This window comes from Sciurus carolinensis, chromosome 16 (assembly GCF_902686445.1).
Source record: "Sciurus carolinensis chromosome 16, mSciCar1.2, whole genome shotgun sequence".
Taxonomy (NCBI): domain Eukaryota; kingdom Metazoa; phylum Chordata; class Mammalia; order Rodentia; family Sciuridae; genus Sciurus; species Sciurus carolinensis.
This window is the reverse complement of record NC_062228.1, coordinates 47,069,812-47,141,900: the sequence shown is the minus strand read 5'-3', so window position 1 is coordinate 47,141,900 and position 72,089 is coordinate 47,069,812. Positions and strand designations below refer to the sequence as shown.

Here is a 72,089-nt window from a genome sequence, read left to right as displayed (position 1 = left end):
ACAGATCACATATCTGTAAGTTTATAAACCAGCACTAATATGTGGCATCTCAAGTGTCTGATACAAGGTCTGAAATAGAATTCCAGAATTTTATAAACTTTTGAAAGAGTTATTTAGAACACTTTGATAAGCATAAGTTTCTATCTTAATAGTAAATAGTTTTTAAAAAATAAAACAAAAGTTGGGATTGTAGCTCAGTGGTAGAGCACTTGCCTAGCATGCATGAGGCACTGGATTTGATTCTCAGCACCACAAACAAATAAATAAAATAAAGGCCCATCAACAACTAAAACAAATTTAAAAAAAAAAAGTATTATAATAATTTTGTAGCCTATAAAACAAAAATTCATGCCTATAATTACTACCCATTGAATCAATTCATGACACATGATTACTACACAAGTTTTCAGATTTATCTTATCTGAATATATTAGGATAATTACCTGACCAAGTGTTGTCCAGTGTTAGAAGCAGAAAGCCATAAACATAGCTTCAGTGTTAAGGGGTGACAGGAAGAACTTCCCAGAAAACAGAAGGAAAAATATTTGTTTCTTAGTACTACTGAGAAGAAAGAGTAGAAAAGTTCCATATTTAAGACAGAACCGCCTTAAAAGTACACACAGAGGATAAGTAAAACGAACTAAATGATCCAAGATGTCAAAAATGCGTTCATATTTCTTTCAGGGAAGACCTGGTTGGGAATAACACTCTATAAAAACAGTCTAACAGCTGCAACTGTGTGTTATTTAAGGATGTCTAAGGATAGATGCCATCCAATTATTTTTTAATATCAAAGTAGTAAATGTAAATGCGCAAATGAGAAAAGGAGTTTGAAACCCATGAAATGATACACGTTGAATTTCAGGATAACCCAAACATGACTAGAGAACCAGCAAATCCAAAAAAATCCATTAAAGAGTTTTATGTCTGAAAAATTGGAATGCATCTTTTTTGCAAATTAAAGACAGATTGTAAAGAGAGGGTTAGAGTTGGAAAGTTCCCTGCTCATCAAATTAAAAACAAGAGCTCTATTCATATTAAAAAAAATACTTATGTGGTCAAGTCACATTCTTTGTTCTAAAGTTTTTATATGCAACTTGGGGTGAGCATTTTACTTGTGATTCATAAAGAAAAATGATCACTGTAACAGGAGCTCCTAGAGCACATGAGTACATTCCAGGTGATATGTAAGCCATTTAAGATACCATAGGAAAGAAGGAAACACGCCCTTCATACTCAAAGGAAGGAGCAAGTCCACATGACCAACAGCTGGACTTGATTATAAAGAAATACCAGGTTGGGCTCCATGGTGGTTCCTCCATCGCTACATGACGACACAAATGAGAAATGCTACATTTCTCACAGCCTGTTGCCTAGTATCATGCCGTCCGCCCCTTTATCCACCCCCGTAATGCAGCCACCTCTCCTCCCTTTCTTCCTGTACAGCATTTCAGTATTCTTCTCATTTTACAGAATCATTTTTTTAAAAGGACATCATGGAAAAGAAAACAAAGTGTAAATAAAAGATCAGTTTCACTTATAATTTGTGATTCATTTGTACTTTTGCAAGCAGGATAAAAGACATGATTTTCTAATCAATAAATAAGTAAAAGTTACAAATGTACATACTACTCCTTTTTAAAAATAGACTAAACTGGGGCTGGAGTTGTAGCTCAGTGGTACAGAGCTTGCCTAGTACATGTGAGGCACTGGGTTTGATCCTCAGTGCCACATAAAAATAAGCAAAGGCACTGTGTCCAACTACAACTTAAAAAATAAAAAAGTGAAATAAAATAGACTAAACTGTGCTGAGATAGTAGAATTCTTGCTGTCTTAAAAGTGAAAGTTAAAATGCAGGATAAAAAGCAGATGACAAATGTAATACATATTTCTTCCTTAAAATAAGCTGTGCAATACAACAGACAGTTAATACAGAGTGTAATACTATGGAAACAACATGGTTTTATTGAACTGTGAACTAAAGAGTTACATTAAATACCCACAATTCTTTGTGAAATCTCTTTGTTTTTCTGCTTGTCAGCATCTGCATTTCACAGCTGCTTCCTTCAGTGTGGACCCATCTTGCGGAAGTTCTGGAACTTAAAACATTAATATCCAGGAGTTTAAAAAAATCTCCACATTAATAACTTACACAGATGTGAGTAAAACAGGCACCACAGTCTTGCCTGTAAGGTGAACAGAAAATAAATATAAAGACTGGAAATGATTATTTACAGAATATGAGAATAAAAATATCTCTTTCAACTTGGCAAAAACAGTTATATCTGCCAAATTCCTTGCAGCCATAAAAGAAGATGGATTAATATCAGCTTTAAGGTGTCATTTACCAAAAGGTTAAAATCCCAAGAAACTGTTTCTCGGCTACCTTTGTCTTCTCTTAATAATAAGAGTAAACAACACAGGTTTTTTTTTTTCTTCTGAGCTACTCAGCTTAATGCAAGAAGGAAGCTTTCCAGCAGTAGTCCATCTGTCTCTTCTTCCCCGTCCACAGTCCACCACAATGACAGAGGCTGCTCCCCACCTCTCCTGACGCCACCCTCACTGCTGCTGCTCTTGCAAAGGGCTCCTCATTCTAAGACAGTCCCAGCTTCTCCCCAGGAGGGCTCAACTCTGCAGGGCAGTGACAGGAACACTCCAGCATCGTCACCTCTGCTTCCTTGTCCAAATCTGCTAGAGTCTGGTATAATTCCAATCTCTCATTTTTAATATACTGAAGTCAGATAAACACTGTCAAACAGAACTTTAAATGATAATGAGTCTAATCTGCGTCTAAGATGACTGATATGGTAGCCATTTGTCACATGTGGCCATGGAATGTTGGAAATGTAACTAGTGGAATTGAGGAACAACATTTTCTATTTTATCTCATCATAATTAACGATTTTAAATTTAAATAGCCACATGTGACTAGTATGTACCATATTGGACAGTGCGGATCTAGACCAAGAAAGCTTTTATTCCTACCAGAAATGATTTATTTTACCATGCAGATCATGGAGAGCTACTAAAAAGCTGGGTGTACATTTAGAAAATCTTCCTTGGATGCTCTGTGGCAGAATGATTTTAAGAGTAGGGAAGTGAAGCAACTTCTGAAGATCTGAAAAGTGCTCGCTGATGTGACGTTCAGAAGGTCTCTGGTGAACTCAAACTGAGAAGCTTCAATGGAGTAGTCAAGGAAGAAACCTAGACTGGAGCAGTGACTACAAATCAGACCATTCTTTAAAGAAATCTGATCTGAAGGAAGAAAGACATGAAGTGGGAGACAAACATCATGGAGAAGCGATCAGGGCTAAAATTTGAAATAAGGACCTTCATGTTGATTATGCTATCTAACTTGACATAATCCTCAAAATAAACTTAAAGTAAACCTTATCATCACTTTAAAGACTGTAAGCTTCAGAGGGGCTCAGTGGATACCCTGGATCATAAAGCTTCCAGCATGAGTGAGGCCCTGGGTTCCATCCCTAACAGTGAGTAAAAAATAAAACAAAATCTAGGGTCTTTTTCATGCCAAAATTTGTTCTTTTGAAGGTCAACTTAGAACTAGGGAAAGAAATTCAGGTTTGAAGCAGTAAACCATCTATGGAAAGATTACAGATACGATAGGAGAGTGAGAATAATTGATGGGGCAAGGTTCCAGAAAAGATAAGTAGAAATGGAACTCAGAGTTCAGGCAAGAGACATTAACCTTGGATGGGAAGAGGAAAATCGCTTCCTCTGAGATGAATGGATGGAAAGCAAGTGGGCGTGAATGTACATATATTTATAGTACAAGGAGTTTAGGGGTGACAGGAAATAGATGAAATTGAAAACTGATGATCTGTATTTTCACTGTAAAGCAGAAGGCAAGACCTTGTGTGAGTAGATGAAAGCAAAAAGGAAAGTTTAAAAGACAATAGTTTGATGCAACTAGCCACTGTGGGAAGTGAGGGTCTAGCTTACAATACTGAGGTCACTACACATTCAAAGCAGACAAAGGAAGTGCTTGAACCAATGTCTTCTTCTGTGAGATCAAAATTCTTTGGTATTTATGTAATTTTTAAAAAAATATTTTTAGTTATAAATGGACACCTTTCATTTTATTGATTTTTATGTGGTGCTGAGAATTGAACCTAGTGCCTCACACATGCTAAGCAAGTGCACCACCACAGAGCTACAACCCCAGTCCAGTATTTTTGTAATTTTCAGCTATAGTTTTTCACAAATACCAAGTTATGAAATTTCACTTTTCATTGGTCTTACTACAAATTAGGAGAAACTAAATGTAATTGATAATTTATAATGAATTATACTAAAACCATGCCTTTGTATCATAATTTGAATTTTTATAAGACATCTCCGATCTATTACCTTAAATTCTGAACTCTAAAAGAATCCTTTTAATTTAAATTTTGAGTTAAAATAAATATTCAAGTCAAATATTTTTTAAATATCTAAAATATTACTGATTTTTTCCTAAAATAGAAAAGCATATGTATTTACAAAAACATGCTGTTACTAAGAGTAAAGTATAATTTTAAATGCATAATAGAGCTATAACCTTCAGTAATGGAGCATATGTAATTTCTATCATTTGTAAATATAACTAATTTACCCTCAAATGTCATTCAAGTTTAGTTACAAGAACAAAGTTTAAAATCTTTAAGTACCATGAATAATTTCTGGCTTCCACTCAGCATGCAGAATTCTGAAAATAGGGCTGCTCTCCTTTTAACACCATGAAAAAGTCAGCTAATATAAACAAATGTTAACTTTTCTAGAAATCGTAAGAGAGGTGAATGAAGTTGTAGGACAACTAACTACACTGAACTTTAAGGAGACCAGGGCCCCCAAAGAGAAAAAAAGAGGTGAGTTCTTACTTACCTGGAATAGACTCCAGGTGCTATACATCTGGTAGAAAAAAAAAAAAATTCAACTAACATTTTTAACAAATCACTAAAGTGAAGGGTAGTAGCATAAGATTCCCAGAAACTGCCAGCATGAGGCCTTCTGGAAGGAATTTCTACATGTATGGGATTCTTTTTAAATAGTAGTATAATAACTATACAAGGAGAATGAAAGAACAAGGGTGTTATGAAAGCCAAGGAAAGAGAGTTTCCAAAAAAATAGTTATAAATATAGGTTGAACACCCCGATCCAAAAATCCAAAATACTCTAAAATCCAAAAACTTCTACATGCTGACAAAATGCCACAAGTGGAGAATTCCACATGTTATCTCATGTAACAGGTCATAATCAAAACACAGATACATAAAAATATTGTACAAAATTACATTCAGCCTATATGTATAAAATGTATATGAAACAAATAAACTTCATGGTTAGACTCTGGTCTCATCCCCAAGGTATCTCATTATGTATATGCAAATATTCCAAAATCAAAAAAATCTGAAATTTGAAACACTTCTGGTTCTAAGTATTTTGAATAGGGATACTCAAATTGTAGTATAAAATATCATCACTGAAATTAAAGTACTATGAGTATACCATAAACTCTGTGTCAAAGAAAAAACTGGGGCTGAATTTGTGGCTCGGTGGTAGAGCATTAGACAGGCATGTATGAGGTCCTGGGTTCGATACTCCGCACCACATATAAATAAATAAAATAAAAGATCCATTTACAACTAAAAAAAAAATTAAAAACAGAAAAATAACTATACAACTCTAAAAAACAAATGAAAAGGGGCTGGGGAGATGGCTCAGCTGGTAGAGTGCTTGCCTCGCAAGCACAAGGCCCTGAGTTCGATCCCCAGTACCGCAAAAAAAAAAAAAAAAAAAAGAAAAAGAAAAACAAAATACCTATGCCCTATACCACAAGAGGATTATCCACCAAGAGGCTGATGGGTACATAATGATAATAATGTCATGGAAAACCAAATGTTAAAAGTTAACTACAAGAGCTGTGGTTATGGCTCAGTGGTAGAGTCTAGCACGTGTGAGACACTGGGTTCAATTCTCAGAACCACATAAAAATAAATGAATAAAATAAAGGTCCATCAACATCTAAAAAATATATTTAAAAAAAGTTTACTACATACATGTAGAAATAATTTTATAAGTAATACGATGAAACCTCTGTCTTTTGGTTAATTATTCTCTTACAGATAATAGAATCTCTAAATGATCATTAAGGTAGTATTTCAAAAATAACTTGGGATGTCATTCATATTTTCAGATCCTAGAGAAAAGAACTATGTACCTTTCACTGAGCATCACCCTTGATTTATGAATACGCCATGCTTAAGCCTTCATTTCTCTTTTATTACTAAAGGAAAACAAAATAGCACCAAAAAATTATTAAATAAGACCCTTGAATTCTTACTGAAATCATTCCTAAATCCAAAAGATAAAGTTTGCAGTCCTCTATCTTCCAATCTCTTGATTATTCAAATAATCTCAATGTAACAATCTTAGTGACCTTGTTAAATTTATAGGAGGTCATTAATTTGGGCTGAGCTCCTGCACTAAGCTCCAACAGAACAAAACAAATTAAGAGTCACACATGCTAAAGTCCCATGTCACAAAACTAAAACTAAGTTGTTTATTTGACCTTCCAACAAACCAAGAGAAAGAAAATTGCTGAATTCCCAAACAGGCCACTTATAGCAGGCATGATAAGAAGTCCCCTCTCCTTTAACCCCTGTAAGGGAAAGTAACTTAGAACAAATCCCTAAGAAGTTCCAAACCTTCCAGCAATGATGCAAGATATTTGCTTATGCAATAAATTAGCAGGATCAATGAACTTTTGCAAATCAATTTATAGAAATTATGATTTTTTTATTTCAATTAAAGAACATTGCCTGTTATACTCAGGCAAAATACCTAGGAAATAAGCCAATCCCCAAAAAACCAAAGACTGAATGTTCTCTGTGATATGTGAATGCTGACACACAATAAGCGGGTGAGGGAAGAACAGAAGTTCACTGGATTAGACAAAGGGGAATGAAGGGAAGGGGTAGGGATTAGGATTGGGAAAGACAGTAGAATGAATAGACATAACTTTCCTATGTTTATATATGAATATGCAACCAGTGAAACTCCACATCATATACAACTGCAAGAATGGGATCCTAATTAGAATAAGTTATACTTCATGTATGTATAATATGTCAAAATAGACAACTGTCATGAATATCTAAAAAGAACAATTTTTTTTAAAAAGGAACTTATGACATGTGGAAAGAGCAGAAACCTTATTCTTTGAGAATAAGACTGAGAAGCAGACACCAAGAGTCACAGTAGCTTTTGAGACAGAACTTGAAAATCCCATGCTTTGTTGCTGCAGCCCAAGACACAAGACAGATGCTTTCTCAAAGGTGCTTAATAACTGTAGCAGTTTATAATGAGCTTGAGAGACCTGGAGGTCTTCAGTGTCTGCTTCCCTGACCTTTCCATCCTAACCTCCCTTACTTTCTAAGGTCACTTGTATGACATTCATTTTTCTGGTTCTTTCACTACCCATGTAGGCTCAAATTCTCAGATTAAAGCTCTTATTCCCAAAATATTTTAAATGCCTCTCTTTCTTATCAGTTCTAGGCTATTGACCAGGTAGACAGATAAGACAGACAAATTTCAGATAGTTTAACTGACATATTCATCAAATACTTGGGGAAGGAAACAAACCAATCTAGTAAAGGCAGTTAGTCACCTTTGGAGAAGGGAAACTGGGTAGCTAGAGAACAGGTACAGAAAGAAAATTTTTTTACTACATACCTTTTTGCGTCTTCTTGAATTTCATAGTTTAAGCATACATTATCTAGTCAAAAATAAAGCCATTATTTAAAAGTATATACTTACATAAGACCAGTGGGATTCTACATCATGTATAACCAGAAGAATGAGAAATTATACTCCATTATATATGATGTATCGAAGTGCATTCTACTGTTATGTATAACTAATTAAAACAAAGATTTAAAAGTATATACTCACATAATTTTTTAAAATTCCTGTAATGACTACACAGACAGGTTTTTTCTGTATCATCACGGATAGGTTTTACTGTCTCTCAGACCTCTGGGCCAAGGAGGAGAACAGAGGTCAGGAATGAGGTTTTTGTACTCACAGAGAAAAGATGAACTATAAAAGCTATATCTAAAACTTCTTGAGTTTGGAAGAATAAATTTTCTCATTAATTCATTAGTATATATAACAACAACTCAGAAAAGATATAATGATAAAAAACGCGGCTGGGAGATAGCTCAGTAGGTAGAGTGCTTGCCTTGCATGCACAAGGCCCTGGGTTCGATCCCTAGCATCGCGGGGGGAAAAAAAAAAAAAGTCCCCACTGTTACAATTAAGGAATGGATAAAGTGCTATGATGACAGACATTGATGATGGGCCTAGAACTTTAGAGACAAATGAATTTTAGAGATTATTTAGTCTCTAGCATTATTTTTTCATTGCTAATAAGCTAATCTTATCTCTCATCTCATCCTCTAAGAAAACCATAGCTTTTTGAAATTTTATTATGAGACTGATAATTCCAAAACTTATTCCTGTGAAAGTGACTAGTCCAGAGTATGATTTGGGAATTTTAATAAATAAAGGAATTTAAAACAGACACAATATAAATTACCACAGTTCACTAGGCCTTTTAATATAAAATGTATATTCTGGGGAACCTGATAAAATAAAGTAATGAAATATTTTCCTAACTTTCAGTGCCAAAGCCATTATTACCAACTGGTAGTATCTCTTACCCAAAGAATTCAAGGTTTTTCTATGAGTTAAAAAAAATTTTTAAGTTAACTTAAAAAAAAAATTTGTTTCAATTCTTGTTAATTAAAATAAGAGAAAAAGTCTTCCTTGCATCTGTCAATAAGCCCCCAACAACTAAATTAAAAATCATAGTGAGAAGTCTCACACTGTAATTTCAAGTATTTTTAAAAGCATTTTCTCATGCTTCTGATGACATAAATCAAAATAGAACAAAACTACTCTATGTAACATAAAACTGCACAGTTTTTAGTGCAGATGATAGTCATGAGGGTGTAAACACCATAACTATACACAGGTGAAAGCACAGTCAGTCAAGCTCTAGCCAAAGACCATGTCTCTACAATTAAACAGCAGAAAAATATACAGCATAATATAATGCATTATAAAGTGAAGTACTTTGTATATAACAATCCCTAGATATCGTTACCCTCCAAGTATTGAAATAGAAAAGACCCTCCCTGAGTAAGGAAAAAGTCTTAAACACAAGATAATATAATGCTATAGGAAAAGAAAAGTTAAAATATCTCTTGAAATCTTCACTATCTGATGAGTAAGAAGGGAAGTCTCTTCATGTTAAATCAAGGTACTAATCACTAACAGTCTTCCAGTCCTGTTTTGCATGATAAGCACACAATCTTCCTGGCACACTACTGCCTCCTGGGGGTTATAGTACATCACTACTCTTCTAAGAAAATAAATAAAAACACAGACATCATTTTCTATTAACAATACAATGCAAAAAGTCCATGAAGCTCTCTTAATAACAAATAGGCCTTTCCAAAATAATATCTTTTTTAAGAAAAACACTGTCATGTTTACCATATGAACAGTCAGGAACTAAGTACATAATAAAACTTAATTATAGAAAGTGGTTGCTAATATGATTAAGAACATCAAGGTCTATACAGCATTTTTGTATTTTCAAAGCACTTAGCCAACATCAAATGATTAATCTTTACAACATCCTTCAGGTCAATATCACTAACATCTTTTTACAGAAAAGAAAATAGCAAGGTTAAGTGAGGTATTAGAAATTCAAGAATTAGTCAGTAACTAATCAGCAAAGTGCCTCAGGAGAATGATTTAATGTAAAATATAAAGTAGTAATACATTAATTCATCTCTAATACCCCCTGACCTATCTCTAGGAGAAATTAATTATTCTCTTATCTGTGGTCCCTTAGCATTTTATAGATTCCTCTATTGTAGGACTTAACATTTTCATATTACAGTTTTTGGTTTGTTAATCTCCCTGACTAAACTGTTTCTCCACCGGACATTGCACAGTGTCTACCACATATCAGGACATATTAATGAATCATTCAGCCATTTGTTCAACAAGAATCTGTGGCACTCACTATTCTACACAAAGGGTGAAAAAGAGAGTCAATTTCCCTACTTTGATGGAGCATATATTCTAGGAAAGGCAGATGACCCAAAATCAAAAACAACCAGGTAGTAATAGCAGCTCAGTTCACAATAGTAAGCTATAGACCAACTTAGGAGCCCTTCAACAGATGAATGGATAAAGAAAAAGTAGTACATCCATACACAATGGACTATTACTCAGCCATAAAAATGAATGACTTTATGAATTTTGCCAGTAAATGGATGGATCTGGAGACTATCATGATGAGTAAAATAAGCCGATCCCAAAAAAAAATCAAAGGTCAAATATTCTCTTTGCTATTTGAATGCTAACAAATGACAAGCGGGGAAGAGGAAGAACAAAAGTTCTGTGGATTAGACAAAGGGGAATGAAGGGAAGGGTTGGGGGGTTGGAATAGAAAAAAAGAACAAAATTACTTTTGAAAATATAAGAACAGATTTATCTTTGTATATGTAATCTTTGTCAGTGGGTATAATTTTACTAACTAATGCCTTCAATTGCAAAAAACTCATGATTAATAATTATTTATATCTGAGTAATTAACCCATCTTAGGAAAAACTTACATTGTTTCAAAATATCTTATAGATTTTATGGAAGATTTATCAGAGAATAAAATGAACTAAACTACCATTGCAATAACCTGTAGTTGCTTAATAGAAAGAGAAAATTGGTGTTAGAATAATACAAAATAGTACCATAAATGGTTTGAAAGTGAATTTATTCTTATTAGGTGATATTCTTTAGTCACATGAAATGTCTTTTATTCTATTCATTAGAAATAAAATATAAACCCATATTAAAAAAAAAAGAAGAAGAGCCACACGCCACAGAGAATATCCGAATACAGCAATATGACTAAAGACAGCTAAGTGGTTTCATTAGATTAGGCCATGATATTCAGGCTGATACCTGAGTATAAGGAAGACAATTCCTGGTGGCAGGTGCATAAGGCCCAAAGTGGAGAAGAAAGAGGAAGGGGTAAGGGGACTGAGGTTAGAATGTGGTGGCAAAAGGGTGAGCAATAAAAGATGAAATTAGAGAGGCCAGATCAGGGCTTTTTTGGGCCATTATAAGGATTTTATTCTAACTGAGATAGAAAATTAAAGCTTCATAATACATATTTGCTGATTTGAATTGCAGTGTTTGCCTAGTAGGTAGCACTAAAAGGAAAATTAATACTTAGGAAAGAAAATTGCCATGCTATTGGTTAGGGAGCTTTTCTGTTTTAATAAATTACTTTTTAGTGAAAAGCTATTTTATAATTAAATCTTCAGACTAAAGGATAAAACAGCAGTGTCTACTAACATTTTAATAGAAGACAGAATAATGAGATTTTGACAGTCATTACTGGAAGAAATTGAAGAGCTTCTGCATAAACTACTGTACATTATAGATGACTACACTCGGATCTTATGCTAATCACTTATTAATTTTGCAAAGCCTAAGATATCTCCAAATAGCTCACAATGAGTACCAGAAAGACATCTGGAGAGGAGGCTCCTGAGTGAAAGTATGGAAAAATCATTAAGCACAATAAATCTTTTCCTCTTACCAGAGAAACCAGAATGAAAAAGTAACATATGAGAACACTCTTACCACATTAATTGAACAAAATACGGCAACAGCCTAAAAATTAAGGTCAGATTCATATTTCACCTGAGATGATATAGGTGCTGTAGAAGCCTCAAGGATAATACCAAGCCATAACTCCAGGATTCAGTTAGAGTTAGTCTCACAATACGCACTGTAGAGAAAAATGTTACCATTTGCTCATTCTAGGTGGCAGATTCCTAAATGTTTGTTAAACTGTATTTTCTACCTTTTCAATGTTTAATTGTCATAAAAATGCATATCCCAAAATTTATCATCTTAGCCACTTTAAAGTGTTGAGTTCAGTAGTGGTAAGTATATTCACATTGTTGTGCAACAGATATTTACTTTTTCACCTTATAAAACTGAACCTCTACATCCATTGAACACAACAGTCCGTTTGTACCCACCCCAACACTCTGATGACCATCACTCTACTTCCTATGTCACCCCCTGGTTTTTAACTTACAGCATTACATCATAAAAATACCAAACACCTACAAAAGAAACTACATATACAAACATTCAAGTTGGTGTTTTTGTTTGTTTTTGCTTAAATGACATTTTGCCCATTTCCTAAACCAAAATGTGGATTGTGGGAAAGGCTAAGAATAATCTTCAATATGCAGGCAGAAACACAAAAGTGACTTGAGATATACACTGTAATACACACTGCACTATTTCCAATCAGGCATGAACACCAAAATTTTTTTTTATTTATTTTATTGTAAACAAATGGGATACATGTTGTTTCTGTTTGTACATGGAGTAACAGCATACCATTTGCAAAATCATACATTTACATAGTGTAATGATGTTTGATTCATTCCGTTATTTTTTCCTTCCCCCCACCCCTCCCACCCCTCTTTTCCCTCTATACAGTCCCTCCTTCCTCCATTCTTGCCTCCCTCCCACCCCCCATTATGTGTCATCATCCGCTTATCAGTGAGATCATTTGTCTTTTGGATTTTTGAGATTGGCTTATCTCACTTAGCATGATATTCTCCAATTTCATCCATTTGCCTGCAAATGCCATAATTTTATTATTCTTTATAGCTGAGTAATATTCCATTGTATATATATATATATATATATATATATATATACACACCACAGTTTCTTTATCCATTCATCAATTGAAGGACATCTAGGTTGGTTCCACAGTCTGGCTATTGTGAATTGAGCAGCCATGAACATTGATGTGGCTGTATCTCTGTAGTATGCTGATTTTAAGTCCTTTGGGTATAGGCCGAGGAGTGGGATAGCTGGGTCAAATGGTAGGTCCATTCCAAGTTTTCTAAGGAATCTCCACACTGCTTTCCAGAATGGCTGCACTAATTTGCAGCCCCACCAGCAATGTATGAGTGTACCTTTTTCTCCACATCCTCTCCAACACCTATTGTTGCTTGTTGAACACCAAAATTTTTACAGAGAAAAAGGTTATTGCTAAATAGCAGTTTAGTAACTAGACAAAATGGTATGATCTATTTATATGGGAAAAGGACGTAATATAGAGGGAGAATGAATACCACACTTGAAAGACCTAAGTTTTGATAGTAGCCTAATAGATGATAGTAAAATCCTCATGTTTTTAGCCTTTCTATATCTTACAAAAAGCTTCCACATGTACAAATACATTTAGTCAAATTACAATTTCTCCAGATCTCAGATTTCTTTATATGTAAAACAGTCATAAAAATACCCACCATGTTGACCTCAGAGAGTTGAACCAAGGAGGAAAACTGAGATAGTAAGTGTAAATGCAGGGCTGGGGTTGTGGCTCAGTGGAAGCGTGCTTGCCAAGTATGCGTGAGGCACTGGGTTCAATCCTCAGTACCACATAAAAACAAAATAAAGGTATTGTGTCCACCTACAACTAAATAATATATTTTTTAAAAAGTGTAAATGCAATTTGAACACTATAAAACACTACTACGCATATAAATTTCTAAAAATAAACTTTAAATTTGTTACTAATAACCAAGGAATAGCTGACATAGTGCTATGCATGCAATTCTTTACTAAATATTTGTCAAATAGTTTGTAGCATATTCTAGATATGTAAAAGCAGAATTTCCTTCATTTGGGGCTTAAAAAAACAAACTCAAATCTGCTAATGGCAAGGTCAAAGTTAAAAGGTGATCAAAAAATAGATCCATATACTACATATCAAAAGAACAAAAGTGTGACATGCTTTATTCCCATCACATTAAAGGGACAGAATTATGGGCATGGTAATTCACAATACATAGTAGCAAATCTTTAAAGAGATACAGTATATGTAAGTAACTTTTTCCAAAAGTTATTGTGTTTTGAGTTATAAATTTATAGTAGATTACAAAACTATCAGTTAAATGCTTGTTCAATGAAAATTGCAAGACCACAGGCACAGGAAAGAATCTTACAAGACAAAATTAATACTAAATTCAGAACAAAACTTTATCTCTGTAATACTACATAGCCACAAAACTACAGGGAGTCATGCACAGTGGCACAAGTCAGCTACTTCAGAGGCTGGAGCTAAGAGTTAGAGGCCAGCCTGGGCAACACAGCAAGTCCCCATTTCTAAAAAAAAAAAAAAAAAAGAACTTTACATGGAAAAAAATCTCATATCTCATTCTTCAAAGGGCAGGTTGTATTAAATTTGAGAGTATAATTGAGAAAATCATATTAAATCCTTCCTACTAGTACATTTTTAAAAGAATGCTGTATAAGGGCAGGTAAATGACAAATCTTTTCTAAATTGTATGATTTAGCATATGCTTTGCCTATACAAATAAATGTAAGAGGTTTTTTTGTTGTTTTTTTTTTATCATCTAGTAAGAAAAGTCATTAGGAAATACTGAACTTTTGGTAAGTAAGCCTTAGAATCACCTTTTTAATTCCTCCCCGATTTGAAAGGAATGCTTTGCTTAGACCCCATTTGCTAAACTTCCAAAATCAGTTTGGCACAATGGTTCATAAACTCACACAAAAGTTGCTCTGGGGGCTGGGGTTGTGGCTCAGTGGTAGAGCACTTGCCTAGCATGTGTGAGGCACTGGGTTCCATTCTCAGCACCACATACAAATAAATAAAGTCAGTGTCCATCAACATCTAAAAAGATATTTTTATAAAAAGTTGCTCTGATTCTGATGGGATTCTCAAAAATCAAAAAAAAAAAAAAGCCTATGAGGGATTCAAATAAAATGAGGCCATGGTTCCATGCCAATTATTAGGCTATACATTGAGATTTGAATATGGTTTTAATTATGATGAGGCATAAAAGGTTCTACTTCAAATAAATACTAACCCATAAGTTAAAGTCATTTGTTCCCCAAGTTCTTTGGAACAAGAGTAAAAAGTCATCCCTCGGAATATAGCAAGTTTGCAATCAATTAATTTCAGTTCTTTAAACCAATTAAAAAATTCAGGTTATCAGTCATGATTCTTCCATTTTTCCTTTCAACAAGTATTTACTGAAAAAAAAATATATATATACTTATGGAAGACTTGCAACATGCCAAACACTTAATACCTAATCACACAATAGTTTACAACTGCCTCAGAACCTTCACATAAAAATAATAGTGTAAACCTTGTTGTTCAACTACTCTGGAAACGATTTATGTTCAAAACATATCTCAATGAATGCATGAATTAAATATAATAAATACTGATAAAGAATACGCAAAAGTAAAAATAAGGAACATAACCAGGGAAATACTTATTTTTTTCAATTGTACAATTCTACAAAGATGATATAAGAGATTGGGTAATGTGTATTGAATATTTACCATTAACAGCTCTTCAAAGAATACATTATAACAACCCAATCTATCAATTTAGACAAGACTACCAAAAACCATGTAACATAAACAGCTCTAACTGCAGCTGAACACAAGAGGGCATATGAGACTGGGAAATTCTTCATAAGCCCAAGGCTCAACAATTTATAGCTTTTATTAATCCATGGTCACGTGAATTGATAAAGGATTCTTCCTGCATGTACTTGACACATATCGTATTAAAAATGTTTCCTTTTCCCAATGTACTTTCCAGAAATCAAATCATTGCTTCTCTGAAAACCTAATTCCTTAAATTGACCTTAAACTAAATTGACCTTAAACTTAAATTTAATATTTTATCATTAAGATAAATTAAGAGTAGGGAGGTTGAGGCATGAGAATCATGAGTTCAAAGCCAGCCTCAGCAACTTAGTGAGGCACTTAGCAACTCAGCAAGATCCCATCTCTAAAATATTAAAAAAGGCTGGGTATGTGGCTAAATAGTTAAGTACACCTAGGTTCAATCCTCAGTACCCAAAAAAGAAAAGAAAAAGAAAGAAACCAGAACACCCTACCATACAAAATAAGAAAAAGAAAAGAAAAAATAAGAGGAGGTGGACACAGTAGCACAGCCTTGTAGTCCTAGCCTCTTAGTAGGCTGAGGCAGGATGATCACTTAAGTAAAGGAATTTGAGAACAAAAAAAGTATGCATATATGTGTATGTATGTGCATATATATAGTGTATGTGTCTTTTTTATCCATAAATACACACATGTATGCATACACATACATATATGTATATGCATACAGATATACATATATACATGTTCACATACACAAACATACTACTTTGAATCAGAAGTTTTACCACTTTTCATACTAACTTCTCCTTGAAATACCTCTACAGAAACTAGCCAACTCTTAAAATGTTTATTTTTGAATATCAGAGCTTAACTACTGAATAAACTTCTTATATCAGCCATTAAATTCTTTTTTTAAATACATATTTTTAGTTGCCAATGGATCATTTTATTTTATTTATTTAGATGTTGTGCTCAATATCAAACCCAGGGCCTCGCACATGCCAGGCAAATGCTCTACCACTGAGCCACAGCCCCAGTGATTTAATTCTTGAGTAGTGACTATTCTATCTATATATTCTGAGTTGCCAACTGATCTCAAATGGTAGACAACAATTTTATTAATTTACTCCTTCATACAATAACAAGCCACCACCTAAAATTATACACCAGGATTATAAAGTCTATTGGCAGAAGCATAATCCAAAATAATTCAGGAATGCATTCTACCTAACCCAAGATTCACATCAAAGTATATTATGCATGTGTACATATGTGCACACACACACTCTCATACATATGCATGTATACATAAGTTCCAGATGTGTATCTCTCTTCAGTTGTACACAGCCCTATGCTGGCTGGACATGTGCAATTACTCTTAATGCCAACTCCTATTCTGTCACATTCTGCCTAACCCCTGCAGAGAAGAGGTGCATGGCCTGAGGACTCCAGACAGACACAAGTACAAAAACATTATTTATCCCTTCATATTATCAAGCCAAGGAAACAAAAGACAGAGAAGGACTGGTTGCTAGGATCAAGAAATTCAGAAGAGTCCCAACCATGCCCAAGGAGCTACAGGTTAGGTAGTGTTATGGTATGGATTTGAGGTATCTCCCCAAAGCTCCTACTAATGCAGGAACATTCAGAGGTAAAATGATTGGATTATGAAAGCTGTGACCTACTCAGTCCATCCCAGTTTGAATGGACTGTGTAGTAACTGTAGGCAGATGGGGCATGGATGGAGAAGGTGGGTCACTGGGGGCATGCCCTGGAAGGGTGCATCTTTCCTGTGGCCCCTTCCTCCTCCCGATCTCGCTCTACTTCTTGACCCCACCAAAAACTGAGCAGCTTTCCTCCCCTAGGTCCTCCCCCATGATGTGTTGCCTCAACTTGGGCACAAGGCAATGGAGGCTTTGGACTGACATCTCTGAAACAGCGAACCCCAAAGAAATGTCCTCTAAGTTGTTTTGTCAGGTGCTTTGGACACTGTGATGAAAAAGCTAACTAAAACAGGTAGCATGAGCAAAGACTAATATTAAAAAACAAAGAATTAGGAATATAACATTATAAAAATCAAAGGTAAAGGCACCAAGCAAAAAAAAACCACCAGGAGCCAAAAAGTGCTCAAAACCAAGACAATCAAGTTACTTACTTAAAATGTGGGCAGGTGGTACCACAATCTATCTAGAGCTTCCCAATTGTCAGGTAATGGATCCTGGACCAGAAAGGAAAGAGTGTCCATAAAGAACATTAGTGGAAGGGCTGAGGATGTAGCTCAGTTGGTAGCGTACTTGCCTCACTTGCACAAGGCCCTGGGTTCAATCCCCAGCACCACAAAAAACAACAACAACAACACACACACACACACAAAAAAAAAAACATTACTGGAGCAGTCACTGAAATCTGAATGGGACTTGTGGATTGGATATCAATAGTTTACCAATGTTAGCATCCTGGTTTTAACAGTTGTTCTGTGGTTATATATCAGAGTGTTCTCAATACATACTGAAGGATTTTGAGTGATGAGACATCATATCTGCAATTTAATCTCAAATGGTTCAAAAAATAACAACAACATAGTACAGAGAGACAATTACAGGACATATATAGTAAAATATTAACAACTGCCGAATCTAGACAAAAGATACACAGGAGTCCTTGCACTAATCTTGCAGCTTTTCTCTATTTTCAATATTTTTTTAAGGTACCAGGGATTGAAAACAGGGTGCTCAACTACTAAGTCACATTCCCAGCCCTTTTGTGTTTTATTTAGAGACAGGGTCTCACTGAGTTGCTTATTAGCACCTCGCTTTTGCTGAGGCTAGCTTTTAACTCATGATCCTCCTGCCTGAGTCTCCCAAGGTGCTGGGATTACAGGCACGCACCACTGTGCCCAGTTCTCTAGTTTCAAATTTTAAAAATAAAAATATTTAAATAAAATCTTAAAAGCTTTGACAATGAAATATATTATATTCTAAATTGATAAAAGCAAGAAATTATTTCAAAATCATAAGTTAAATAGATGTAATACTTCCACGATTCAGTGTAATGCATTTTTTTATGTCTAAACTAATAAACAGATAAAGTATTCTAACTGTAATTCTTCAAAGCCTCACTCAATTTTAATTAGAGATAATAACTTTCTTAAATTAAATTAGAAGATATTCTTTCCAGAGAATTAAAATGAGGTAATAGTGTAATCCTAGAGTTATCTACAAGTAAATTTTAAAATATGATGATGTAAAAACAATGCTTTTGAGATCCCTTCTCAAAACTGAAACAGTAAAAGTGGGGTGCAGTAACACATGCCTGTCATCCCAGCGGCTCGGGAGGCTGAGGCAGTAGACTCTCAAGTTCAAAGTCAGTCTCAGCAAAAGCAAAGAACTACGCAACTCAGTGAGACCTGTCTCTAAATAAAATACAGAATTAGGCTGGGGATGAGGCTTAGTGGTTAAGGGCCCCTGAGTTCAATCCCTGGTACCCACCCCCCCAAAAAAAAACTGAAACAGTATAATTAGTACTTCTGAAATAAAAGCCAATTTCTGTAACAAAATAATCACTGAATTTAACCAATTATTAATTTTTTCCAATGGTTTCCCATGTTGCTATAATAACATAAATAAAAATAATATTTCTATTTGGGTATTAGTAATACTTCAATTTCCAAAAGAGATTAATTTTATTTAAGTATACTGATCATCTACCAATCTTGTTACTTTAAAATATTTTTTGGAAAAACTAATTATTTGCCAGCATTTCTGGAGTTGCTTTGGCAACTTCTAATCTGAAATGCTTTTTTGAGACCATTGAAAAACATTTTTATTAAATAACTGGAAATCTCTAAGGCAGTTTTCTGTTCATTGAGACAAAAAGTGCCACCAAACTTTTATTACAGGAGACAAGACCAATAGAACCTTTAAAAGTCGTATGTTCTAGTGAATTTTAAATGTCATCCACAAAGCACATATCTGCATTGCAGTTGATGCCATTGATAAGCACAAATGACAAAAAACAAGCAAACTTTTACTTCATTTTAAACAATATGTCCAAACTCTTTAGTGATAAATTCATACCATGTAGGAGCCAGAAATGAAACTTGTTACTTACCATGTTTATAATATGTTCATTAGGACAGGCAATTCTTAAATGAATCACAATAAACAAACTTAAGCATTTAAATAATTGTCCTGCTATTTCCTGAATTTCCTTAATGGCAAGACTTCCCTTCTTGCCAGACTTCCTGAATCATTTCCTAGGACACAGTATCCATCTTAAAGCAGTTGTTTCTATCCCACAAAAGCCTGGTTTCCAAGGAGATACTGTGGACTCTCACATTACTTAGGCTGACATTTATAAGAAAAATCCCTGTTGGTAAAATACTGTGACTCTCCTCTTAGATCAACAAAAGTAAAATAAATGTATAAGTAAATAAACAAAGAGCAGGCTTAAGAGAGAATCACTTCAACAACAAATAGAAAAGCTACCAATCCAATGTTGGCAATTAAAAAACATACTTTTGTTCAAGTAACAAAGAAACAAAGACTACTTTGTGTCTTCTTATGTGTACCCAAGAAAAAACAGAAACCTTTCAACCACCTTCTACCTCATTGCTTATTACGGGGCTCTGTAGACAAGAACAGCCTTCCCGAGCAGTGACCACCCTTCTCCAGCCAAAGATGCAAAAGTCACTGTGTTCCCCTGCCAGCCCCTCCAACAAGCTCTCATCTCTATAAATTTTCTCTTCTTTTTCAATAAAAAAATAAAAAATATTAAACTGGTATATTTATAACATGAAATAGTGTGTAACCATTAAAAATAATTAGGTATGCAAACCAACAAACAAACACACTACAAATCCAACATTTTAAAAGTATCCCTTTTCTTAAAAAAAGTATATAGGCCTATATATGTGATGTACATATATGTGTAAAGACATATTACAAAAAGTCTTAAAAAATACTTGTTATGGTTTGGATATGAGGTGGCCCCCAAAGCCTCCTGTTAACACAGAAATGTTCAGAGGTGAAGTGATTGGGATTATGAGAGTCCATCCTAGCTCAAAGGCACTAACTGGGTGACAACTGCAGGCGTGGCTGGAGAGGTGGGTCACTGGGGGCATGCCCTGGAAGGGTGCAAATTCCCTATGGTGCCTTCCCCACCCTCTGCTTCCTGACCCCACCATGAGCTGAGCATCTTTCCTGCACTGGAACCCTCCCCCATGATGTGCTGGCTTGCCCAGAGCAATGAAGTCAGCCATTCAGACTGAGACCTCTGCAATGTGAGCCCCAAATACATCTTTCCTCCTCTAAGTTGTTCTTGTAGTGTATCTTGGTCACAGCAATGCAAAAACTGACTAAAACCAAAACTGAAATAGGTTAAAAACAGTTAACTCTAAGGACTAAAATGGGGAAAATAACAAGTAGTAGAAAAAAGAGGAATATAATTTTTCTTATTAAAAAATATTTCAAAAAAAGTAACTTTGAATTAGTTTGGTGACTTGAAAAATCTATGTATTTAATTTATAGATTAGCTCAAAAGACCTGAACATGGCTCCAAATGCATACAAATCATAAGTATCACAAAACCATTTATTTACGCATATGAAATAATGGCCTATATATTTTTTTAAGTTCTTCTGTAGTTGTAGATGGACAGAATGCCTTTATTTTATTTGTTTACTTTTGTGTGGTGCTAAGGATCAAACCCAGTGCCTCACACATGCTAGGCAAAGCACTCTGCCATTGAGTTACAGTTCCATCCAATAATGACTTCTATTAGACAAACTGGTAATAAAAATTGTTTTTGTCAAGACATTCATAATATTAAAAGAAGTAAGAACTGGCTATGATGGATTTAGCTTATGATAGTGACAGGGTTCAGGACAAGCTATCCCTAAATATGGCACCTTGGAAAATTAAATATTTTAAGATGAAGGAATCTAAGAAATTGAAGGCATAGGAAGACTTCAGACACTCCTCTGATCCAAGTCATAAGACCTTCAAATGGAAGTGCCTCTCCCTATACTGTGAAGAAAGGAATACCCTTATCTCCAAAGATGGAGAGACAGTGAGAAAAATCTAAACAGATCTTGGCTAAATTTCTCAGTTTATTATCCTTAGCTCATAGACCCTTTATACTACCACATCTTTCTATGATTTTCTTCTACTCCTTATTAAACCTAGCATAAAAACACTCAAGTTTAACCATTTCTTTACTTACTTTATGAAGGCTCCCATATCATATAAAACACATTAAACAAATGTGTACACTTTTCTCTTGCTAATATGGGGACTCTACAGAGAACTTGGGTAAAAGAAAATATATTTTTTCCTCTCCTACAACAGAATATAAAGTTCAAATTAAATTTAAGTGGATGTGTTCATATTTCCATATGAAAAATCCTCCTTCTTGATGATCATGCCAAAGGTCTACAAAAAGCTTCTGAATAACTAAATTTTCACCTCCTTAAAAACAAGAATAGGGGTTGGGGTTGTGGCTCAGTGGTAGAGCACTTGCCTAGCATGTGTAGGGCACTGGGTTCAGTTCTCAGCACTGCACATAAATAAATGAATAAAATAAAGGTCCATCAACACCTAAAAAAATATTTTAAAAAGACAAGAATAGAACTATGTAAAAGGACTACATAAAAAGACTACTATGTAGACTATGTACATGTGTACATGGAAGGCAGTCTTATTGTAAATATTGTGAATTTAATATCTGACTCATAATTTAAATTTTATGTGTCATGAAACCATATGCACATATGTTAAGAAATTTGGAATCAGGTAAATAAAAGTTCTATTCCTGCTCTTTTTCTTACTCTGTTACTCTAGGAAAATCACATAAATCTCCCTGAATCTCACCTTACCTATAAAACTTAACACTAGCAAAATTTGTCAAAATTAACTTTTTCAGAACTTGAAATTAACTAACTTGCAACAACTCAAGAGAAACAGTTGAATCTCAGAACACTGAGTTTTGTGTTAACCTGTACTATTTCTATTCCATTTTCCAGATATGTGATATATGATAGACTTGAAGACCAGTGGTCTTCCAACCACAATCAATATGAAAACCAGAAGTTTGGGATCAAATTGAGGGCTCAGAATAGTTTAGAGCTCCCAAAACACCTCATCCCCCAGAAAATTACCATTAGGTGAATTTTCTGGAAGCTTCCTGGAAAGTTTCATTCACAAGACTTTATTTGATCTAATGCAAAGGTAGTTCAAAGTGTGTGCCAAATAAAATCAGTGGCAATTGCTTAAAATAACAGGTGCCTGAAGCAGCAACATAAGTTAAACAAGAGTCTAATGACAAACCTTAAAGAAAAGTCTAGAGAATGAGATATTCATACAGGTCTTAGATACTCCAAAATATTTTAGGAATCTAGAAAGTGCAGGCAGTATACATGCCCAAGAACAATCTGAGAAGGTCCTAATCTCTCACTTCTGGCTGACCTTGAGGTTCTACACTATCAGGTAGAGTGAGACCCTAACTATCAGGAAATAAAGGTTAAGATAGAATTATAAACTCCCAGAGACCTAAAGGGGTGCCCCCAACACATACAGAAAGCTCTTTGGCAAAGGCTGAGAAAGTGTGACTGGTTCAAGGTCTTAAAGAATCACAGTAAAATCATTAGCTGAACACTAAGCTAAATGAACAAAGATTTCAGTGTCTGAACAAGACAAAGAGTACAGACTTTAAAGGATTAATCTAGGAAATTCACTAACACACAAAAGGCAACAACAACAAACCTGAGAAAAAGAGGAATCTGATTTCCAAAGTTGCCACTTTATACAACTTAAAATGTCCACTTTTCATGAAAAAAAAAGAGCATACAAATATAAAGAGGCAAATATGACCCATACACTGGAGGAAAAACAGTCAATAGAAACCAAAGAAATCAACGTGTTAGACTTACTGGACAAATTAAATCAGAAGCTAGGGATGTAACTTAGTAACACAGCAGCTGCCTAGCACATATGAGTCCCTGAGTTATATCCAGGAGGGCAGGAAGAGAAGGGAGGAGAAAGAAAAAAAAAATCAAATCAGCTATCATGTATGTATACAAAGAACTATTAAAAAGCTATAATAAGTTATAATGTATATGTTCAAAGAACTAAAAATATATATATTTGTATTTTTATATATACACATTTATACATAAAGAAAACTATAAGCATAATGTCTCACCAAAAAGAAAATATCAATAAAGAGATAGGAATTGTATATATTTTATAAGGAACAAAACAAGAATTCTGACATTTTAAAAAATATAGTAACTGAAAATAAAAATTCACTAGAAGGGACCAAGAACAGATCTCAATAGATAGAACACTGAGCAAACTTTAAAATAGGTAAATTTCTGAAAAATAGAAACAAAAATAGAGTAACAAATATAAAGAGAAATTCAAGAGAACAGTGTGACACCATCAAGCATACCAACCTATGCATAATGGGGCGCTGCCAAGAATGGGAGAAAAAGAAAAGAGCAGAATATCTGAAGAAAAGTAACTGAAAACTCCCTAACTTTTATCAAAAACATTACATATCCAGGGCTAGGTGGGGATATAGCTCAGAGGGTAGAGTGGTTGTCTAACATGCACAAGGCCCTGGGTTCAATCTCCAGTACCACAAAAAAAAAAAAAAAAAATTATACATCCAAAGAGCTCAATGAACTCCAGGTGGGATAAACTCAAATCCACATGTAGACACCTGATACTCAAATGGTCAAAAATCAAACATAGATAATTTTGAAAGAAGCAAGAAAGTGACTCATCACATACCTGCAAAACAAATAAAACAAAAACCCTCTATAATATTAACAGTTGACATCTCATCAGAAACCAAAGGGTTCCTCCTAACCTTGTATTTGAATATACAACCAGGGTAACTCCACATCATATACAACCCCAAGAACAGGATCCTAATTAGGATAAGTTATATTCTACGTATGTATAATATGCCAAAATACATTCCACTGTCATGTATAACTAAAAAGAATTTTTAAAGGGTTCAAAAGGCAATGGAATGACCAATTCAAAGGACTGAAAAACAATGTCAACCAACAATTCTATATCCAACAAAACTATCCTTTAAAAATGAAGTAGAAATTGAGATGTTCCTACGTAATGAAAACACGATCTGTTGCTAGTAGGCTTGTTCTACAAGTAATATTAAAGGAAGTCTTTCAGGCTACACTGAAAGAACATTAGAGAGTGACTTAAATCATTAAGAAATAAAGGGAACCTGTAAAGATAACTGCATAAATATAAAAGACAATGTAAATATGTTTAGTTTGAAGCTTTTTTCTCTCATCTGATTTAAAAAACAATGGCATACTATGAAACTAAGTTGAGGGGCTTATAATTATAAAATGTAATTTTTATGACAATAATAGGACAAAGGAAGAGAGAAGGGAATAGTTATACTGGAATAAGGTTTTTGTATACTATTTAAATTAAAATGATATAAAGAAAGGAAGAAGGTAATAGAGCTATATGGGAGGTTTTTATTGCCATTTAAAAATTGTATAAATTCATACTACATTGTTTTAAAGTGAAATGTTAGTTATATTCCTTAGGCAACCACCAAGAAAACTTAAAATATACACAGTTGTTGGGCATGGTGGTGCACACCTGTAATCCCAGCTACTTGGGAGACTGAAGCAGGAGGATAACAAATTTAAGGCTCATTTAAGCAACTTAGTGAGACCCTAATCCAAAACAAAAAATAAAAAGGACTGGGGGGCATAACTCAGCGGTAAAGGACTTGCCTAGCATGTGAAAGGTTCTGGGTTCAATCCGAACTACTGAAAAATACATATACACACATACACAAACACATACACACACAGAGTAAAAGAAACAATTGAAATGATATACTAGAAAATATCTATTTAATACAGAATAAGAAAGTAATGGAAGAACAGAGAACCAGAGAAGTCATAAGACATACAGAAAACAAATAGAAAAATTGCAGGCATAAATCCATCTCTCAACAGTTATCTTAGGGTTGGGGTTGTAGCACAGTGGTAGAATGCTTGCCTAGCATTTGTGAGGCACTGGGTTCGATTCTCAGCACCACATAAAAATAAATATAATAAAGGTATAAAAACCAGTTATCTTAAATATAAATGGATTAAGCACTACAATCAAAAGGAAGAAATTAGCAAACATGGTTTTAAATAGATGATGCAACTATACACTGTCTACAAGATACTCAGTTTCAAAAACATAAATAAGTTGAAAAGAAAAAGATGGAAAAAGACATATCATGCAAAGTTGTAACCAAAAGAGAGTTGAAGTGACTATATTAATATCAGACAAAATAGATTTTAAGACAAGAATTCTTATTAGAGACAAAGAATATTTTGTAATGATGAAAGAATCAATTTTTCAGGGAAACATACGCTTATAAAAATCTATGTACCCAACAACCCACCAAAAATTCATGAAGTAAAAACTGACAGAACTGAAGAAAAAACAGAATATTCAACAATAATATCTGGAGACTTAAGAACTTCACTTGTTAGTGAAGTCTTGATAGGATCATCTACCATATCAACAAAGAAAGAGAGAATTTGAGCAAAACTGTAAATGAGCCAACCTAATAAACATATATAGAATTCCCCACCCAATGACAGCAAACACTCTCTTCAAGTCAAATGCACAGGAGACATTCCTGAGAAGAGACCATATGTTAGGTAATAAAGCAAGCCTCAATAAATGTAAAATATATCATAGGATGTATATTTCTCCAACCACAGTGGAATGAAATTTGAAATAGATAACAGAAGTAAATTTGGAAAGTCACAAATATGTGGAAATTAAACAATTTATAACCTTTAAACAGACAAATACACCATCCTTCTAGGTAGAGCCTTCCAATGACATTCTGTCAGTCTTTAAATAAAATGTTCCCTCTTTACAATGGCAAAAAAAAAAAAAGGTCCTAAATAACCTGACTCTCAGCCAATTCAACATCCTCATCTACCATTTCCTTTTCATTCACTCACTCACGTGTTGTTTTCTTCACTTCGCCATGTTCAAACAAGTTACTTACTCTGCCCATAATGCACTGCGTCCATTAGCTCTGCATTGGGTTTTCAAGTCTCATTTGAATCCTTTCGTCCCACACAATTCTCCCACAATCCTGTCATTCTCTATCTTCAGTACTCTCCATCCCTTTATTCTGCTTTAAATTGTCTTTAGAACACTTACATTTTCAGATATTTTCATGTGCATTTATTTACTGTTTCTCCCTAATTGCATTTAAGTTGAGATCTTATTCTACCTTGTTCTTAGCTAAATCACTATGGTTAAGAACAGTCCCTAACACATAGAAAAAAATTGTTCAAATACTTGGTGAAGAAATAAATTGGAATTATAAAAAGCACACCAAAAAGTGCATAATGAATGTACACTATTTAAAAATCTATAAAAATGCATCTTAAAACCATTTTATGCATTTCTGTTATTAAGCTCCAAGCTATTTTAAACACTTTGCTTACTTGTCCTTACAAGTTACAGAAAAATAATTGCAGATTCAAGCTCTGCTTTACCTTATGGGAAAATGAAATTTAATAATCTCCTTATGTCAAAAGGACATATCAGAGCTTGTTAGATCTTGACAGACAATTCTGAATTCTTAAGTTCTTGACTGATGGTCTCCTTTGTCCAGGAAAGAAGTACAGTACAGTAATTAGGATAAATTCTTTAGAATCACACTTAAAATCACACAGAATTGGGTTAAAGTCTAACTCTTCCACAGTTACTAGGTGGATGCTCTAAATATGTTAGTAATCTCTCATTAAATATTTTTAAATTATTTTTAAGGTACCAGGATCGAACCCTGGGGCACACTACCACAGAGCTACAGCCCCATCTCTTTTTATTTTTTATTTTGAGACAGGGTCTCACTAAGTTGCCCAGGTTGGACTTGAACTTGCAATCCTCCTCCCTCAGCCTCACAAGTCACTGGGATTTCAGGTGTGTGCCATCGCATGCCCAGCTCTCGTTAAGTGTAAGTGTTCTCTTTTGTAAAGCTGAGATGATAATATCTATACCACAAGATTGTTATAAACATAAAATTGATATCACAAATAGAAGGATCAAAATAAATGAATAAAAAGATCAGACTTCTATGTGGCAAATAAGCCTTCAAAAAAAGGTACTAAAATTTATTACTATTATATTAGATAAACCAAAGGAAAACAGGAAGTCAAAATGTGTTTAAATATTTTTTTCTTACATGCAACTCTTTCATCAGATACAATAACTGACAAATAGTATATTTAAAACCTATACCTGGGTATTAAACCTGATGATAGAATTCTGTCAACAGGAAGTAATAAATTAATGAAAATACAAGTAGAGCTTTAAGTTCAGGGTAGAAAAAAGGAGGTCTTTTATGATGTGCTTTAATATCAGTAGGAAACTCCCAAAGTGAAAAATTCTGTTATGTACCACATGAAAATTTACCATTCCTTTGGATTATCTTCTTATGGTACCCCTAAAGAACATAACTATTTCTGGAAGTCATAACTCACACTAAAGTGACAATAACTGCTTTACAACCAACTTGTCTGAAAAGATGTTATTGAAGCAAACTCCAGATCAGAGAAATAAAGAATATAAAGTCAAATTAAACTAGATAAATACTAGTCAGAGCAATTAGGCAAGGGAAGGAAGTAAGAGATAAAAATAGGAAAAGAAAAAGTCAAATTATCTTTTTTTACAAATAATATGATCCTATATTTTGAAGATCAAAAAACCCCACTTGGTTCATTCCTGAAATGCAAGGATGGTTTAACATCCATAAATCAATAAACGTAATCCATCATGTCAACAGACTTAAGGATAGGAATCATATGGTTATTTCAATTGACGCAGAAAAAGCATTCAACAAAATACAACACCCCTTCATGCTCAAAACACTAGAAAAAATAGGGATACTAGGAACATACCTGAACATTGTAAAGGCTATTTATGCTAAGCCCATGGCCAACATCTTTCTTAATGGAGAAAAACTGAAACCATTCCCTTTAAAAACTGGAACGAGACAGGGATGTCCTCTTTCACCACTTCTATTCAACATCATTCTCGAAACTCTAGCCAGAGCAATTAGGTAGACCAAAGAAATTAAAGGGATACGAATAGGAAAAGAGGAATTTAAGCTGTCACTATTTGCTGATGACATGATTCTATATTTAGAGGATCCAAAAATTTCCTCCAGAAAACTTCTAGACCTATAAAATCAACACGCATAAATCTAAAGCATTTTTATACGCAAGCGATGAAACAGTTGAAAGGGAAACGAGGAAAACAATTCCATTTGCAATAGCCTCAAAGAAAAAATAAAATACTTGGGAATCAATCTAACCAAAGAGGTAAAAGATCTCTACAATGAAAACTACAAAACATTGAAGAAAGAAATTGAGGAAGACCTTAGAAGATGGAAAGATCTCCCAGGCAGAATTAATATTGTCAAAATGGCTATACTACCAAAAGTGCTATACAGATTCAATGCAATTCCAATTAAAATCCCAATGACATACCTTACAGAAATAGAGCAAGCAATCACAAAATTCATCTGGAAGAATAAGGAACCCAGAATAGCTAAAGCAATCCTTAGCAGGAAGAATGAAACAAGGGGTATCGCAATACCAGAACTTCAACTATACTACAAAGCAATAGTAACAAAAACGGCATGGTATTGCACCAAAATAGACAGGTAGATCAATGGTACAGAATAGAGGACACAGACACAAACCCAAATCCATACAATTTTCTCATACTAGACAAAGGTGCCAAAAATATGCAATGGAGAAAAGATAGCCTCTTCAACAAATGGTGCTGGGAAAACTGGAAATCCATATGCAACAGAATGAAACTAAAGCCCTATCTCTCACCCTGCACAAAAATCAACTCACAATGGATCAAGGACCTTGAAATCAGACCAGAGACCCTGCATCTTATAGAAGAAAAAGTAGGTCCAAATCTTCAACTTGTTGGCTTAGGATCAGACTTCCTTAACAGGACTCCCATAGCATAAGAAATAAAAGCAAGAATCAACAACTGGGATAGATTCAAACTAAATAGCTTTCTCTCAGCAAAGGAAACTATCAGCAATGGGAAGAGAGAACCTACAGAATGGGAGAATATCTTTGCCACTCATACTTCAGATAGAGCACTAATTTCCAGAATATATAAAGAACTCAAAAAAATCTACACCAAAAATACAAATAACCCTATCAACAAATGGGCTAAGGATATGAACAGACACTTCACAGAAGAAGATTTACAAGCAATCAACTAACATATGAAAAAATGTTCACCATCTTTAGTTATAAGAGAAATGCAAATCAAAACTACCCTAAGATTCCATCTCACCCCAATTAGAATGGCGATTATCAAGAATACAAGCAACAATGGGTGTTGGAGAAGATGTGGGGAAAAAGGTACACTCATACATTGCTGGTGGGGTTGCAAAATAGTGCAGCCACTCTGGAAGGCAGTGTGGAGATTTCTCAGAAAACTTGGAATGGACCCACCATTTGACCCAGCTATCCCACTCCTTGGCCTATACCCAAAGGACTTAAAATCAGCATACTACAGAGATACAGCCACATCAATGTTCATGGCTGCTCAATTCACAATAGCCAGACTGTGGAACCAACCTAGATGTCCTTCAATTGATGAATGGATAAAGAAACTGTGGTATATATATATACAATGGAATATTACTCAGCTATAAAGAATAATAAAATTATGGCATTGGCAGGCAAATGGATGAAATTGGAGAATATCATGCTAAGTGAGATAAGCCAATCTCAAAATCCAAAAGACGAATGATCTCACTGATAAGCGGATGATGACACATAATGGGGGGTGGGAGGGGGACAAGAATGGAGGAAGGAGGGACTATATAGAGGGAAAAGAGGGGTGGGAGGGGTGGGGGGGAGGAAAAAATAACAGAATGAATCAAACCTCATTACCCTATGTGAATGTATGATTACACAAATGGTATGCTATTACTCCATGTACAAACAGAAACAACATGTATCCCATTTGTTTACAATAAAAACAAATTTTAAAAAACCCATTAAAAGACTATTAGAGCTAATAAACAAATTCAAAGTAGCAGGTTAAAATATAAACATACAAAAATCAACAACTTTCCTATATACCAACAATGAATCTTCTGAGAAAGTAATTAGGAAAATAATTACTTCATGATAGTCTCAAAGTAAAATAAAATAAAATACCTAGGAACAAACCTAACCAACGAGGGGAAAGACCTCTACAATAAAAACTATAGAATAATGAAGAAGAAACTGAAAAAGACACAAGAAGATGGAAAGGCCTCCCATGTTCATGGATAAACAGACTTAATATTGTTAAAATGGTCATACTACCAACAGCAACATAGAGACTCAATAAAATCCTGAACAAAATATCAATGACATTCTTCACAACACTAGAAAAAAAAGTCCTAAAATTCATTTGGAAAAATAAAAGGCCCAGAATAACCAAAGAAATCCTGAGCCAAAAAATTAATGCTAAAGGCATCATAATACCTGGCTTCAAATTATACTACAGAGTTATAGTAACAAAAACTCCATGGTACTAGAATAAAAACAGACACATAGAGCAATAGCATAAAATAGAAGACAGAGACACCCAACACATTTACAGTTATCTGATCCTTGACAAAGGTGCCAAAAACATACATTGGTGCTGGGGAAACTGTGTATATGTGCTGGGAAAACATAAGTAGAAGAATAAAACTAGAACCTTATTTTTCACCCTGCACAAAAAATCAACTCAAAATGGATCAAAGACCTAGGAATTAGACCAGAAACTCTGCAACTCCTAGAAGAAAACATAGGGTCAACACTCCAGCTTTTAGGCACAGGCAATAACTTTCTCAATAGGACCCCTAACGTTCAGGAAATAATGCCATGAGTTAATAAATGTGATGGCATCAAATTAAAAAGATTCTGCACAGGAAAGGAAACAATTAGCAATGTGAAGAGAGAACCTACAGAATGGAAAATCTTCGCCAGTTACTCTCTAGACAGAGAATTAATATCTAGACTATATAAAGAACTCAAAACACTTCACACCAAAAAAAAACAAATAACCCAATTAATAAATAGGCAAACCAATTAAACAGATACTTCTCAAAAAAAAGAATACAAATGGATAATATATGAAAAAATGTTCAATATCATTAGCAATTAAAGAGATGCAAATAAAAACTACATTGAGATTTTGTCTCATACCAGTCAGAATGGTTGCCATCAAGAACACAAACACAAATAAATGCTGGACAGGATGTGGAGAAAAAGGAATACTTTTACATGGTTGGTGGGATTATAAATTAGATCAACCACTATGGAAATCAATATGGAGTTTCCTCAAAAGAATAGGCATGGAAACACCATATGACCCAGATATACCACTCCTCAGTATTTATCCTGAAGAACCAAAGTCATCTTACTACGGTGTACAGTGATACATGCGCAACTCACAATAGACAAACTATGGAACCAGCCTAGGTGTCCATCATTTGATGAATGGATAAAGAAAGTGCGGTATATATACACAAGAGAGTTTTATTCAGCCATAAAGAAAAATGAAATTGTGTCAATCTCAGGAAATGGATGGAGCTTGAGAATATTATGTTAAGCAAAATAAGTCAAACTCAGAAGGTCCAGAGTCACGTATTTTCTCTCATATGTGGAAACTAGAGAGGACAAAGGAAAAGAGAGTGGATAGTGGAACAGGGATCTAATGAAAATCAAAGGGAGATTCACACCCAGCTAAACAACAAATTTCTACATAATCCATGAATCAAAGAGGTTCTCAGAATGAAAATTAGGAAATATTCTGAACTGAATTATAGTGAAAATATTATGTCAAAATTTGTGAAATTCAGTAAAAGCAATACCTGGAGATAAATGTGTAATTTTAAATCCCATACATTAAAAATCAGAAAGATTTAGAGCAAATGGCCCATTTTCCCATCTTAAAAAAATGAAAGAGGGAAAATTAATTGCAAACTAAATAGAAAGAAGAAATTAATAAAGAGCAGAATCAATGAAAGAAAATATGTAACTATAGGAAATCAACTAAACCAAGAGCTGATTGTGTAGAAAGATAAATAGAACTGAAGGACTTCTACATAGACTGATGAGAAAAGGAAAACACAAATGAACAATGTTAGGAATGAAAAAAAGGACATCACTATGGATTCTACAGACATTAAAATGATAATAAGGAATATTAACAACTTTATGCCACTATATTGCATAACCTACATTAAATGAAAAATTGAAATGAACAATTACCAAAACTGATCAAAGAATAATTAGAAAACTTGAATGGACATATCAATTTAAGAATCTGAGTTTATAATTAAAAACTTTCCACAAAGAAAAGTCCAAGTGGGGCTGGGATATAGCTCAATTGGTAGAGTGCTTGCCTTGCAAGCACAAGGCCCTGGGTTCAATCCCCAGCACTGCAAAAAAAAAGAAAGAAAAAAGAAAAGAAAAGGAAAGAAAAGTCCAAGTAAAGATTGCTTCACTGATAAGTTCTATCACTTCAGGAAGAAATAAGGCCAGGTATGGAGACTCAGGAGGAGGATCACAAGTTCAAGGTCAGCCTCAGCAACTCAGTGACACAATGTCTCAAAATAAAAATATTACAGAGGGCCAGGATGTATCTCAGTCATACAGCAACCCTGGATTTAATCTCTAGTACCAAAAACCAAAAAAGAAAGAATGCCAATCCTACATAAACTCTTTCAGAATATATGGGAAGAGGGAGCACTTTACAACTCACTGTATGAGGACAAATTCTCTGTGATACCAAAACCGAATGAAGACATCATGAGGAAAAAAAAGCTATAAATCAATATCCCTCATAAACACAGATGCAAAAATCCTAACAAAAATTTGGCAAATCATATCCAACAATATATAAAATAACCAATGCATAATGAAAATTATTAAATTTGGAGTTAATGGGATTAATTCCTATTCAGGGATTTAAATCCCTGAATAAATCAATTTAATTTAACTATAACTAAGAAAAAACATACTATCATTTCAACAGATGAAATAAAATTTTAACAAAATTCAACAACCATTCATACTAGAAATTGAAGAGAACACCTTCCACTGATTAAGGGCATCATCTTCAACAAAGAAATGCTCAGTGCTTTCCTACTAAGATGAGGAAGGAATAAAGGAAATTCTCTCTCACCATTCTATTCCACATTGTATTACATATGCTAACCAGTGCAATGGAGCAAGAAGAAGAAAGAAAAAACATACACAAAAGAAGAGAAAAAGTTAATTGTGATTACTTGCAGGCAATATGATCATATACATAGAAAATACAAGAATCTGTACAGAAATTCAAAAGTGAATTTAACAGGGTATCATGACACAAAATACAAACTATATTGTATTTCTACAGATTCACAATGAAATAGTAGAACACTTTTAGAAATTAATCCATTTAGAGTAGCATCAAAAAATAAACTTCTTGTGTCCCAGTGAGGCTGAGGTAGGGGAATCACTTGAGTACAGGAGTTCAAGGCCAGCCTGGGCAACACAGCAAGACCCTGACTCAAAAAAAAAAAAATCTATTGGCCAAATTATATTGCTACACTCTGTGCATGTATGAATGTGTAACAACAAATCCCATCATTACCTACAACAATACACCAAAAAAATTGTGAAAAGAGAAAAAAAAGTCTTGGGAATAAATAAAACATACGCAAGCCTGAAGAGTAAAAACTACAGAAAGTTGCAAAGGGAAATAAAAGAAAACATAATAAAATGTCCACAAATTGGAAGACTTAAGAATGTTAAGATAGCAGTTCTCTCCAAATTTGTCTACAATTTCAGTATAATCACGTTAACTTTCCAGTAGACTTTTTGAAGAAATTGAATCTCAACTTACATAGAAATGTGAAAACACAGAATAGCAAATACAACTTACAAAAAAAAAAAAAAGAACAAGGTTAGAGAACTTACAATACCTGGTGTTAGACTTACTGTAATCTGCAATAACTAAGGCATTATGGTTAGGGCATAAGAATAAATACACATATCAATGGACTAAAACAGAAAATTCAGTAATAGCCTGTATGGGCAAATGGCATGGACGGTCCCCAACTTACTTACAATGGTTTAACTTATGATTTTTCAACTTTCTAATGGTACAAAGTGATATAAATCTGGTAGAAAATAAATTTTGAATTTTGAATTCTGACCTTGCTGCAGGCTAACAGGACACGCAGCAGAATACCATCTGACAAAGCTGAGCAGGGCAGTGCACCACAGTTCCCATCAGCCACACAATCACAAGTGTGTGGGACCCTCTGCAGCGTGCTGCACAGTGTGCAATACCTTATAGCATACTGTGTGCCTAGTGCTTTTTGAATACAGAAATTCAATAAATCACATTAGATAGTCAACACTATTATGCAGTAGACTTTGAGTTAGACAATTTTGTCCAACTGTAGGCCAATGTTTTAAGTGTTAAGAGCATATTTAAGGGAGGCAAAGCTAAGCTATGATGTTTGGTAGGTTAGGTGTATTAAATGCATTTTTTTACTTACGCTGTTTTCAACTTAGGATGGGCTGACTGTGACATAATCCTAGTGTAAGTCAAGAAGCATCTATATGTACAAAACAAAGACAACAAACCAGGCACAGTGGTGTGTACCCATAGGCCCAGGTACTTGGGAGTCTGAAGCAGATCACTTGAGCCCAGAAGTTTAAGAACAACCCGGGCAACATAATGAGGGAAAAAAAGGTAACAACTCAAGCCCTTTGGTATTCAAGAAAAATAGCTAATTACAATGATTTATTAGAAAAATATTAAATTACCCTAATCAAATAACATTCTGAAAACAAGTAGATACTGACAGAATAAAATCAGTTAATTTTAAATTTAAGGAGAGAAACAAGACCACTATATCCCATCCAAAACATCTGCCAAAAAAAAAAAAAAAAAGTCCAAAAATCTAAATAACTAGAAGGGATCCTATCAAGAGGTTGAGAGAAAAAATAAAATTTCTCAAACATACAGAAAAAGAACTAAACTTGGACAGAGAAAGCACATTTCCAAAGCATTAAAAAGGAATCCAGTCACCAGCATACAAGTTCAATGAAGCCATTGTACATTTTGCTAAAGTACAGATTATTTTACTAATACCTATACTGAATCGATAAATGTTACACTGAAATAAGAAATCAGCCCAAAAGATTCTGTGAAATTCAGTAAACTTTCTACCTTTGGCCATTTGGGATTGAGAAACCGGGCTTTGATTGTGTCATCCAGTTCCTTGTCATACTGCTGGATTTTCATGTAGGCTGCAGATCTATTGCTGTATAAGATGCAGTTCTGAGGGTCAACAGCCAGGGCTTCATTGTACAGGACAATAGCCGTGTGGAAATCTCCATCGTGACAGGCCTGGTTACTCTGACGAACCTTCTCAACAAATTCAGCTTTGCTCAGTACTGGTTCATTAGGACTTCTCCGGCCAATAGTCTTAGCACCAAAAAGAGAAATCTACAAACAAAAAAAGTGTCAAACACAGTTCAGATGATCCAGGCAGTTTCCTTATTTGAACCTCAAAAAACATGGGCATTCTTCCCCATCTCCTTTACATTATATTTGAGTTTTGTCCCCTGAAATTAAACCTTCCTTGAAGCAGTCAACACAGTGCCTTGAACACATATGTGTATCTGTGTAATAGTTACATACATTCATATTTGCATGAATATTTGTACAAATTTATTGACTGACAGAATGGATGGATGAATGAGTGAATGAACAAATGAATGAATAAATGAATGCAAAAGAACACTGAGGTTTTCCTTGGCAATTTAAAGTTACACTAGGGAAAAACCAAAATATAAACCTACATAGATAACATGATCTCTATAGGTTAAGATCTACTTAAAAAAATAATGAAGATCAAAATACTTCAGAAGATCAAAATACTAACTCTGCTAAGCTGTTACTTGATGTAACATTTGAGTATTTTTTTACTTTAACTTTTCTTTCCTATCCAAATATAAACAATGAGTATATGCAAGTTGTAAAATTAAAAAAATATTATTTTATTGTACCACTGAATCTCTTTGAACTGGCAAATTTGGTAACTGAATTTGGCTACTACCATGAAATTTCAACATTAGTTTGAGGAGACACAAAAAATTCAGCTGTAAAGTACATCCTGCGGTCTAAGATCTGTTTTTCAAAATCACTAAATTTTCTGATTTTTATAACAGTGACCTTAAAACCAAAGGGAGTGAGTGAATGAGTCAAGTGTTATTCATTTTTAAAACTGCCCTACAGTACAAACAGAAGAAATTTAACACAATAGTATCATAAGAGATATTTCATAATTCTAAGCAGGCCTGACCTAAGCAAAATTTAAAAAAGAAGAATACTTTTCTACCTCATGTCTTCCTTTAAGATCAAGTCCAGTACTGTCCTTCAAAAGAGGATGAATCTGGGGTGGGAGTTGTGGCTCAGTGGTAGAGCAGTTGCCTGGCATGTGTGAGGCACTGGGTTCAATCCTCAGCACCCGATAAAAATAAATTAATTAATTAAATAAAGGTATTGTATCAATCTACAACTAAAATAATTTTAAAAAAATAAAATAAAATAATGATCATGAAACATTTTGCTTGAAAGTGACTGAATGAACTATGTAACATTTACTAAACAATCAGGATTTTCCGGGATAGTCTTGATTTTTAATTATTTTATCCCATCATCAAATAAATGTATAAGACCCTGAATATATGTAAGACTGATTTCACTTGGAAAATACAATCTCCATGACTCTGCTTAAGGCCAGTACAGCCACAAGTTGTAGAATAAATTCCACATCTGAAAATTCAGGGAAATGACATAACAGCAATAATAGACATTAAAATTAAAATGAATTATTAGTTCATTAGGTAGTGAAAAAGGCATAATCTGCTATTCAGCATTCCCTATTTGTCAGCAAGAATAACAGTAATAATTTTGGTTTAATGCCAACATAGATAAGAATCAATTTAATTGATAAAAGTCTATATTTTATTACCTCCATGTAAAGCAATAAAAGTAACATTTTCAAAATATGTCCAAGGAAACCTTAGGTCCTCATGATACTGAGATGAAGAAAGTTAAATAAATTTCTTCTTTAGTGAAAGGCTTCTGTGATTTCATTTGCACACTGTGAATCTGAGAGAGGAGATAGCATATACTATGAGATCAAAGGACCTTTTGGTGGAGCATGGACAAGACAAGAAATTGCTGGAAATGATGATGTAAACTATTAATGAGGCCTCAAAGATGAAAGAAAAATATCGTGGATGAGTTAGTACTAGTGCAGAAAGATTATAATACTAGAGGAGAATTCAATAGCCATCACCACCACCAAATGTCCACAAATTTAAGAGAAAATGCACAATAGTAACTGTTCCACCAAAACTTCTGTTTTGTTAAAATACATATTGTTTCTACTCAGCCAGATACAGTGTGGTTTTTACATGACTAAGAAAGAGCAATTTTGTGTATAGTTAAAAGAATGATTAAAAATCCCCTAATCCTCTATCTTCTCTGTAATTAATAAACCTGGCATGGCACAAAGGAAAAAGACCCTGGCATGTCATATATTATATATTACTTAAAATAATTGGCCATATTAAATTCACAGACTGAATTAAACAGAATAAACATTACTTAAGGAAATAAAGAAAAATAAAAACTTCAATTACTCATTTAAAGATTTACCTATTTTCTTCTATGATAAGTTCTGAGAGAAAAATATTGTGACTATATTCCATATAAGTACACCATATGGATATTGATATATGTGAATACTGATAACATTTTCCTCTGACCCTCTGACAAACTCATCTTAAGTGAGGGAGTCAGACTTGGTGGCTCATGCCTAGAGTCCCAGTTATTCAGGAGGCTGAGATGGGAGAATCACTTAAGAGCAAGAGCTCGAGAATAGCCTGGGTCAGACAGTGAGACCCCATCTCAAAAAGAGAAAGTAAGAGGCACTGTGGGTATAGCTCAGTGATAGAGTGCTTGTCAAGCACACATGTGGCCCTGAATTCAATCTTCAGCACTACAAAAAGAAAGAAAAAAGGGTGTGGTAGAGGGAATGTCAATAACATGTGAACCAAAAGCACTCGGAATATTCAGCCACATATAATTACTATACATAGTTCAGCCCTATTATAAATTTCTTCCACCTTTAATAAGGTGTGACTGACTGAAAAAAATGTACACTTTTTTTACATGTATGCATGTAAGGTGTACAATATGATATTTTTATATACATTGTGAAATGATTACCATGGTAAAGCTAATTAACATACCATCACCTCATATAGTTACCATTTATGTATGTAGTAAAAACATTTAGGATCTAGGGCTGGGGATGTAGCTCAGTGATAGAACACTTGCCTATCATGTGTAAGGCCCCATGTTTGATCCTCAGTACTGAGGGGGAAAAACATATATACACACACACACATACAGGGTTGCAGTAACATCTCATTCTGATTTGGGTTTGTATGTCCCTAATGATTAGTAATGAGCACTTTTTCATATACCTGTTGGCTGTCTTCTTTGTAAAACTGTCTACCCAAGTATTTTGTTCTTTGTTTTCCTTTTGCTCTTGGACTTGATTTTGTTATAGTTGTTGTTTCCTTGCTGTTAAATTATATAAGTTCCTTGTACATTCTGGATATTAACCCCATATTGGGTATGTGGTTTATTAATATTTTCTACCACTCCATAACTGCCTTCTCATTGTGTTTTCCTTGCTGTACAGGAGCATTTTAGTTTGATGAAATCCCATATGATTTTGTTGCCTGTGATTTGAGTGTCTAAAAAATAACTAGCAAGATGTCATGAAGATTTTCCTCTACGTTATCGTCTAAGAGTTTTAGGGTTGAAGATCTTAGTTTAAATCATCAATTCATTTGAGTTGATATTTGTTTTTGTATTTGGTTTGTTTTTGATACTGTGGATTGAAGCCAGGGCTGCTTTACCACTGAGCTACAACCGCAGTCTTTGTATTTTTTATTTTTGAGGCAGGTTCTTTGCTGAGGGTTCACCAAATTGTTGAGGCTGACCTTGAACTTGCCATCCTCCTGCCTGCCTCAGCCTCCCAAGCCACTGGGATATAGGCACATCCCCATACCCAGCTTGAATTGATTTTTGTGCATGGTGTAAGATAAAGATTCAATTTCTTTTTTTCTTTTTCTTTCTTTCTTTTTTTTTTTTTTTTTTTTTTTTTGCCTGTGCATATCCAGTTTTCCCAGCACTATTTATTGGAGACCATCCTTTTCCTATTGTGTATAATCTTAAAATTGATCGTTATAACTATGGTTTTTAAGAGCCAAATAGTAATCACATAGCAAAAACCTATAGTAGATATATAAAAGATAAAGGAATCAAAGCATACTAAAGAAAATCATCAAATCACAAAGACAGTAAGAGGAAGATAGGAACAAAGGATCTACAAAATGGCAATAAAACAATTAACTATAGCAAGTTCTTGCCTAACAATAATTACTTTTTGTGTCAATGCATTAAATTTTCCAATCAAAACACAGTTGAGGGAATAAAAAGACAAAATCCAACTGTATGCTGACCACAAGAGACTCCTTCAGCTTTAAAGACAAATACAGACTGAAAAGTAAAGGGATAGAAAAAGATATTCTGTACAAATGAAAATCAAAAGAGAGTAGCAACTGCTATATGAATATCAGCAAAAATAGACTAAGTCGAAAACTAACTGGAGCCCAGGCAAACACCAGTAATCCCAATGGCTTGGAAAGCTGAGGCAGGAAGATCACCATTTTGAAGACAGCCTCAGCAACTTAATGAGACCCTCAGCAACTTCGCAAGACACTGCCTCAGAATTAAAAATAAAAAGGGCTGCAATCTGGCTCAGTTAAGCACTTCGGGGTTCAATACCCAGTGGCCACCCCCCACTAACTGGAGATAAGTCTTATGGATTTGATGTGAGGTTCCCCCCAAAAGCTCATGCATGAGAGAATGTGAGAGGGTTCAGGGGAAATTATTTGATTGTGAGAGCATTAACCTAACCAGTTAATAAATCCCTGATGGGATTAACTGAGTGGTAACTGGAGGCGGGTGGGGCATGGCTACAGGAGGTGGGACACTTGGGCGTGGTTTTGGGGTATATATTTGTATTTGGCAAGTGGCGATCTCTCTTTCTGCTGTTTGATCATCATGTGTCACACTCTTTCGCCATGGTGTCCTGCCTTACCTCCAGCCCAGAAGAATGGAGTCGGCTATATTTACAGACTAAGACCTCTGAAACCATGAGCCCTAAAATAAACTTTTCCTCCTCTATAATTGTTCTGTTCAGGTCTTTCAGTCACAGCAGCAAAAAAGCTGACTAAAACACAAAGTCATTATGTAATGATAAAAGGGTCAATTCACCATGAGTGTAAAATAATTGTAAATACATATGCACCCAACATCAGTGCCCCTAAAAATAGAAAACAAACATTAACATTTAAAGGGAGAAGTAGACAGCAATGAAGAAATAGTAGGGGATTTTAATACCTCACTTTCAATAATGGACAAATCATCCTGACAGAAATCAACAAGGAAAACATTAGACTTTAACTATACCTTAGATCAAATGACCTAGGACACATATAAAATATTCCATCTAAAAACATCAGAGTACACATTCTCCTGTTAAAAAATTTGATTCAAATGATATAAAAAAACCATCACTTTTATATAAAAAATAGGTGAATCAAAGAATTAAAGTTTAAAATAAAATTAGGAAAGTTCCAACAGGAAAAAAAATTTAAAAATTTTAAAAAAAATTTTTTAAAGTTCCAACAGAAAACATGGAAGAAATTTTATTATGTAGAACTAAGAAAGGTCTAAGTATAACACAAAAAACAAAAAAACATAAAAGACCAATAAATACGATAATATAAAACAGTTAAATATCTGCATGAGGAAAAAAAAAGGTTTAAGAAAAAAGGGACCAAAAAGAGTTAGTTGTAGTTCAGTGGTAAAGTGCCTGCCTAGCATGTGTGAGGTACTGGGTTTGATTCTCAGCACCACATATAAATAAATAAAATAAAGGTCTATTAACAACTAAAAAAATTTTTTTAAAAAGACCAAAAAGATAAGTAACAAATGAACTCTTTTTTATTTTTGGTGGTGCTCAGATTTGAACACAGGGCCTTCTACATGCTAAGCAAGTACTTTACCAACTGAGCTATATCCCCAGACCCAACAAATCAACTTTTAAAAAAAAGTAACACATGAAGCCAGGCTTGTTGGTACACACCTTCAAACCCAGTGACTCAAGAGGCTGAGACAGTGCTCGCTTCGGCAGCACATATACTAAAATTGGAACGATACAGAGAAGATTAGCATGGCCCCTGAGCAAGGATGACACGCAAATTCGTGAAGCGTTCCATATTTTTTAAATAATCCAATTGACAAATGGGCTAAAGAAATGAATAGACACTTCACAGAAGAAGATATAAAAGCAATCAACAAACATATGGAAAAATGTTCAACATCTCTAGTAATAAGAGAAATGCAAATCAAAACCACCCTAAGATTCCATCTCACCCCAATTAGAATGGCGATTATCAAGAATACAAGCAACAACAGGTGTTGGCGAGGATGTGGGGAGAAAGGTACACTCATACATTGCTGGTGGGGCTGCAAATTAGTGCAGCCACTCTGGAAAGCAGTGTGGAGATTCCTTAGAAAACTTGGAATGGAACCACCATTTGACCCAGCTATCCCACTCCTTGGCCTATACCCAAAGGACTTAAAATCAGCATACTACAGAGATACAGCCACATCAATGTTCATAGCTGCTCAGTTCACAATAGCCAGATTGTGGAACCAACCTAGATGTCCTTCAATTGATGAATGGATAAAGAAACTGTGGTATATATATACAATGGAATATTACTCAGCCATAAAGAATGATAAAATTATGGCATTTGCAGGCAAATGGATGAAACTGGAGAATATCATGCTAAGTGAGATAAGCCAATCTCAAAAAACCAAAGGAAGAATGATATCGCTAATAAGTGGATGATGACACATAATGGGGGGTGGGAAGGGTTAGTGTTGGGGTTTGGAGTTGGGTTTAGGGAGGGGGGCAGGAATGGAGGAAGGAAGGACTGTATAGAGGGAGGGGAGGGGTGGGAGGGGTGGGGGGAAGGGAAAAAATAACAGAATGAATCAAACAACATTACCCTATGAAAATTTATGATTACACAAATGGTATGCCTTTACGCCATGTACAGGCAGAGAAACAACATGTATCCCATTTGTTTACAATAAAAAAAAAACTTATTTCTGTCAATTAAACTAATAAAGCCACTTGGACAAATAAAAAAAAATGAGGCTGAGACAGGAAGATTGTAAGTTTGAGGACGCCTCAGCAATTTAGAGAGGCTCTACACAACTCGGCGAGACCCTATCTCAAAATAAGAAATGAAAAGGGCTGGGGATGTTATTCACTGGTTAAGTGCCCCTGGATTCAATTCCCCATGCTTAAAAAAAAAAAAGTAATACATGATAAAGGGCTAATTTTCTTTTACATAGAAAAGGCCCCTACAAATCATTGAGAAAAAAGACAATCCAATGAGAAAAATGGACAAAGGGCATGAACAGACAGATCAAAAAGAAACAAAGAAAGAAAGAAAGAAAGAAATCTATAAGATTTTTAAACACAGTTTTTAAAAATGTATAACCTTACTTAAATCTCAGTGAGACAGCATATTTTACCTTCCAACTAATGAAAAAAATTAACAATACACTTTGTTGGTAAGGGGTAAGGAAAAAGTTACATTCTCATAACTGTTGGTGGAAGTGTAAATGAATATAATTTCTTAAAATAACATTTATAATACCTACAAAAATGTAAAAGTTGCATATCTTGTGAACTCCAGAAATTTTTTCCACTTCTAGTAATCTACACTATAGAAACACCTATATATGCTAAGTTACTCAGACAAGGATATTTACATAGCATTTAACATGAGGTTAGAAATAACCTGAATGTTAGAAAGTAGGAAAATGGATAACTTTTAATAAATTCACATAGTTGACACTATTACGGTTTGGACATAAGGTGTCCCCCAAAAGCTCCTGTGTTAAAGTGCAGGAAAGTTTGAAGGTGAAGTGATTGGATTGAGAGCTGTAACCTAATCAGTTCATACGAGTCTGAATGGACTAACTAGGATGTAACTACAGGCAGGTGGGGCATGGCTGGAAGAGACAGGCACTGAGGGTGTGCCCCAGAAGGGTCCATTTTCCCTGACACCCCTTCCCGTCTCTTTCTGCTTCCTGGCCACCGTGAGCAGAGCAGTACTCCTCTACCTCACCCTTCTGCTATGATGTTCTGCCTCATCTTGAGCCCAGAGCAATGGAGTCAGGCAACCATGTACTGAGCCTTCAAACCATGAGTCAAAATAAACTTTTCCTTCTCCAATTTTTCTTGCCAGGTTGTTTTAGTCAGCTTTTTCACTGCTGTGACTAAATGATTTGACCAGCACAATTGTAGAGGAGGAAAGGTTTATTTGAGGGCTCACGGTTTCAGAGGTCTTAGTCTATAGACGGCCAGTTCCATGCCTTGGGGCTCCAGGTGAGGCTGAACATTATGGCGGGAGAGTGTGTTAGAAGGAAACGGTTCACATTGTGATCAGGAAGCAGAGAAAGACTCACTCTCCAGATACAAAATACATACCCCACAACCACGCCCCAATTCCCACCTCCTCCAGCCACACCCTACCACTTTGATTAATCCCATCAAGGATTAATTCACTGACTGGGTTAAGACTCTCACAACCCGATCATTTCTCCTCTAAACCTTCCTGCATTGTCTCACATGTGAGCTTTTGGGGGACACCTCACATCCAAACCGCAACACAGGTATTTTGGTCACAGCAACAAAAAGATGACTAACATATATACTATGAATCCAACCAAATCAGAGGCAGATTTTATTTATTGATATGGAAAGAAAGAAAAAAATCAAGATGCAGAAGAGATGTTCAGAGTAAGTTAGATTTCATAAAAAATGGGGAAGGAAACAATGTACACCAGTAAACATTTACATGCTTAAACAAACATGAATTAAATAGACCAGAAATAATATATAAACTACTAGAATGCCTCGAAAGAGAATTGTTAGAAGACTGGATGGCAGGGATGGAAAGACTTTCTACTTTTGAATTATCTGATATTTCAGTAGATGCGTGTATTACCTAACTTCTTTAAAATATTTAAAGAGGAATTGGGGTTTTAGCTCAGTGGCAGAGCACCTGCCCAGCAGACACAAGGCCGGGTTCAGTCCTTGGCCCTGAAAAAAAAAAAAAATTCAGAACAGTTTGCTTTTTATATATCAGTATGCCCACACAGAACTGTAGAATCCGTTTGTTGACTCTCTTAAGAGTATCTGGCTGAGAAACTAGCCTTTGGATTTTGGCCCAGAGCTGAATAAGACTTGAGGAAGGGCTACCATTTTCTAAATCAAAGTCACTCTCCACTCACAAGCTAGTCTTGCCTAGGGAATAGGCCATTTTCAAATTCACACAAAAGTACCATATGGGTCAATACAAGTCATATGTTAGTTATCTACTTTTAGAACAAAACAGGTCAAGTGCAGTTGTAGTCCCAGTTACTCAAGAGGCCAAGGCAGGGGCAGGAGGATGGCCTGAGTCCAAGAGTTCAAGGCCAGCCTAGGCAATACAGCAAGATCCTATCTAAAAATGTTTTGTAAAGCCAGGTGCAGTGGCACACACCTGTAATCCCGTTGACTTCTAAAGTTAAGGCAGGAGAATCACAAGTTCAAGGCCAGCCTGGGGAACTTGGCAAGACCCTCAAAATAAAAAATAAAAAGGGCTGGGAATGTAGCTCAATGATAGAGCACCTCTGGATTCAATCCCCACAGGATTAAAAAAAAGAGAGATGATATAAAAAAATTTCACCAGAGAATTGGTCAAGTAATAAAGATTCAATGTACCTTACTAAAACACATCATACCAGAAATTAAAAACTATATGAATGGATTTAGATTTAGCAAGATTCTACACAACAGGATTAATAAACTGAAGATAAGTCCATAGAAAATTGCCAAACTGAACTGAACTGGGTAAGATGAGCACAGAAAAGACATGAGTAACATGCCCAAGAGGTATAGTACACATGACTGGAATTCTGAAAGGAAAGGAGACAAGGGAGTAGAACAATGTTTGAGCATCTTTTTTAATGTTTTTATTAGTGCACTATAGTCATACATAATGGAGTTCATTTTGACATCATCATACATGCACAAAATGTGAATAACTTATGACCAAAAATTTTCTAAAACTGATGAAAGACAACAACCCATAGAATATTGAACCCACTGCTCTAAGAATTACATCCAACCCCAAGATATCACAAAATCAAAACTGCATACATCATAGTCAAACTGCTAAAACACAAAAATAAAGAGAAAATGTTAAAGCAGGTGGTAGAGATGCATTTCCCTCAAAGGAGCTATAAGCTGTGTACTCAATTGAAATGATGGAAACTGAATAGTGCCTAACCTAAAATTCTGTATTCAGAGAAAATATTCTTCAAAAATTAAGGTGAAATGGGGACACTCACACACTGTTGGTAGGATGTACAATGGTGCAACTGCTGTTGAAACAGTTTGGCAAGTCCTCAAAAGTAAAGTTATCCTATGACCCATCAAGTCCACTCCTGGACATCTACCAAAATGAACTGAAAATATAAAATACATAAAGACTAGTAGCCAGGCACAATGGCGCACACCTGTACTCCAGTCACTCCAGATGAGTTCAAAGTCAGTCTCTGCAACCTAGCAAGGCATTTAGCAACTCAGCAAGACCCTATCTCTAAATAAAATATTTAAAAAGGGCTGGGGACGTGGCTCAGTGGTTAAACGTCCTGGGTTCAATACCCAGTATCAACAAACAAACAAACAAAAAACTACTACACAAATGTCGAGAGAGACATTATTTATAATAGCCAAAAAGTGAAAACAATCCAAATGTTCATCAATTGGTGAATAAACAAAATGTGACAAAACCATACAATGGAATATTATTCAACCATAAAAAATGAAATACCAATATATATTTTAACATGGATAAACCCTTTAAATGCTATGTGAAGTAGAAGCAGCTCTGGACACAAAAAGTATGCATGATTGCACATCTTATATGGTTATATTTGTGTTAAATACTCATAATAACCAAATTCATAGAGACAGAAGGCAGATTAGTAGTTATCACAGGTTAGCAAAAGGGAGAAATGGGAGAATGAGGGTTGTAGTTCACTGGTGGAGTGCTTGCCTGGCATGTGTGAGGCACTGAGTTTGATCCTCAGCACCACATTAAAAATAAATAAATAGGGGCTGAGGAGATAGCTCAGTCGGTAGAGTGCTTGCCTTGCAAGCACAAGGCCCTGGGTTCGATCCCCAGCACCCAAAAAATAAATAAATAAATAAATAAATAAAGGTATTATGTCCATCTACAACTAAAAATAAAATTTTAAGGGGGTTGGGGAATGGGGAATAACTCCTAATGGCACAGAATTTCTTTTGAGAGTAATCAAATGTTTTGGAATTAGACAGTGGTGAGTGTTATACAACACTGTGAATACACTAAAAACCACTGAATTGTACACTTTAACATGGTGTATTTTGTAAAATGCAAAATATATCTCAATTTTAAAAATACAAGTAAAATAAATATTTGATCAATCAAAAACTGGGAATTAACAGCAGGCCTATATTAAAAGATATGTTAAAGGAAACAATGAAAGAAAACTGTCCCAGACAGAAACATGGAAATGCAAGAGAGAATGACTAATACTAGAAAGGGTAAGTATAAATGAATATCAGATATACAAAATAATAACTGTAATGTGAAGCTTAAAATATTTAGAGCACAGTAAGTAGGAGGTGGGAAATAGAACTAAAGTTCTATAATAAAGTGTTTCTCAAGCCTTAATGTATAATGTAATCACTTGAGAATTGTGTTAAAAGGTAGATTCAGATTCAACACATTCACACTGGGGCCTGAGAGTCTGCATTTTATAAAGTCCTGATGATGCAGCTGTTGCTAGACTATATGCCACATTTTATCAAGGTTCTAAAGTTCTACCAGACTTAGGTAAAGAGTGAAACTATTATTTTTATTAGGCTATATTAAATCAAGGATTCACATTGTAACATAAGAAAATTATAAGGACTGAAAACATAACTAACAAGTTAACAGAAAAATAATAAAATGAATTTAAAATTTGATTTATCTCAAAGAAAGCTACAAAGTAGAAAAAACAGAAACATTTTTAAAAAGGGGTTTGCCCTGCAGTAGAAACTGGCCAACAGTGGAATAAAGATAATAAGATAGGTGGAGGTGGGGAATGGGTCAAAACTTGTGACCTTAGGTTAAGCAAAGACTCCTGAGCTAGAATATAGTAAGATTATTTAGATGCCAGGCAAGCTCCTAGGCACTACAGATAAAAAATCCAGGAATAACAAAATAAACTGCTTGTTATAAATAAACAAACAAACAGACAAACAAACAAATAAATCATGACTCCATCTGTGAAAATTAGGCTTAAGGCAGTTCTTTATGACTTGCAAAGCCCTGAGCTTCTATAGGGGAAAAAGTCCTCCTACCCAGGCTGCAACTAATTAGACCAGTGATCAAAGACCAGATCAAACAGTAACTAATCAGAAGGAAGTAAAGAAGTTGGCCATGCAGATAAAAATGGAATTAGATATCTAAGGGGCGGGGGGAGCAATAAGGACTAGCCATGTTTGTGAAACAGCAGAGGTCAGTGTAAGAGCAGAGTAGAAAGTAAAGTGTATAAGAGAAGTAAATGGGGTCCAAATTATTACCAATATGGTAGTCACCAGGTATATGTGGCTTTTTAAGTTTTTATTTTACCTAATTAAAATTAAAGAACCAGTTCCTCGGATGTACTGGTCACACTGCAAGTGCGCAACAGCCACACTTGGTAGCTAGCACCTAATAGACTACAGTGCATAGGCAGAAAATTTCCATCTTCACAGAAAGTTTTATTGGACAGAGCTGGTTAGTTTTGCAGGCTGTCAAAAAGAAACTTAGAGAAGCTAATACAAGAGTCTAAGAAAGACCCAGACACACCACCAGAGGTCATCAGCTCTTATAAGCCAAACCCTAGGCAGAACTGTCACTTATCCTTAATAAATTCCTAGGCAGGCATCCTTGAGAAGAGAGAAAAGGCACAGGGGGTGGGGGGTGGAAAATACTGGGGAGTGGTATTAGCCAAATTATATTGTTATATTGTGTGTGTGTATACAAATAGGTAACAACAAATCCCACCATCATGTACAACTATAATACACCAATACACCAAAAAAAAAAAAAAAAAAAAGTGAAGCCAGGCTCAGTGGCCCACCCCTATAATCCCAGCAGCTCAGGAGGCTGAGGCAGGAGGATCATAAGTTCAAATCCAGCCTCAGCAATGGTGAGGTGCTAATCAACTTAGTGAGACCCTGTCTCTAAATATAATAAAAAACAGGGCTAGGGATGTGGCTCAGGGGTTGAGTGCCCCTGTTTAATCCCTGGTACTGCCCCCCCTCAAAAAAAAAGTGGAAAAAAATAGATTTTAAAAAATAGGCAGGGCTGGGGCTGGTTCAGTTGGTAGAGTGCTTGCCTCGAAAGCACAAGGCCCTGGGTTCAATCCCCAGCACCTCCTACCCCCAGAAAAAAAAAAAAAAATAGGCATCCTAGAAAAGCTGTTCCATGGTCAACTTAGGGAGAATTAATGTAAATAATTTGAAATGCTTCACCTACACCTTTAAAATTTTCATTTCTTAAGATATGAAAGTTTTAGCTGATTCTTGATCGACTGTTACCAATGCTTTGTAAGAATTTGGAGGAAAATAGATTTTGTTACTGCAGGCCTTCCTTAGAACCTTTAATATGCTAATATATAGTGTGAGCCTCCAAAAATCAGATAGCATATACAGTGTTAACCATTAAGAATAATTATTCTTATACTCTGAACAATTAGCATGTGCCTGGCGCTTTACAGATGGTCACTCATTTACTATTCAAAAACCCCTATGAAGTGGTCCTACTGCAAAGGAAGACACACAAAGGTAAAATAACAAAAAGGGAGGAAGTGAAAATAACAAGGGAACTAACTGTAGGGCTGTAATTCAAATCCAGCTAGTCTGGCGCTGAAGTCCCTACTCTTAATCATTTTATACTTCCTCTCACAATCATTTGAAAACAGTATTTTTTGCACTTCTTGGATGCCTATTAAGACCACATAAAACGTTGTCCTTATAGTTTGGAAGATAATGAAAGGCTCCTCAGGCCTTCCTTATAGTCTGAACAGCCATGCTAAAACTATGTCCAAAATTACTTTTGCTCATTTAAAAACATTCCAGTTCCAGCCAAGTGTGGTGGCATGGGCCTGCAATCCTAGAGACTTGTGAAGCTGAGGCAGGAGGATTCCAAGTTCAAGGTCAGCCTCAGCAACTAAGCCAGGCCCTAAGCAACTTAGTGAGACCCTGTCTCAAAATTTTAAAAAGTAAATTAAAAGGGTTGGGGATATGACTCAGTGGTAAAGCACCTCTGGGTTCAATCTCCAATACAAAAAAAAAAAAAAAAAAAAAATTCCAGTCCCCAGTTTATAGTTTTTGTAACCCTACAATTGCATTTACTTGTTAATTCCCACAGTTTCAGTCTGTCGATAATAGAACCTAAACCACAAACATATACTCACAATATAAACTGATTTGGAGATTTATCACAACAAAATTCTGATATTCATAACCTTTGTATCTCTACACTGTGGACCTCACTTGGGATGGTTATAAATAAATCATTACTATTTTATTTGGTAAATAGCCAACTTCCTTTTTTTTAGGTCTAATGAAGAAAACAGTTGCCTTACTTACTCATAACAAGAGATATCCAAATTCAGAAGATCTGGGGATATAGCTCAGTTGGTAGAAGTGCTTGCTTACTTTGCATGTACAGGCCTGGGTTCAATCCCCAGCACCACAAAAAAAAATTAATTATTAGAATTTTAAATTCAATCACTACAAATAGATGCAATTTAAACATGTAACACATAGGTATGAAAAATTTATATCACATGCCATTAGATTTTAAAAGCATTATTTTCAGCAATTATGAGAAATAAAATTTCTGAACTTGGTGCTTTCACCCCCTCACTTTGCTGACAGGCTTTGAGAGGGGAACCAGTGAATAAAATCTACTAAAGAACCCTGTTCCTATTTTTGTAAAGATAAGATCATAACTCTCATGCAAATATCAAATGACCCCACATCAAAGACTTTAACTCATCAAAATCTTTCACTCATTAATGAGTGACCCAGTAAAATTTTACAGCCAGTTCAGAGGCGAACTCAAAGGACAACACATATACAGGCAATCCAAACTGCTGAAATTAATTTTTAGATATATGCAAAATGGGCCTTCTCAAGAGAGGAGGAAAAGAAAATCATACGGAAAGAATTATCTGCATATCCACGAACGAGAATCACCTGCATTGCTATCAGTTATCTAGGGGCATCCCTCAGCAGCTAAAAGCAGTAACTTCTGGGAAATGAGACTGCCATAAATTCCCTTTTGGGGGGCAGGTCTACTCCCAGGAAGAAAAGTGAGAATAATGCTTCCATAACTACCCTTTTATTCCATGGCCCTGAATGAGATGGAAAGATCACTGGCACCTGTGTAGACAAGAAATTTCCACAAACTTTATTTCCCTTCAATTCTGAAAACTCATGTCTTTTCTTTTTTTCGTAGTTGTAGATGGAGAGCATGCCTTTATTTGTTTATTTTTATGTTGTGCTAGGCAGGTGCTCTGCCATGGAGCCCCAGCCCCAGCCCCTCATTTGTCTTTTCTAAAGAAATCTATTTCTTATTATAGAAGTTGTTTCCTCCCTATTCTTTTTCCGCTACTAGTTAGGGATATAAGCCTTTAACTTTATACATTTAATAAGCCAGCTACTTCTTCTATCAGCTCTCATATACATACAGTAAACCTTTTTTTCTGTTAATGTCTCATCAATTTAATTTGCAGACCCCCATCACTTAACTAAGAGAGATGTTTTTCCTCCCCTACATGCCCTAAAACAAGATATTAATTCTTCCACCTTCAGATACTGTTCACTGCTTTCACATCTTTTGTGTGCCTCTATGGCTTCTGTGGTTTAGAACTGTTGTATGGCTAAACTTCTATACTTGTAAGGTTTCCTATTCACTCAGTAAAAAGATGGATCTATTGATAGGTGGATAGATCAATAGACAGACAGATATCAAGATATACACATGCACACCAGTCCTCCCTTCCTTCACAGTGAAGTGTTTTCTTAGGATATCCTTTAGGAATTTTTTTTTTCTCTTTTTGAGACAGGTCTCACTATGTTGCCCAGGTTGGTCTCTAAGTCCTAGGCTCAAGTGATTCTCCAACTTCAGTTTCCTGAATAGCTGGGATTAAAAGCAGTCTGAGTATATCCTTTAAAAATAAGACGTTATTGCAAATTTATCACTTCAGCCATCTGCAGTGGGCAGCAAATCCTTAGGTAAGAAGTGGGAAATGTTTCCTCTCACTAAGCTATTTAAATACCTCCAGTTCCCTCAAATGGTCATCCCTTGATGCCGTCATGTTTTAAGATGCTCTCTAATTAATTAATATGTTCCTTTAAAAATAAGATTTCTGAAACTAGACTTTAAACTCAGAAATGAGGAGAAGCAACAGCTTTCTATACTTTAATACTCTATATTCACTAATGAATATTACGACTGTATTCATTAGTGATTGAATATAGTTAGATCTTGTTGCACTTAAAACCTCAAAATCTTTTCCCACATTACTGATAAGTAAACTTGTTCACAAATATTAGAACCCACATGCAGAACCTCACTTATGATTGATGAATTTTGCCTTGATTAGTCAATAGATTCAACTACAGAGCACAGACTTCTGTACCAAGCATTTACTAGAGACTGGACATAAGCCAGGTATGGTGGCACACACCTGTAATCCCAGCAGCTTGGGAGGCTGAGACAGAAGGCTGCAAATTTAAAGCCAGCCTCAGGAACTTAGCAAGGACCTAAGCACTTAGTGAGACCCTGTCTCAAAACAAAAAATAAAAAGGGTTGGGGATGTGGCTCAGTGGTAAAGCACCATGGGTTCAATCCCTGGTACCAAAAGAAGAAAGCAAGAAGGAAAAAAAAATATATAGACATGGTCTGTCTTCTAGATCACAGAATATCTTGATGGTTTCATCATATCATTCTAGTATGTCAGTACCACTTTGAATCCTAATTCTTTCAGTGTAATATCTATCTCACGTTTGTGAAAACTACAAATCCAAAAAACAAATCTTCATCCAGGAATTTCACACTATTATAATAGTATACTATTACATAAGATTAGATTGTTTAAAAACAAGAGTCCTTGTCTGGGTACAGACTTCCTACAGGTTTCTATCACCTTTATGATTATGTCATTCAACTTTACCATCATTAAATCCAAAGGGTTTATATTTTCTGTAAGATTATGATGTACTATGTCAAATTATTTCAAAAAAATGAAGATACATTACCATCTTAGAATTATTCCTTTTTAAATTAAAAAAAAAAAGGTAATGACAAGTTTCTAAGTGAACCCACATGGACTCCTACTTGTTACCACCTCTATCAGCCAGAATTCAGTCAGAGGACAGAAACCACACCAGTTATTTGAAAAAAAGAGAATTTAATACAAGGTTTTGTTAAATGAATTTTGAGTTTTTCAGTACACAGCTAAAGGGGGAAAAAAAATGAACTCTTAGCAATCATAGCCTTGGCAACCGCAGGAAGCAACTACCACCCCTAGAGTAGGGCTAACAAGTGCTTAGAGGAAGAGCTCAGGAAACTGAAGCTCAGACTTCTGGGAGGTCACTGCTCAGCTGGTGCTGATGTCTCAGATTTCCAAGTAGAGGACCAATGGGCCTGGGACCCAGACCTCTAAAGAGGGGTGCTGGCTGGCGCTAGTGGTCTCTGTAGAAAGCTTGATGAAACTCGTCCTTGGAAAAACTGCAAACTGGATCCAGCAACTGCTACAGGAAGGTACTGCTGCTGCAGGGATGAAGAAGTGTTGTTAGGGCAGTGCTCACAAGGAATAGCAAGCAGAGTAGAAAAAGCAAGCCCCTCCCTCCTCTTCCACATCTTCCATGCCCTTGTTTCCAACAAGGAGCACTTGGCAAAGGAGAAATGTGGCTTGCAGAGTCTCAGCCTCAGGATCCAAGGCAGAATAAATAAATGGATTTGGAGCTAAAAGAACAAAACCTTAACTAGCAAAACATTTTCTGTTCTAAGGTCACACAACTGTTTAATAATCCAACAGTCTGTGTAAAGGATCAAAATCAATGACACCATTCCGTATCTAACATTTAATCATCTCCTGCTACTCTAAAGAGTAAAACCACCACCACATCTAACACTTATTTAGAGCACTTCATGCCTGGAACTGTTTAAAATAGTATACATGTATGAATTCATCTAATCCTCACAACGACGTGAAGTAGGCCATGTCAATAACTTTATAGATAGCAATAAAGTGCAGAAAAGTTAAATCCAATATCACAAAGTTGTGGAAGGTCCTAGACTAAACCCAGGCAGCACACTCCAGTGCCCAGGCTTGTGATCACTACATATGTTACAATGCCATGATAGGCAATTCTCTCTAAACCTAGAGAAGCTTTTGAAATGCAACTTCTATTGAACAAAATTTTCTTACATGTTTTTAAAAGTTCCTATCTGGCTCCAGTGACACCTGCCTGTAATTCTAGCAATCTGAGAGGGTGGGACAGGAGAATTGCAAGTTTGAGTACAGACTCAACAACTTAACATGAATCTATCTCAATTTTTTTTAATTTTAAGAAAGTACTGGTGGTGTAGATGAATGGTATAGAAACCCTGACTTCAATGTCCAGTATGAAGAAAAAAAAAAAAAAAAGGTTATATCTGGATTTGTAGCCCTATGGAAAATCATACTGTCACACAAAAGCAGATTTTTCAAGAATGTGCAGAGATCATCCAACCTGGTAATACACTTCTCATGCCCTAAACAATAAATTAGAAAATGGACAGAATAAAGGCAATGAAATAATCTTGCACTTGCAAAATGAAACTACTACCTTCATTTCTATCCCACTCAGAAATCAGAAGTAACTCTGTTCATGGTAGATGTATGCAATTTATTTTGTAAAACTATTATTTCTATTGATTGAAGCTCAAAAACATGCTGGGTTTAAAATATAAAACTAAAAATAGCTGGGCAAAGGGAAAAAAAAAAAAAAAAGCTAGTATGGTGGTACATGCTTACAGTCCCAGCTACTGGGGAAGCTACTCAGGAGGATCACTTAAGCCCAGAAGTATGGGGCCAGTCGAGCAAAATAATGATATCCTGTATCTTAAAAAAAATAAATAAACTGAGTGCTGTGGCACACACCTATAATCCCAGCAACCAAGGAGGCTGAGGCAGGAGGATCGCAAGTTCAAGGCCAGCCTCAGCAAATTAGCAAGACCCTAAACAATGTAGCAAGACCCTCAACAACTCAGTGAAACCCTATCTCAAAATAAAAAAGGCTGGAGATGTAGTTCAGTTGTAAAGCTGCTCAATCCCAGTAACCAAAAAACTTTAAACATTTTTTAAAACTTTAAAAATAATTTTTAAATAAATAAATAAACCTAGTGTGGTGAGCACAAGCCTGTAATCCCAGCTAGTCAGGAGGTTGAGGCAGGAGGATTGAGAGCTCCACACCAGTCCTGGCAATTTAGCAAGACCCTGTCTCAAACATAAAAATAAATGTCTGAAGGTCATTTATTGCCTAGTATACATGAGGCCTTGGATTCAATACCCAGAACTACAAAAAAAAAAAAAAAATGCAGAGGGTAGGAGGCTGAGGCTATAATGGTAGAGCACTTGCAAAAGGTCCCGAGTTCAATCCCCAACACTGGAAAAAATAATTTAATAGTCTGTGAGGACTGGGGATATGGCTCAATGGTAGAATGCTTGCTTAGAGTATACAAGGGTCTGAGTGTGATCTACATCACTGCAGAAGCAAAAGTAATAAGAAACTATCAAATACTCATTCTTTTGCATGATCTTCATAGATTCAAATTCTAGAATACTGTGCAACGTAACCTTAAACCTCACAAAAACTAGGTTTTAACAAGATCCCCAGGGGAATTGCCTGTGTCATTTTCCAGCAACATTCAGTAGCAGTAAGCATTTAAAATTGATCACTATGTGTTTAGTGATCATACAAATCAAAGATTGTCTGTCTAGTGCAGTGGTTAAGAACATAGACTTGAGTCAGACTGCTAAATTAGAATCCAGGGCAACTCATCTTAGCTGAGTGATCTTGAGCAAGTTAACTTAACCTCTCTGTACCTCAGTTTCCTTGTGTGTAAAATAGGGATAATAAAAGTATTTACTTCATAAGATTGTTGTGAGAATTAAATTAGTTAATATATAAAGTACCAACAGTACCTGACAGAGTATGTTAGCTATAAAAATCTGAAACAGAGGGGTGGGAGGGGTGGGGGGGAAGGAAAAAAATAACAACATGAATCAAACAGCATTACCCTATGTAAATTTATGATTACACAAATGTTATGCCTTTACGCCATGTACAAACAGAGAAACAACATGTATCCCATTTGTTTACAATAAAATAATAATAAAAAAAATCTGAAACACTTATTGTCATGAAAGCTATTCTATACAATATAATTTACATGTTCTTCCAAATATAGCTAATGAAAATTTCATTTTTCATAAAATATATTTAGAATTTGCGGTTAATATATGTTGTTTGGTACTGGGAATTTAACCAAGAGGCAATAGACCAAAAAGCCACACCCCAGCCCTTTTTATTTTAAGACATGGTCTCACTAAGTTGCTTAGTGCAAACCTCCTGTCTCAGCCTCCTGAGCTGCTGAGATTACAGATTTACACCACCATGCTCGGCTCCAGAACAATTTTTAAATGATTTTCATAAATCTTTGTGGAAATTGAAAAACAATGAGTTTAACACGAACATTATTTGGCAGTGGAGTAACATTCAAAAACTCAATTTCTACATAAGCTAAAACCACATAGATCTAAGACAAAAGTTAATACAAAAACATACATATGCAATGGAAGTAACTATGGCTGTTATACCTTCTCAGCAAACTGTTCAAACTTCTGCAACGTACTTTTTCTAATGATAAGAAACTACACACAAGATCAAATGTCTAACAAAAGCGCCTGAATTCCAAAATCACATTGGTAACATGTAAATTCCTAAAGGAGAAAAATATACCCAGATGTTTGACCAGTTAATTCCAAAATATAAGATACAATCCCACCTAAGTGCTTGGCCTGATTAAATACATATTCTCTAATGTTACACTACACTAACAAAAAAAAAAAAAAAAAAAAACAGATAACCCAGCTCTTATAGAAGACAAGTCACAGGGAAAGCCATGTGAAATTGACAGCGTCCTCTGTTCTACAAGTATGTACAATAATCTCATAAGCACAAGAGTTAACATGCTTGTACTAAAAATGTTAACTTACAGACCTATTTCAAGGAAAGTTCAGATATCCTAATATGTTCACATGAAGGTTTTTTTTCAAATTCACAGAAAACATACCCATTTTAATATCAGGTATTTTCTACATAAATACGTAGTGGATATTTATTTTTTTGATATAAGGATAAATTCTACAAATCTTTATCTATTATTTCTTAAATACACTGTGCCTATTTATTGGCAAAATGTTAATTTTATCAAACTGAGTGATAAGAAAATATAAAGGCTTATTATTGGATTTACTCTATTTCTCCACATCCTTGAAGATTTTTATAGGTATATATTCTATTTTAACTGTCACTGTTGGATTTAGTTTGGCATTTCATAATACAGCCATAGATAAATAGGAGCAGGAAATCGTTCATTTTATCACTTATTAGTGAAAATAAAAATGAGAGGGGAAAGCAAGTAAAGTCTTTATGAAAATATCTTTAATGATGTTTTAAGAAAGACTTATTCTTTTCATTTTCTAATTCTTTTTATACCTCTACTGAACTATATTTCACATACCATAAAATTCACCCATTTAACATGGTTGGTTCGGTGTTTTTTGTCGTTCTGCAAACAGCGTCACAATCTAGTTTTAGAATACGTTTATCATCTCAAAAAGAAGCCCCATGGGGCTGGGGCTGTAGCTCAGTGGTAGAGCACTTGCCTCCCACATGAAGGCACTGGGTTCATCCCCAGCACCACATAAAAATAAATAAAGATGAGTCCACCTATAATTAAAAAATATTAAAAAAAAAAAAAAAAAAGTCCCATGCTGTTGGTGTGTGACTCCCGGCCAGCTTAAGGCAAACACTAATCCACTCTCTCTATGGATCTGCCCATGCTGCATTATCTCACATAAACAGAAAATGTGAACTTTTCTGACTGGTTTCTTTGACTCAGAATGTTTTCAAGGTTCATCTACGATGTGTCATGTCTCAGTCAGTACGTCTTCCTTTTATGGCAAAAAATACTATTCCTTATATAGGTATGCTACATTGTGTTTATTCACTCAACAGTTGGTACCCTTGTGGGCTGCTTCCATTTGGGAGCTATTATGAATAACCAGGCAATGAACACTCACGGACAAGTTTTTGTGTGAACAAATACCTTCATTAACCCTCAGGGATACATCTAAGACTAGAATTACTGGGTCACATGGCAACTGTGTGCTTAACATTTTGAGGAACTATCAAATTGTCTTCCAAAGCAGCTGCATCGTTCCTCATTCCAGCAGTGTGGAAGGGGCTCCAGTTTCTCCACATCCTCACCAAACGTGCCAGGGTCTTTTTCATTTAAGCCACGCTAGTAGAGAGAAGTGGCATCCCACTGTCTCGCACTTTAATTTCCCTAATGGCTAATGATGCTGCATACCTTTTTATTTGCTTTCTGATCACTTATATATCTTCTTTGAGAAAAGTATATTCAAATTCTTTGTCCATCTTAACTGAGTTGTTCATCTTCCTATCATTGAGTTGTCTTTTATATATTCTTGCAAATATCTTCTTCCATTTTCTTAGTTTCCCTTCATTTTCTTGATTGTGTCCTTTTAATTTTTTTAAGAATTTAACCTTTATTTATTTATTTTTATGTTGTGCTAGGATCAAACCTAGTGCCTCACCCACATGAGTCATGTGCTCTACCACTCAGCCACAACCCCAGCCCTGTCCTTTTAATTGTCATTAACTCCAAATTATCCACTTTTTTCTTTGTCTGTACTTTTGGTATATCTAAGAAATCAATGTCTAACTCAAAATTTATTCCACGAAATTAAAAAAAAATTATTCCAGTGTTTCCTTCTAAGAGTTGTATTGCTTTTGCTCTTTGTTTTTTTTTTCTTTTGAGTTAATTTGGGGGAGGGCTGGGGTGGTACTGGGGAATGAACCCAGGGCCCCAAGAATGCTAGGCAAGTGTTCTAGAAACAAGGTTTTGCTATGTTGCCCAGGCTGACCTCAAAACTCATGACCTCCTGCCTTAGCCTCCTGAGTAGCTGATGACAGACGTGCACCACTGTGACTGGCCTGAGCTAATTTTTGTGCCTGGTTTGAAGAAGAGGTCCAAATTCATTCTTCTGCATGTGGATATCAAGCTGTGCAGCATCATTCTCTTCCCAACTGAGTGATTTCTGTACTTACATAATGAACATCTGAAATCTGAAATCTGACATACTCCAAAATCTAAAACTTTGTGACCACCACCATGATACCACAAGTGGAAAATCTGACACCTGTGCATAACACAAGCACACTAAAAATACTGTATAAAACTCCCTTCTGTCTATGTGTATAAGCTGTAAATGAAACATGAATTTCATGTTTAGATGTGTGTCCAATCCCTAAGACACCTCATTATGTATATGAAAAAATTCCAAAATCCAGTCAGATGTGTTGGTACACACCTGAAACATCAGCTACTTAGGAGGCTGAGGCAGAAGAACTGCAAGTTTGATATCAGGCTGGGCAACTCAGCAAGACTCTATCTCAGAATAAATAAAAAGGGCTTGGGATGTACTAAGTGGTAGAATGCACCTGAATTCAATCCCCAGTTCTTTGGGGGGAGTGGAGATTCAACTGACCACAACTGTAAGGATTTATTTTTGACCTCTCAGTTCTAGTAATCTATGTATTAGATTACCCCTTATGCCAATAGCACACTGTCTTGATTATTGAAGATTTGCAGTGAATTTTGATATTGGAAAGTGTGCGTCCTTTAACTTTGTTCTTCTTTTTCAGGATTAGTTTGGCTATTCTGGGGACCATGAATTTCCATATGGATATTAGACTCAGCTTATCAGTTTCTGTCAATTAAAAAAAAAAAGGCAGATGTGAGTTTGATCGGGATTGTATTTAATCTGTAAATCATTCCATCTTAATTTTAAGTCTTCTGGTCCATGAACATGGACTTTCAAGTAAGATGTGTTCTTATTTTAAAATTAAACTCCTGGGTTGTGTATATATCTGTCATAAAGCACTTGCCTGGCATCTTAAAAGCCCTTGGTTCAATACTCGGTACTACAAAAACAAAAAACTTAATTCCGTAACCTGGTCAGTCTAACTGCTAAAAAAAAATCATAATAATAATAACCAAACAAAATATCCTCAACCCTAAAGAACAGAATCCATCTCAGCTTTATTTGATGCCAAAGAGTTCAATCATGAAATAGTAGCCCAGTTAAAAAGAGATTCCAATATTTTGTTAGAGTCTCTCCTTTAAATATAATCATCAAGGCAGGTGCAGTGTGCATGCCTATAGTCCCAGCTACTCAGGAGGCTGAGCTGAGGCAGGACAGCTTTCGACTAGGAGATGGGGTTCACCTGAGCAACACAAAGAGACCCATTTCTTTAATAGCAAAAAGGGGGCTGGGAATGTGGCTCAATTATAAAGACCTGGGTTCAATCCCTACGACCACAAAAATAATAAAAATAATAAAATTAAATATGTAAATCTAATTATCATCCTCTTCTCTCATCTCCATTTGCTTCTACTTTCTACTTATTCAATTATTTCCCAAACATCTTTTTCTTTTAACTTACTACATCATTTCTTCCCCCTTCTCATCTTCAAAATTATTTTCTTCTACTCTATAATCTTCTAAAAATAAGCACTAATCTGTTTTCCATATGCACAATTTGGCAAAATATAAGTAATGCTAATTCTATTTTCCTTTTATGTAGATTGACAACATTAATCTTAGTAATTTTCATCTTTATTAAAGTAATATTTTTCATGCAATTCTGTAATTGCAAACAATATTAATATCAAACTTGGAAGAATATTGGTATCAAATGAAAGAAAATATTTGCAAGAATATATTTTAAAAACTCTTACAACTCAATGATAAAAAGATGAACAACTCAGTTAAAATGGACATGAATTTGAACAGACTTTTCTCAAAGAAGATATACAAGTGACCAACATATTTCTGAACTATGTCCATAGTAAGCTGAAATAATTACCATGGCAATTCCTGAACTTCACTATGTCAAACTTAGCTGGTGATAGTATGGAAATTGTAAGTACATAACTGTGTACAATAATGGTGTCTTCCCTCAGTAACATTCAGAGTTTACTTTTTTATTCTTTTTACTCCTAAAAAATTACAGTCAGGTTTGTTGTGTTATTTAGACCAGTTTAGACTACTACTTCTACGCAATCCTAAATCTTTATCTATAAAATAGAACCATATCTAATAATAAATTACCAACTGTTTGTCAAATGGAATCTCAAAAAGTCACAATGTAGATTGTTACAGATTAACTTCATACTATTAGTCATTTAAAATATGATAAGGCATGTTTCTTACACTGAGGTAATCACTCCTAGAAGCAGGGTAGCTATGAGACTAAAAAGGGGGTTTTAGAAGAGGTCACAGTGACGTCAAATAAAACTACTCTATGACACCTACTTCCCTGCTTTTTCTGTCATACTCTGTAATTACTATGACTACATATTCAATCCTCCCATTACTACTTTTGCTCTAGTAAAAGGAACGAGTGTTTGGTCAGTAGTCAAAGAATAAAATAACATTTTCTCAAAAATAAGAAATTACTAATGATTTTCAATGATAAAGTTCTAGTAAAAAAAGTCTTTTTTTCCATTTTTATTTTTGTGATAAAAACTTATTTGTATTGATAAGGCTTTCAGCAATAAAGTAATAAAGAATTATATTGAACCATTTAGCAGACATCACCAAAATGGAATATAGCCAAAAATATTTATCTCAAATTCATCAAGTCTTTTTTTCTTTTTTCAATACTGGGGGTTGAATCCAGGGGTCATCTACCACCAACCTATATCTTGAACCCCTTTTATTTTTGAGACAGGGTCTAAGTGCCCAGGCTGACCTCAAATCTGTGATCCTTCTGCCTCAGTCTCCCAAGTAGCTGGTATTATTGGCATGCACCACCACAGGTCCCATCAGCTTTTTTGGGGAGAGGAGTGGGTACCGGGGATTGAATTCAGGGGCACTCGACCACAAAGCCACCTCCCAGCCCTATTTTGTATTGTTTAGAGACAGGGTCTCACTGAGATGCTTAGGGCCTCAAGAAGTTGCTGAGGCTGCCTCTGAGCCCTCGATCCTCCTCTCAGCCTCCGGAGTCTCTGGGATTGCAGGTGTGCACCGCCGGGCCGGCCCCATCAACTCTTTTTTTTTTTTTTTTTTCCCCGCGGTGCTGGGGCTTGAACCCAGGGCCTTGTGCTTGCAAGGCAAGCACTCTACCAACTGAGCTATCTCTCCAGCCCCCCATCAACTCTTTATACAGCCTTTAGTTCATAGGCAACAGAAGAACGTGACAAATGACACCACATGGCAGTTACTAGGAAAGTTCAGGAAGTAAGGCACTCTGCAGGACAACTGGTCTTTGCACTGCGTCTCATGCAATGTGTTCTGAAAAAAGGAACCATGCCAGATTAAGAGAGGTGGACATTAATTAAGCACGGTCTATGACTTAGACAGACCCAACAGCTTTAAAGGACATTTTGGGGTTGACTAGAAATTCTGAATTTTGTCTGTATATTTAATAAGAGGAAAATTTCAACTAAATGGGAAGTAGGATAGGTCACTGACAGAAAAAAAAAACACTCAAATTTTTTTTCTATTTTTATTGGTATATTATAATCATACATAATGGTGGAATTAGTTGTTACATATTCATAAGATTAGACAAAGGGGAATGAAGGGAAGGAAGGAGGGATGGGAATAGGAAAGACAGCAGAATGAATTGGACATACCTTCCCTATGCTCACATACAAATACACGACCAGTGTAACTCCATATCACATTCAACCACAAGAATGGGATCAAAATTGTAATGGGCTGCAACCCATGTATGTATAATATGTCAAAATATACCCTACTGTCATGTCTATCTAAAAACAATAAATGAAATTTTTTTTTTTAAATCTCAGTTTCAAAAGAGTATCCATGGGGCTGGAGTTGTAGCTCAGTGGTAGAGCACTTGCCTAGCATGTTTGAGGCACTGGGTTTGATTCTCAGCACCACATATAAATAAATAAAATAAAGGTCCATCAACAAAAAAAAAATATTTTTTTAAAAAAAGAGTATCCAGGTCGCAAGTGCCAAGGGGAAGTGATCCCGTGGAAGGTAATTAGTCAGCATTACTCAAGATGTCTTCATCACCTGAGCTACCAACACTTAAAAAGGAATCACCAAAAGAAAAGACTTTCCAAACCCAGGGCTCAGAAGGGTAGGCACAACGACCTTATTTGGAGCTGTGAATCCAGAGCTCTTCATTAAACCTAACAAACCTGTAATGGCTTCTGGACTGGGCACCCTTCCGCTGTGCGTGGCTTATACTGGCTATCGACATGACACACAAGAGAAAAAGGACCTCTATGAAGCTATTGATAGTGAAGGGCATAGTTATATGAGGAGAAAAACTTCTAAATGGGATTAAAGGGATGGTTACTGAGATGAAACTTTATTAAAGGCTCTGAAATCTTCAAAGGAAAAGAAACAGAGTATCCTTATGCAATACAAACCAGCAATGCCACTTTTTAGTATTCACCCCCACTGGTTTTTTGTTTTTTTCATACCAAAAAAACACGCAACAAGGACTGGTAAGTGAATGTCCATAGCACCTCTAGTCACAGTTGCCAAAAAAATAGAAAACCTAATGTTCATCAGTTCGTGGTGGATGGCTCATGAATTGTAGTATACACATATAATGTAGTGATACTGAGTAATAAAATGGAATGACCTGTCATTTCTACTGACTGTGGTAGGATTATATAACTGTATGTGTGTCTGAATGTGTAGAACCACATAAATTGGTAACCTCTATTGCACATAAATTATATCTAAATACAGCTGATTTTTCAATATTTTGTTTTAGTTGTAGATGGACACCAATACCTTTATTTTATTTATATGTGGTGCTGAGGATCGAAACTAGGGCCTTATGCATGCTAGGCAAGTGCCCTACCACTGAGCCATAACCTCAGTCCTATAGATGATTTTAAATATAATAAAATTGAAGATATTTTGTACAGCTTTTTTATTTTACTTAAAATGCCAATATACTTTTATATGTATGCAAATATTGATAGAAAGATGCACACAAAGTGCCAGCAGGATATGTATCAAGGTATTGATGGCAGTAATCACTGGGTATTTGTATGTTATGAGGTTTGATGGAAGCATTTTGCTTCTTACATTTTCTAATTTCATACAATGCACAGGTGTAGTTTTTACAATAGTAAGAGTTTTTTATTAAATTTTTTTTTATTTTTACAGACTGCATTTTGATTCATTGTACACAAATGGTGTACAACTTTTCTCACATATGGTCAACTGATTTTCAATAAAGGGATACAAAGATCATTAAATGAGGAACAGTCTTTCCAATATATGGTGCTGGGAAAAGTGAATATCCATATGCAAAAGAACGAATTTTGACCACTAAATCATACCATACACAAAAATTAACTCAAAAGGGATCAACAAACTAATTATAGGTTAAAGGCATAAACTGTTAGAAGAAAACATAGGAGTCTATCTTCATGACCCTGCATTTGACAATGGATTCAGCTATGACACCAAAGGCATGAACAACAAAAGAAAATCTGAGCTGGGCGGTGGCGCACACCTGTAATCTCAGAGGCTCGGGAGGTTGAGGCAGGAGGATCAGGAGTTCAAAGCCAGCCTTAGCAAAAACGAGACCCTGTCCCTAAATAAAACACAAAATAGGGATGGGGATGTGGCTCAGTGTTTGAGAGCCTCTGAGTTCAATCTCTGGAATCCCCCCCAAAAGAAATGGACTTTATTGAAATTAAATACATTTTTACACCAAAGAACATTATCAAAAAATTGAGCCATGTGTGGTGGTGCACAACTGGAATTCCAGTAACTTAGGAGGCTGAGGCAGGAGGATCTCAAGTTCAAAGCCAGTCTCAGCAACTTAGTGAGATCCTGTCTCAAAGTAAAAAATAAAAAGGGCTGAAGATGTAGTGGTAAAGCACCCCTAGGTTCAATCAGCAGTTCAAAAAATAAAATTTAATACCACAGTAAGATACTACTTCATACCTACAAGGATGGCTAAAGTTAAAATACAGACAGTAACAGGTACTGGTCAGGAAGTAGAGAAACAGCAACCCTTGTACATTACTAGTGATGGGATGTAATATGCAGTAGAGCCTCAAAAAACACTTTTGAGTTCCTCAAAAAGCTTAACAGAGTTATGTGACCTAGCAATTCTACTCCTAGAATATACCCAAGAGAAATTACAACGTATGTCCATACTAAAACTTGTACACAAATGTTTTTTAAATATCTTTTAGATGTTGACAGACCTTTATTTATTCATTTACTTATATGTGATGCTGAGAATCAAACCCAGTGCCTCACACATGCTAGGCACACACTATGCTACATGAAAGAAGTCAATCACAGAAAAGTATAACAGTCCATTATATAAAATGTGCAGAATAACTAATTTCAGAGCAGAAAGGCTAGTTATTGGAAATAAGGAAAGGGCAGCTAGTGGGTAAAGAATTTTTTGGGGGGTGACAAAAATGCTTTAAAAAGTGATGATTGCACAACTATGAAAACATTAGAAACCACAAAATTATACACTACAAGGGTTAATTTTATGGGAGGTAAATTGTCTCTCAAGGCTTTTTAAAAGACACTTTAAAAAGACATATCCACATAAGCTACAAAACAACACACTGAGAGACTACAGCACCTAATTTTTCAATTTTTCTTCTTCAGATGCAATCTCAAATCCGAAAGTCAAGTCTTCCTACACTTGCATACTTTGTTAATTGAACAACAAAAACACTATGGAAGTGAAGGCAACTAAATGAAATTGAACTTGATTAAAAAAAATCCTCTGAAATATCAATTTTATTTTAGCATTGACTCTGAACTAAACATAAATCTGAATTTCAAAGTATTACATAAAAACTAGGAATACTAGAGGTTTAAGTAAATTGCCAACTTTCCAGAATAGATAAACAGTAATTCAGATTTGCTTTGATGCAAATGTAAATGTTTACCTGCCTCAAAGGAACAAAATCCTATAAGCCTAGTGTTCCCAAGTGAAGAGAGAGAAATATGCATTTTTTAATTCAGAATTTTGTTTCAGAATTAATTTTAACCTAGCTAGGGTATACAGAGTTGATCCTTTACATTAACCAACAAATACACTGCTCTTGACTGGAACATACTGAAAACATGGCATTATAAACAGACAGAAGTTGGGAGCTGAGAAAAATCACACATACAATAAAAATACTACTCTCAAGAAGCTCCTGAAAATGTCTCAAGGGTTCCTATACTGCAGACTCCTTAGTCATCCAGTCTTCCTATAAATATTTACTGAACATCCACCATGTGCTAGGCACCATGCAGGGTACCAGGATAAACAGCAGGTCCCTGGTTGCAGGAAGCTTACCCTCTACAACTTGTCAAACCCTTCTGATTAAAAATTCAGCGTTTTCTCCCCTATCTTGGGCCTGGGGTGGAGCAAGAACGCTGCATTTTTACAAAAGGCTCCCAATTATTCCTATACTGGACCATCCCACCCCATCCTGCAGGAGCCCCGCATTCAAAGTTCACTCAGCAGCCTTCACCTTGACAGGCACCCCAAACACACCTCGAAGTCGAGGTGGACCGGAAGATTTCTGGCATCCCTCTGGTGAGTCACCAGCAGTTGTTGCCTTCCCGGGACGGAGCGCTCACTCCCAACCTCCCAGCCTCACCTGAGGCTGGCAGCACCTGAACCTCCCCAGCGGCAGACACCTGTCTCAGGCGGATGCAGTACACCGCTTAGGTGGACCATGGTCCCAGGGTTCCGCCCCACAGGGGAGGAGTCAAGGAGAAGGTGCGCGGGAATTAGGCGCCGACTGCATACCGCCGCCCCCCGTCCCGCCCGCGCACGCACGCACGCACTCACACAGTCCCGCGGAAACTGAGGCAGACGGGCGGCGGAGCTGGTCCCGCTGCCCGACGGCTCGCGGAGGGGTAGGAACCCCGACGACGAGGTGGCTTCCGCCTCGCGGGCACTCCTCAGCCGCTGAGGCCCGGCTTGCACCCGCGGAGTTTCACAAAGAAAGTCTCCCGGCCCGCGCCCCTCACGCACTCACCGGCGCCGGCGGAGACTCGGGTTCCCGCCGTCTGCGGCCCCGAGCCGGGGTCGACCCTGGGGTCGGTTCGGACGCTGGCGGCAGCGACTGCTCCATCCCCACGGGGCCCGGGCCGCGTCCACCTCGAGCTAACGGTCCCGCCAGCTAGGCGCGCGCACCGCTCCCGCGCGCCTGTTCCCGCCGTGCCGCGCGCCGCCAAGGCGACCCACAACGCCCCCCCGAGCCGCGCACGTGCGCCCCCGCGGCGTCCACGCACGCACGGCGCACGCGCGCACTCGCCGCGCCCCCTCCCGCGCGCCCCGCCTGGAGCCCTCTGGAGCCGGTTGCTGTTCCCGGCGTCGCGTTCACCCCCGCCTCGCCTGTCCGGCCGGGAGGGAGAGCGCGCCGTTCCCGGCTCTGCGCCGCCGCCTGCCGCACTGCGGACCACCCAGGCCAAGCCCATTTCCTGCGCTGCTCCTAATGCTTCATTCGCGTCGTGGGGCTTGGGGCGAGGGTCCGCCCAAGAAGTGCCAGAAGGACTAAGTGGTTGAGAGCCCAGTCCTGGGGGTGTGCAGGCACGTGCGCGAATGTAGGTGGCACCCTGACCGCCAGCATCCTGGGCAGAGCCAGACTCAATAGAAACCAGAGTTCAAGTCCCGCATCTCACTCACCCTTGGACCTTAGGGTCATAATCCAGCGCCGCACCACGTGCTTACAAGGTGGGCGCTCCATAAAGGGTTCAAGTGTCGCCTCCATCTCCCAAACTGGGAGATTGAGCTTATCACTTGACCAACCCAGAGAGCCTCCGTTTCTACGTGTGCAGCGAATTTCCTAGGGTTGACCTGGGCTTTCGGGAGACAATGCATCACACGCTGCCTGGTACACAAGTAGCCCTCCAAGATTCGGTGTCTTGGTTCCTGCCCTACCCGTCCAAGACTCCTAAAAGTTTAATGAAAGGGGTTCTGTCCCAAACTCTGTGGTATAATTAGCTGGGAGGAGCTCACCCAACCTTGGGGCTACAAGGGACTCTTTACTTCCCACGTCTTCACTTTCCATTCTCTGCCCCAAAACCTCTCTGAAAACCCTAAAGCTGGCACAAAAACAAGAGCAGAGAACATTTTCCCTACTAGAAAAAGGAGTTTTCAAGAGTCTCTTGGAATTTGTAAATGGTTGTGCTTATTTCTCTTGGCATTTTCCAGACACGAGTGACACAACGTGGAGGAAAAAAAGAGAGAGACAAAGAAATATACCTGCTCACATAATGGAAAGTTCTGGCTGGAGCCTCATTTCTGGCATAGCTGAATCCAGTAGCTCAGACCAGACTCAGCCTCTCTGATCTGTCTCAGGTCTTTCTTTCCTCTCTGATAACTTCATGTCTGTTCAGTTTCTTCCACATAAGTGGCCCAGTCAGGCTACCAAGAGAGCAGGGGCTGTTTCCCAGTACGGGTTGAGTATCCCTAATTCTAAATACTCAGAGGTGTCCCAGATCTTGGATTTTGGAATACTTACTTATAATGAGATATATTGAGGATGGGACACAAATCTAAACATGAAATTCACTTATGTGCATGAAACCAAGTTTCATGTATGGAATTTTTCACATAGCATCATGTCAATGCTCATAAAGTTTTGGATTTTAGAGCATTTTGACTTTTCAGATTAGGGTTGCTTAAACCTGTAGTTCCAGCCAGAGTCCCAGGGTTGACTTATCATTGGACCCACTTGGACTACATGCCCCTGCCTGAGCCAATCCCTATTGGCTAGATCTGGACATATGGGAAGGGGTTGAAGTCAGACCCTCCAGGACATGAAGAGGAAGAGGAAGTGGGAGAAAGGATGCTTCCACCTGAAAAATAGGGAATGCGACTACCAGAAGTGGCACTGGACACAGGGCTGGCACAAATAAGAGCTATCCAGGGCACCATTACATGGGCATTAAATAGGTCCACCAGAGAACCAACTGCCTGTTCTACAAAAGGGAATGGTGGTTACTTCAGTCAATGAAAAATGACCCTCCACCTCTGTTCCCATCACCAACCCCAGGCCTGCCATTTCCCAAATCTGCTTAGTCAAAGGCATCCAATGACCAGGCAAGTGCCCAAGCAAGAACTGAAAAGATGATGAGGCTACTTTGCTGTTACAAACTGACTCCCTCTGGTTACTTATGTGGTTCTCCCACTTTTATGATGGAAGGCAACCTTGATGAGTCCCTTACCACATGCCAGGCACTTTATGGACCTTATTCCACTGAATCCTCACAAACAGCAGAGGTTGTTATTCTTACCGAACCCACTTTACAAATAAGAAAACAAAAACTTATCAAGAAACTTAACCAAAGTTCCAGTGAGTAAATTATCCAAAAGTGAATGTTAGGTAAGCACAATATTGTGTCCATCATGAATGTTGTCATCCCAGCTCATTTTGCTCATATTTCAAAGTCCTGTACCCACCTCCAGCTAGATAGTCAGTGGGAGGAATTCCATAGCAGAAGGAACTTCCAGGGATTTCTCCAGCTCCCAAGTCCGGGAGCAGACACTCAGCTTTTCTATTGCCCCCCAGCCCCATGCCATGACTTCATTGTAATAGGGGAAAGACGTCTCCTGAAAGGAGTGAGGCTAGGAAGAGAAAAATCAGTGTCAAGTGGCCCTGATCAGCAGTTCATGTCTCCCCATTAGGAAATTATTAGCCTCCTATGGCTGCTGTAACAAGTTACCACAAACTGTGTGGCTAAAAACAATACAAAATTACTCTTGGAGTTCTATAGTTCAGAAGCCTGAAATGAGTTTCCCTTGGTTCAAGTCAACTTGTAAAATACTAGCTCCTTCAGGGAGCACTGAAGGGAGCATCCATTGGCTTCCGTTTTTAGTTTCCAGGGGTTGTCTATAGTCCTTGGACCCTTCCTTCCATTTTCAAAGAACATCACTCCAATCTGTGTTCAGTTATCACATCATTTCGCCTGATTCTGGTTTCTCTTGGGTGCCTCTTAAAAGGATCCTTGTGATAACATCGGCCCCCAAGATAAAACAGGATAATCTCCGCATCTCAAGATCCTTAATCATGTCCATGAAGTCCTTTTTACAATATAAAGTAACATGTTCACAGCTTCTGGGGATGAGAATGAGGACACCTGTTGAGGGTCATTATTCAGCCCACCACAGCAGGTATTACCAGAGTGAGCTAATACAATGTGCTCTGGAAACAGAAGGGCTGGCTAACTCTGCCCAAGAGGGAAAATGCCCTCAGAAACCTCAGCCTCCATATTATTCAAATGAGCTAAAACCCATCTAACTTGGCAATCTCAACTTCATTCCTTTCAATACTCAAACCACCTAAAAATCCCCATCAGCCCTCTGCACCAGGCCGGCCAAACCTCAGAATGCTTACATACCCTTCTAATGGAAATTTTCAACCCCACCCCCACCTCCAGTGCGAGGGGCAACAGCTGTGTGCCCTTGACACTGTCCTAGCCTAGCCGGTAAGTGGCATTAGAACCATGCTATGGCCACTGAGTTACAAGGCGGTCTAGCGTCAACCAGGCAAAGTTGTAAAAGCAGCACAATCAGTGGGTCAGAAAGAGAGGAACCAGCCGTTAGAAATGCCTGCATTCCTGATGGCTCCAGGCACAGTCATCTGTAGCTTCAATGCACACCCCTTCTTCCATGAAATAATGTGAGTGGGTTTGTTTTCTGCCAAAGATGTTCCAACTTCCACAGATCATAGGGCTGACCCTGAAGCCAGCCTGGAGGGACCAAATGCACTTAATGGTAAACAAGAGTAAATGCTCCTTCGGGCAGTTCACTGAACTTACTGGCATTTGAATTCAGACATCAGTCACTTGTGAGTTTTATCAATGAGTCACCATCCATGAGTCTGAATATGAAACTAAAAAGAGACAGACATTAGTTTTAGAATCAGAAAAACCTGGGTTGGGTCCCAGCTTTGCCACTTATCAGCTGTGTGATGTTAGAAAGATTACCTTACTTCTCTAAGCCTAGATTCCTCACCTGTAACATGAGAGTGATTGGGTGACTTAGCTTGTAGGATCATTGTGAGGACAAAACCAGCCAAGAATAGGGCTTTTGCCCAGGGCCTCCCTAATCATTACTGGGTCAACATACCACATTTACATCCTTAACTCCACTTCCAACACCCAAACAGCTCTGAAAAACAAGTCATCCATAATTCATTTGGGAGAAAAGACTGATGTGAATTAACATAAGACAACCTTCCTCTTTCTCTGCCCCTCTTGTTGTGAATATTTGCTGCAGAAATATCAATCTATGAGTATGGTGATAGGACCTCCCTGGGGTGTTACACATAATATACAGAAGTGGATCGACTTCCAAAACTTGGAAAATTTTGCATATCACAACTTACCTGGTCCCAAGGTTTCAGACTGTAGACATGTATCTTTATCAGAGAAAGGACGATAATTTAAAACTGGCTCATGATATATACACTAATGTACCTGCCATCTCTTGGAATCTTGGGCAGTCAGTCACTACAAATGCCACCCCAACCTCCCTGTGCCCCTTTCCCTATAACTGTCTAAGAGGTCTTTAGAATTTGTATTCAGCTGTCACTAGCTAAAACCAGGTGACATCTGAGAAACCAGTCTGATAACAACAGCCCAAGTAGGGCTTTAGATGAAAAGCACACAATAACTGTTTGTGGACTTGGCGCGCTTCCGCA

General features: G+C 36.4%; 1 protein-coding gene, 1 non-coding gene and 1 pseudogene across 2 annotated transcripts; 2 read left to right on the top strand and 1 right to left on the bottom strand.

Moving 5' to 3' along the window:
* Nucleotides 1-14,173: 14,173 nt before the first annotated feature.
* On the bottom strand, nucleotides 14,174-67,514 carry LOC124966095 (tetratricopeptide repeat protein 28-like). The gene is made up of 3 exons (XM_047527178.1): nucleotides 67,419-67,514; nucleotides 35,893-36,171; nucleotides 14,174-14,287 (listed from the first exon to the last, which is right to left on the bottom strand). Exons 1-3 carry the CDS (start codon nucleotides 67,512-67,514, stop codon nucleotides 14,243-14,245), a joined length of 420 nt encoding a protein of 139 aa, XP_047383134.1. The 3' UTR covers nucleotides 14,174-14,242.
* On the top strand, nucleotides 41,998-42,104 carry LOC124967693 (U6 spliceosomal RNA). Its single transcript, XR_007105609.1, has one exon. It is a non-coding gene; the product is annotated as a U6 spliceosomal RNA (small nuclear RNA).
* On the top strand, nucleotides 63,438-63,727 carry LOC124967209 (small integral membrane protein 8-like; annotated as a pseudogene).
* Nucleotides 67,515-72,089: the final 4,575 nt, after the last annotated feature.

Excerpts from the sequence above, each read along its gene's own strand:
- LOC124966095 (XM_047527178.1), bottom strand. The coding sequence starts at position 67,514 with ATGGAGCAGTCGCTGCCGCCAGCGTCCGAACCGACCCCAGGGTCGACC. Across the intron at positions 36,172-67,418 it reads CCGAGTCTCCGCCGGCGCCG|ATTTCTCTTTTTGGTGCTAA; the intron begins GTGAGTGCGTGA and ends TTTTGTTTGTAG. Across the intron at positions 14,288-35,892 it reads TCAATCCCAAATGGCCAAAG|AAATGGGGACTTGCTGTGTT; the intron begins GTAGAAAGTTTA and ends TTTTTTTTTTAG.